General features: G+C 37.5%; 3 protein-coding genes across 3 annotated transcripts; 1 reads left to right on the top strand and 2 right to left on the bottom strand.

The window, feature by feature from the left end:
• The first annotated feature begins 17,519 nt into the window (after nucleotides 1-17,519).
• LOC100665747 (olfactory receptor 2H2-like) lies at nucleotides 17,520-18,950 on the top strand. Its single transcript, XM_064295893.1, has one exon. The coding sequence runs from the start codon at nucleotides 17,794-17,796 to the stop codon at nucleotides 18,724-18,726; it is 933 nt and encodes a 310-aa protein (XP_064151963.1). The 5' UTR covers nucleotides 17,520-17,793; the 3' UTR covers nucleotides 18,727-18,950.
• Nucleotides 18,951-41,547: 22,597 nt separating this feature from the next.
• Nucleotides 41,548-42,879, bottom strand: LOC100665460 (olfactory receptor 10C1-like). Its single transcript, XM_003421826.3, has one exon. It carries the CDS (start codon nucleotides 42,508-42,510, stop codon nucleotides 41,548-41,550), a length of 963 nt encoding a protein of 320 aa, XP_003421874.2. The 5' UTR covers nucleotides 42,511-42,879.
• A 20,867-nt stretch (nucleotides 42,880-63,746) lies between these two features.
• Nucleotides 63,747-65,124, bottom strand: LOC100665173 (olfactory receptor 2G3-like). The gene has a single exon (XM_010601191.3). It carries the CDS (start codon nucleotides 65,091-65,093, stop codon nucleotides 64,080-64,082), a length of 1,014 nt encoding a protein of 337 aa, XP_010599493.3. The 5' UTR covers nucleotides 65,094-65,124; the 3' UTR covers nucleotides 63,747-64,079.
• Nucleotides 65,125-72,089: the final 6,965 nt, after the last annotated feature.

The raw sequence follows: 72,089 nt of genomic DNA, 5'->3' as shown, positions 1-72,089 counted from the left end.
GTGCTGCAAACAAGTCATAATATTTTCAATCACCTCATACGTGACAAAGCCGGACAATGAATAAGGAAGACTGAAGAACTGATGCCTTTGAATTATGATTTAGGCAAAGAATATTGGATATACCCTGGATTGCCAGAAGAAGGAACAATTCTGTTTTGGAAGTAGTACAGTCAGAACGCTCCTTAGAAGCAAAGATGGCAAGACTTTGTCTCATATTCTTTGGACATGTTATCAAGAGGAACCAGTCCCTGGATAAGGACATCATGCTTGCTAAAGTGGACCAACAGTGTCTGCAACGATGGGCTCAAGCATAACAAGGATTATGAGGATGGCACAGGATGGGGCAGTGTTTTGTACACAGGGTTTTCGTACACAGGGTTGCTGTGAGTTGGAACCCACTCGATGGCACCTAACAATAACACACATTATTATATATTGTTTATGTACTATATTAGCTATGAGCCACAGGTATAACGTTGCTATATTTAAGGAAGTTGAAATATTCCAGCTATTTTCATAGTATCAGTGCAAAAGAATGCCTCTTGTATTCTGACTCAGTGATTATTTTTGAGTGATAATCTGCTAGGTGAAAGACTGCATATCTCCATGGTTTTTAATTTGCCTTATAAAAATCTTCCAAATCCCAAGTTTATGCGAGCATTCATCTATATTTTTCCCCATTACTCTAGTAAGATTCATATTTTGGAATGAAGTTTTTACACATTTAATCCTGTCAGGTTTATTTTAGTTAAATTAGTAAATTAGTATTAGAGATCTAATATTATCATTATTTATAGCTCAATATCATTTGATCCATTAAATAATTTATCCTTTTCTCACTGAAATAAAGTGTCAGCTTTATGACATATTAAATTATTTTAGACACTTGTATTTCAAAGTTTGTCTCTTCCAGTGATACAGCTTCCAGATATGTACCACCCTGTGATTGCATATATCACCGCAAATTCTATAGTTCTATTCTTAGAGGTACTTTTTCTGTCTTAATAATCATATGACTATCGCCTTACAAAATTAATGTAGGCCCATTCTCAGAATTTTTATCAAGTTACTCTAATGTTGCATTGGATGCCAAATCCAAATGTTTGGTGGATGTGGGCACCTATATTTCTTCCTGTAATTATTAAAATTTTTCTAGCTTTTCTCTAATAAACATGGCAATAGAGCTTATTTTGAGGTAAATGTTTTTGCTTCCTGAGTAAGTTGCCATATTGCTCCCTAAACTATGCCTCAAATCGTTTTAAAAAATCACCCTCACCCTCCCCATCTTCCCTGAGTTATGATGGTAATTGTATAGAATGATTTACTTATATTATTCTATTTCAAACCTCTGATGAAGTTACTATCTCCTTTTACAGATGAGGAAACTGAGATTTATGTATGTGAATTGTCTCTTCCTTCAAAAGGAAGATTTGGCAGTAGCAATGTGGAGAATCTAAAACTCTAAATTCCTCCTACAAGTCACACATACTGGATTGAAATAGGGTGAGGTTTAATATTATGGTTATGGTTAAAGACAATCATTTTAATATAGATAATAAAAGATGAAGGAAATAGAATATGCTGGAATTCTAGTTTCCAAATACCAGTATACAAAATGTAAAATTGATTAGATAATATTATCTCATTTTTACAAGTCAGAGAGGGAAGGCAGAAGAGGTTGGAGAGGTGAGAGAAACAAGAGAGATTATTTATTCTCATGGGAGGAAAATACAAAATACTTACATCTATGACATATAATTAAGGTGTTTTGCCCCATTTTTATCCCTTTCATTATTTCCAAATACTGTACACTGAATCTTTATTACTTTTTAAATGGAAACAAAGATAATAAGGCAAAAGAGCAACGATTTTTCTTTAATTCTACATGCGTTTAATATATTATGAAACATTATGTAATTATAATATTTAGTTTTCATGAAGTTTTGTGAAAAACAGCATAATGTCTGTTTACATATGATTTATTTTTCCTTTCAAATTAGTTAACATTTAACTATTCAAGAAATAGCAAAAGCCTATGGACTAACCACCAAATACAATAAATGTCAGCATTGCTTTGGATCTAAATCTCTTTTAAAAAGTAAAAAATTACAGACACACAGAAGTTCTTTTTGTATCACTTCCTAGTCCCATTTTCTCACATCCATGGCAAAACAACTGTTACAACACAAAAGCTGTATTTCTATAATTTTATCACATAGGAATATGTTCAAAAGTGATATATAGTAATGCTTAATATGTCATTAAAATGAGTTTATATAGTAAGTTTTGAAACTTTTTTATTGCTCTTTGTGTTGTTGAGCTTAGTCTATATCCATACATGTATCCTTAGTTTTTTTAATCTGTTCTATACATGTTGTTGTTGTTGTTAGGTGCTATTGAGTCAGTTCTGACTTATAGTGACCCTATGTTCCATTTCTTCATCAGACTGGTTTTATATGTGTGTGTGTGTATGTGTGTGTACCATTCTTTTCCAGGAATATGGAATAAATAATTTATGAATCCTTCTTTGGGTGTCAGGTTGTTACCAATGTTATTTTTATCAAGATATTCAAGTTTGTACACTTTTTGTTTTGTGCTCATGTGTAAGAGTTTCTTGTATATACATACACACATATATATACATGTATCAGACTTCTGTGATATGAGGTTTGGACATGTACATGTTTTGTAAATATTGCCAAATTTCTAAGTTGGTTGTACAAATTTACACGCTCAATAGTAGTATGTGAGAAATAATCTTTCCATGTCAGAACAAACACTTGGTATTGTTAAATATTTATTTAAAACAGTCTGATGAGTGTATATTTTGTCTCCTTGCTGTATTATTTTGCTTATTTACTGATTACCAAGGAAATTGAGTTTTATTTCCCTATGTTTATTAGCCATTCAGTTTCGTTTTCTGTGAACTGACTTTTCTTACCATGCCTCATTTTTCTATTGGATGATTTTAGAGATTTCTTGTGGATTGTAGCTAAATATTCTTGGTTGGTTATGTAACTCCTCACAGGTCTGCATATTGACATTATGGTCACTTATTTTGCTTGTTATGGTATATAAAATTTTTGTAATCAAATTCATAAATGATTTTCTTTTAAGGTTTGTGTTTTGATTTTGTGCTATGTCATAAAGTCATTCTCTTAGAATTTTTCACAAAATCTTACACTTATGTTTTTTATGTGTAGCTCTTTTATCCACAAATATGTGGATTTTATTTCCTTCCATATAACTAAATCAAATACCCAAGCACATTTACTGATTAGACTTAGTATAAAAGGCATCACCTTTATCTTCCTTATATCTTTCCCTCAAATAACCTTGGCTATTTTGCATTTTCAGCTCTTAATATTTTCCTTTGAAATTTATGATTAGTTTGCTACGCTTCTGAAAAAAAAAAAAGTCCTATTGGTAGTTCATGAATCACATCGGTTAGTATTAACATCTTTCATGGATTGAATTGTGTCCCCCCAAAATATGTGTCAACTTGGTTAGGCGACGATTCCCAGTATTGTGTGGTTGTCCTCCATTTTATGCTTGTAATTTTATGTTAAAGAGGATTAGGGTGGGATTGTAACACTCTTACCTGGGTCATAGCCCTGATCCAATGTAAAGGGAGTTTCCCAGGGGTGTGGCCTGAACCACATTTTTATCTCTTGAGAGATAAAAAGGAAAGGGAATCAAGCAGAGAGGTGGGACCCCTATCACCAAGAAAGCAGTGCTGGGAGCAGAGTGCATCCTTTGGGTCCCTGTGCAGAGAAGCTCCTAGTCCAGGAGAAGATTGATGAGAAGGCTGACAGAAAGGAAGCCTTCCACTGGAGCTGATGCCCTGAATTTGGACTTTTAGCCTACTTTATTGTGAGGAAATAAACTTCTCTCTGTTAAAGCCATCTACTTGTGGTATTTCTGTTACAGCAGCACAAGATGACTAAGACAACATCTTTCCGATATTAAGTCTTCCTATCCATATCAATGTGTAACTGTTCACACAATTAGGCCTTGAATTGAACACAATCCTTGTGAGCCCTCTTAGATTCCTTGAATGCCTCCTTCTTTTTCTCTTTTGGTCAGTGCCCACCTGTGCCATGTCAGCTCTTCACTTCTGACTTTGATAAAATGTCATACTCTTCATGGAATTCTAGCAGCATGCCAAGAGATTGGATGACAAAACTCAGAAATGGGAGGGAATTTGCTCCCCATGCATAGTCACCACCTGTCTGCCAGTGTAGACTTGCGTGTTGCTACGATGTTGAACAGGTTTCAGTGGAGATTCAAAACTAAGATGGACTAGAAGTGAAGGCCTGGAAATCTACTTCCAAAAATTAGCCAGTGAAAACCCTATGCGTCACAACTGTCTGATCCACAACCAGTCATGGGGATGGTGCAGGACCGAGTAGCATTTTGTTCCATTGTGCGTGGGGTGGCCATGAGTTGAGGTCAACTTGATGGCAGCTAACAACAACAAAGTAAACCTTGGCCCACAGGAGCTCAAGAAGAAAGGATACTATATAGATCCCTCTCCTCTCATTTTTCTTCTCTATGGACAGTTTTGAGGGATAGTTTCTCCTGGCAAATTTTCCAGAGAAGCCTCATATATGAAACAAACATGCCATGTAAGCAGCTTCCTGAGCAGCTTCCTGAGCACAGGAAAATGTTGCCTCACATTGCTTTACATTTTCCTTTCTCATACACCTCCTTTTATGCTTAATTCTCAGTACCTGCTTGCATCTACCAAATAAACAATCATCGTTTAAATCTTCGTTTCAAGTTCTGCTTTCCTGAGACCTAGGCTAAGACAGGTGTTTTCTTACATCTTTATTTTTGGTGTTGCAGCTCCAGTGCAAATATTTAAACCCTTTTAAATTTCTGTTTGTCTTTAATCAATCATAGGAAAAATTTTAAATTGTTGAATGTGTGAATAAATGAGGCTTATTGTAGAGTAACAGGTGTCTGTCAGTTTGTCACAGTGTGGGGGCTTGCATGTTGCTGTGATGTTGGAAGCTATGCCACCAGTATTCAAATATCTGCAGGGTCACTGTGATGGTTAAGATTGTGTGGCAACATGCCTGGGTCATGATTCTTATTGCTTATATGTGATCACCCCCATGACGGGATCCGCTGTGAGTAGCCAATCACTTGAAATGGAGTTTCCTTGGGTGTGTGGCCTGTATCTGAATATAAGTGGATGTTTTAGCTTTAGCCTGCTCTGGATCCTGCAGCTGCCTCCTGTTCATCTACATCTGGTCCTTGGGACTTGAGTTAGCAGCTCACCTGTCAGTTTTGGAATTCATCAGTCTTCATAGCCTGTGAAAAAGAGCCCTGCCCTCTGACCTGCTGATCTTGAGTTCATCAGCCCCTGCAGCTACATAAATCAGGAGAAGTCTCTATCCTGATCCATGGACTTGGGACTTTCTAGCCTGTACAACCAGGTGAGCTGTTTTCTTGATATAAGTCTCTCTCTATATAAATTTATGGAAACCCCAGTGGTGTAGTGCTTAAGAGCCATGGCTGCTAACCAAAAGGTCAGCAGTTTAAATCCACCAGACACTCCTTGGAAACTGTATGGGGAAGTTCTACTCTGTCCTGTAGGGCCTCTGTGAGTCAGAATCGATTGGACAGCAATGGGTTTAGATATACATATTTATAGGCTTTACTGGTTTTCTTCTCCAGAGAACCCAGCCTAAGACATTTGGTACCAAGAGTGGGATCTGGGAATGGCTATTCAGGGTGTGGGATAATGGTGCAAGGAACATGAAGATGGATTAGTCTGAGTTTACTGACATGGGTTCACTAAGCACAGATTCTTCATTCAATGTTTCAGGTTGAGAAGTTAGTAAAGGATCTAATAATTTATTTGGTTGTGTTGTCGAAGCAAGGATTACATGCAGGACTACACTAAATCAAGTTGAAGTACCACACTTGCCTTGGTATACTGTAGAAGAAGATATGCAAAGGCTTGGGGAAATTTGTGTGCTAGAGGGGATTTATCAGGTTAGACTCACAGTCCCACACATGGAATGCACAGAGGATACACCTCCTCTTACTACAACTGTGAGGAACACATTTGTGAAGGGAGCTCCAGCATCCTTGAAGACTGCTGTGATTGCTATTTTATGGAAATCAGATTTGACAGTGGGAAATGCCCTAACTGAATTAAGACACCTAACTACAATGGGGCTGATTGGACCCTGTGGTAATAGGGATCAAATGGTGGCACTCAACTGACAAAGACAAGGTGGGCACAGTTACAGTAATGAACAGCAGAGTCAAAGCAGTAATCAGAATAGTCTGACTTGTGTGGACTAAGGCGTTGGCTACTTAGTTAAGGTGTCCATAGGAGTGAAAAAGATAGGAAATCTACTAAATATTTACTTGATCTGTATGAACCTATGAATTCTAGGTCAGGTGAGCAACAGTCTAACTCAAATGGCCAGAATAGATAGTCATAGTCCCTCAATCAGTTTCCAGACTTGAGTGAGTTTAAAGACCCACAACCCCTTGAAGGTAGGAGAGACCGGGTCCCATTGAGGAAGAGCTCCAATGTATTGCCAAAAAATTATACTGTTCATCTCTCTCCCAGCCTTCCCCAAAGGGATCTACAACTTTTCCCTAGTGACTGTTCATTGTAGAAAAGGAAATAATCAGACTTTTCAGGGATTACTGGATGCTGACTCTGAACTGACACTAAGTCCAGGAGACCCAAAACATCACTGTGGCCCACCAGACAGAGTGGGGGCATATGGAGGTCAGGTTATTAATGGAGCCTTGGCTCATGTCTGTCTCACAGTAGGTCCAGTGGGTCCGTGTACTAATCCTGTAATGATTTCCCCAGTTCCAGGATGCATAATTGGAATAGATATACTCAACAACTGGCAGAACCCCCATATTGGATCCCTGACAAATGGAGTAAGGGCTATTATGGTAGGAAAAGCCAAGTGATAGCTATTAGAACTGCCCCTACCAAGGAAAATAGTAAACCAAAAGCAATACCGTATTCCTGGAGGAATTCCGGAGATTACTGTCACCATCAAGGACTTGAAGGATGCAAGGGTGGTGATTCCCACCACACCGCCATTCAACTTACCTATTTGGCTTGTGCAAGAAACAGATGGATCTTGAGGAATGACAGTAGATTACTGAAAACTTAACCAGGTGGTGACTCCAATTGAATCTTCTGTTACGGATGTAGTTTCATAGCTTGAGCAAATTAATACATCTCCTGGTGCTTGGTATTTAGCTATTGATCTGGCTAATGCTTTTTTCTCCATATCTGTTTTGAAAGATCATCAGAAGCAGTTTGCCTTCAGCTGGCAAAGCCAGCAATAAACCTTCAGTTGCCTGCTTCAGCGCTACATCAGCTCTCCAGCCCTATGTCATAATTTAGTCTGCAGGGAACTTTCCCTTCCACAAGATGTCATACTGGTCCATTACGGTGATGACATTATGCTGATTAGACTTAAAAAAAAAAAAAAAAAAAAACTTAGTAAGGAATAAATGTCAATGATACTGGACTTACTGGTAAAACATTTGCATGCTAGAGGGTGGGAAATTAATCCCACAAAAATTCAGGCACCCTTCACCTCAGAAATTTCTAGGAGTCCGGTCATGTGGGCATGTTGCGATATTCTTTCTAAAGTGAAGGGTAAGTTATTGCATCCGGCTGCTCCCACAACAGAAACGGAGACACAACGCCTTGTGGGCCTCTTGGGATTTCAGAGGCAACATATTCTTCATTTGGGTGTGCTACTGTGGCCTATTTATCAAGTGACTTGAAAGCTGCTAGTTTTGAGTGAGGCCCAGAACAGGAGAAGGCTCTGCAACAGGTTCAGGCTGCCGTGCAAACCGCTCTGCCACTTGGGCCATATGATACAGCTGATCCAATGAAGCTTGAAGTGTCAGTGGCAGATAGAGATGCTGTTTGGAGTCTTTGGCAGGCCCCGATTGGTAAATCAGAGCACAGACGCTTGGAATTTTGGAACAAAGCCCTGCTATTCTCTGCAGATAACTACTCTCCTTTTGAGAAATAACTTTTGGCTTGTTTTTGGGCCTTAGTAGAGATTGAATGCCTAACCATGGGACACCAAGTCACCATGCAGCCTGAGCTGGTCGTCAACCACTGGGTTTTGTCTGATCCACAGAGTCATAAAGTTAGACGTACACAGCAGCACTCCATCATTAAATCGAAGTGGTATATATGAGACTGGGCCCAAGCAGGACCTGAAGGCACAAGTAAGTTGCATGAGGATGTGACCCAAATGCCCATAGTATCCACCCCTATCACATTTCCTTCCATTGCCCATTCTGCACCTATGGCCTCATGGGGATTTCCTTATGATCAGCTGACAGAAGAAGAGAAAACTTGAGCCTTGTTTATGGATGGTTCTCTGTGATATGCTGGCACCACTCGAAAGTCCCTTCCTGGGACTTCCCGAACGACAGTGATAAAGGGAAATCCTCTCAAAGGGCAGAACTTCAAGCAGTGCACCTGGTTGTTCTCTCTGCTTGGAAGGAGAAATGCACAGATGTGTGATTGTATACTAATTCATGGGCTGTGGCCAATGGTTTGGCTGGATGGTCAGGGACTTAGAAGGAACATGTTTGGAAAATTGGAGACAAGGATTTATGGGGAAGAGGTATATGGATAAACCTCTCTGAATGGGCCAAAGAAGTGAAGATATTTGTGTCTCATGTGAATGCTCACCAAAGGGTGACCTCAGCAGAGGATGATTTTAACCATCAAGTGGATTGGATGATGCATTCTGTGGAAACAAGTCATCCTCTTGCCCCAGATACTTCCCTCATGAACAAAGTGGCTATGGTGGCAGGGATGGAGGTTATGCATGGGCCCAGCAACATGGATTTCCACTCACCAGGGCTGACTTGGCTACAGCCACTGCTGAATGCCCAGTCTGCCAGGAGCAGAGATCAATGCTGAGTCCCCAATAAGGCACCATCCCTCGAGGTGATTAGCCAGCAATCTGGTGGCAAGTTGATTACATTGAACCACTTCCATCATGGAAAGGGCAGTGTTTTGTCCTTACTGGAATAGACACTTACTCTGGATATGGATTTGCCTTCCCTGTAATGCTTCTGCCAAAACTATTATCCGTGGACTTACAGAACGCCTTAGCTACTGTCATAGTATTCCACACAGAATTGCCTTTGATCAAGGGACTCACTTCACAGCAAATGAAGTGTGGCAATGGGCCCATGTTCATGGAATTCACTGGTCTTATCATGTTCCCCATCATCCTGAAGCAGCTGGCTTGATAGAATGATGGAATGGCCTCCTAAAGGAAAAATTATCTTGCCATGTAGGTGGCAATACCTTGCAGGGTTGGGGCAATATTCTACAGGAGGCTGTATATGCTCTAAACTATCATCCAGTGTATGGTGCTGTTTTTCCCATAGCCAGGATTCCTGGACCCAGGAACCAAGGAGTGGAAATGGGAGTGGCATCACTCACTGTAACCACTGTTGACCCACTTGTAAGATTTTTGCTTCCTGTCCCCATGACGTTATGCTTTGGAATTAGAGGTCTTAGTTCCAAAGGGAGGACTCCTCCCATTCGGAGACACATCACCGATTCCATTCAACTGGAAGCTAAGGATGCCCTCTGGCCACTTGGAGCTCCTTATGCCTCTGGATCAATAGACAAAGAAGGAAGTTGCCATACAGGCTGGTATGATTGATCCTGATTACAAAGAGGAAATTGGATTGATATTACCTAATGGACTAAAGAAGAGTATGTCTAGAATTCAGGAGATCCCTTATGGAGTCTCTTAGTACTACCAAGTCCTGTGATTAAAGCCAATGCAAAACTACGGCAACCCAATTCCAACATGACTACTAATGGCCCAGATCCTTCAGGAATGAAGGTTTGGGTCACCCCACGAGGTAAAGAATCATGATCAGCTGAGATGCTTGCTGAGGGCAATGAGAATACAGAATGGATGGTTGAAGAAGGTAGATCTAAATATCAGTTACGTTCACATGACCAGTTGTAGAAACGAGGACTGTAATTGTTATGAATATTTCTGCTTTGTATGTGTGTTTTATGTGTGCATCAAATATTTTTGCTTTCCTCACTTATAAAATATAAGATGTGAATGGTGCTGGTGTGTTTTTAGTTGTATGCATGGTAGTTGTATCATGTTAGGTGCAAGTATGACTTTGTAATTATCTTTACTGAGAGACTGTGTATGGTTTGGGGAGATGTGTACATGTGTGAAGTTGACAAGGGGTAGACTGTGACAGTTAAGATTGTGTGTCAGTTTGGCTGGGCCATAATTCTCAGTGTTTACTTGTGATCACCACCATGATGGGATCTGCTGTGAATATCCAGGCAATTGAAAGGGAGTTTCTTGGATGTGTGGCCTGCATCCAAATATAAGTGAGCTTTCTGGCCTTTGCTAGCCCCTACAGCTACATGAATCAGGAGAAGTCTCTATCCTGATCCACAGACTTGGAATGTTCCAGCCTCTACAATCACATGAGCTGTTTCCTCAATATAAATCTCTCTATATATATTCATACACTTTACTGGTTTTGCTTCTTTACAGAACCCACCCTAAGATAGTCACCCATGGTGGGCAGGTTTCAGCTGACCTTCCAGAGTAAGACAGGATAGGATGAAGGAACTGGTGGTCTACTTCTGAAAAGAGCTAGACAATGAAAACCTTACAAATAGCATCAGAACATTGTCTGATATAGTGCTGGAAGATGAGCCCCTCAGGTTCTCAAAAGAGATGCCTGGGGAAGAGCTGCCTCCTTAGAGTCCATCTTAATGATGTGGTTGGAGTCAAACTTTTGGGACCTTCATTTGTTGATGTGGCAGGACTCAAAATGGGAAGAAACAGCTGCAAACATCCATTAACAACTAGAATGTGGAAAGTACGAAGTATTAATCCAGGTGAAATGAAAATTGTCAACAATGAAATGGAACACTTAAACATCCACATCCTTGGCATTAGTGAGCCGAAATGGACTGGTGTTGGCCGTTTTGAATTGAACAATAATATGGTCTACTATTCTGGGAATCACAACTTGAAAGAAAAGGCATTGCATTCATCATCAAAAAGAACCTTTCAAGATGTATACTGAAGTACAACACTGTCAGTGATAGGATAATATCCATATGCCTAAAAGAAAGACAGTTAATATGGCTATTATTCAAATTTACACACCAACCACTAAGACCAAAGATGAAGAAATTGAAGATTTTTATCAACTTCTGCAGTCTGAAGTTGATAGAACATGCAATCAGAATGGATTGATAATTACTGGTGATTGGCATGTGAAAGTTGTAAACAAAGGATTGGCAGTTCGATAACATGGCCTTGGTGATAGAAACAATGCTGGAGATCACATGATACAATTTTGCAAGACCAATGACTTCTTCATTGCAAATACTTCCTTTTTGAGGACATAAACAGCAATTATACACATGAACCTGGCCAGATGGAACACACAGTATTCAAATCAACTATATCTGTGGGAACAGAAGATGGAAAAGCTCTATATCATCCATCAGAACAAAGCCAGGGGCAACTGCATAAGAGACCATCAATTACTCATATGCAAGTCCAGGTTGAAGCTGAAGGAAATTAAAACAAGACTACGAGAGCCAAATTACAACCTTGAGTATATCCCACCTGAATTTAGACAGCATCTCAGGAATAGATTTGATGCATTGAACACTAATGACTGAAGACCAGATGGGCTGTGGAATGACATCAAGGACATCATACATGAAGAAAGCAAGAGGTCATTAAAAAGACAGGAAAGAAAGAAAAGACCCAAATGGATGTCAGAAAAGACTCTGAAACGTGCTCTTGAACATTGAGTAGCTAAAGCAAACAGAAGAAATGATGAATTAAAAGTGCAGAACAGAAAATTTCAAAGGGAGGCTCAAGAAGATGAAGTAACTTAGTATAATGACATGTGCAAAGACCTGGAGTTAGAAAATCTAAAGGAATGAACACCCTCGGCATTTCTCAAGCTGAAAGAACTGAAGAAAAAATTCATCCTTTGAGTTGCAATACTGAAGAACCCTATGGGGAAAATGGAAGCTCTGGTGGGGTAGTGGTTAAGTGCTACAGCTGTTAACCAAATGGTTGGCAGTTCAAATCCACCAGGCACTCCTTGGAAACTCTATGGGGACAGGTCTACTCTGTTCCATAGGGTTGCTATGAGTTAGAATTGACTCAACGGCAACTGTTTTTTTTTTTTTTTTTTTTAATGGGGAAAATATTAAACAACATTGAGAGATTCAAAAGAAAATGGAAGGAATACAGAGAGTCACTATACCAAAAATGCATATATGATGTTCAACCATTTCAAGAGGTAGTATTTTGGTGCTGGCAAAGAATATTGAACATACCAGAATGCTCCTTAGAAGCAAATGGCAAGACTATGTCTTACATACTTTGGACATGTTTTAAGGAGAGATCAGTCCCTAGAGAAGGGCATCATGTTTGGTAAAGTAGAGGGTCAGCAAAAAAGAGGAAGACCCTCAACAAGATGGATTGACATAATGGCTGCAACACTGGGCTAACAACAATTGTGAGAATGGCACAGAACTGGACTGCGTTTGTTTCTGTGGTACATAGGATGCCTGAGTCAGATCCAACTGGACAGCACCCAATAACAAAACAACAACAGTGTGGAGTAGCTGAAATGACTAGCAGTTAAACGTCATGGAGCACAGTTCTGAATCCAAAAATTTGCTCCGTCTTAGAAAAATAAATGAACAATACAGATACCAAGTGTTCTCAAATTATAATTGGTGATATTAATACATGCTGTCTTACATATATAGCAGATTTTAAAGATCAAATATGATTAATATAAAAGCAATATCAACTAAATGTAATTGAAAATGTTTTGTGGCAGAAATTATTATTGCTGAACATTAATGATTAAGTCAGAGAAATTATATTTAATTGAAAGATAATATTGAAGTGAACTATTCAGAAGTACTTTCCGAGAGTTGAAAACTAAGTATTAGAATGATAGTCTGTTTCTCAGGTAGTTAGAGAGCCCCTAAAGGCATTATCTTGAACTCAGTCATTTTCTAAACGTATTTGGGAGTGAAGTGAGATCAGGTTATAGATAATGAAAGCTTCAGAATAATCTATAAATCACTAATTGAGCTATTGATTCTGATTCAGAAGAAGGGCCAATATTTTCAATATTCGGAGTGTACATTCCAAAGAGCACATCAAAAGGGAGGGATAAAAATTCACTAACCCAAATACCCTTCAACTATTGTAATACTCTCTAAATCCAACTAAGAAAATCGTCACCTTAGATTAAGGCATTGTCTCCTGTGAAAATTTGTTACAGAAAACAGGTCTTATCAACAGAACATGATGAGAATGAGCTTAACATATTTCATAAGAACTCTACTTTTTCAAAGGGCAGAGGGTCCAGCTACTACCCTGGTCCAGAGCAAGTGCTCAACTAAAAAGCATTTTGTTTCCTCAAGTATTTGCAGTAGTGGGAATTTAATGCATGCACTGGTTAAATACATGATGGGGGAACTGAGAAACCACACAGTGAACATTAGAAACAGCAATAAAACACTTCCACTCCTGGACTGGAGAAGCAAAAGGAGTGAAGGGACTAGGATTATCTGGGGGAAGCCAGGACCATAGTAGGTAAGCCACCAGAACTGACGCAAATGAGGAGATGCCATTCCTGCTAGAGCCTCTCACAGCATAGTGGGAGGCAGAAAAACACTGGCTTCCTCTTTCTATTTCATTCTGATCCCTTGACAGTGTCTTTTATTTGGAAGCCAGTTGATTGCAGCCTTCAGGGGCCTGTCCTCCTGTAATACAAACAGAGCTGGAAAGGACAATGAATGGGTCTGAGGGCAAACCCAGGACCAGCACATTTGGCAAAAAATTTACCCTATTTTGGCACTAAAGTTGGAAGAATAGGTTATAGAAGGAGGGTTAAAGAGTCTATGCCACCATTGTTTCTAAATACTTACTATCATGTACTACCTTAGAAAATATTTTTGGACAGTCTACCCTATGTCCAAATATAAATATTTTTATACTTCAATTATATGTATGTGTCTTAGGCTGGTTCTCTAGAGAAGCAAAACTAGTAAAGTATATAAAAATGTATAGAAAGAGATTTACATCAAGGAAATGGCTCACGTGCTTGTACTGGATGGAACATCTGAAGTCCACAGGTCAGGATAGGGGCTTCTCCTGATTTATGTCACTGCAGGGACTGGCAAACCCAAGATAGACAGGTCAGGAAACATGGCTCTTGCTCACAGGCTGTGAAGATCGATGAATCCCAGGATCAGCAGGCAAGACTGCTGGTAAGCTGTCAGCTCAAGTCCCAAGAACCAGAGGTCAGATGAACAGGAGCCAGCTGTAGAATCCAGAGTGACCCAAAGCCCATGAGCCTTGCTAGGATGTCCACTTATATTTGATGCAGGCCACACTCCCAAGGAAACTCCCTTTCAACTGATTGGCTACTCACAGCAGATCCCATCATGGAGGTGATCACATTGTATCAAATCTCATCATGGAAGTGATCACAAAATCATACAACTGCCAAACTACTTCATAACTGCAAAATCACTGAGAATCATGACTCAGCCAAGTTGATACACAACCTTAACCATCATAGTATGTTATTACTGTATACATATATTTGTATCCTTTCTGGAATACAAACTGAAAGAGAAGTTATAAAATCTTCAAAATAAATGTATATAAAATTTTGAGTATTTCCTCCTGCTCCCAGTGGATCATTTTTCACAAAACTTAGGATATACCCCATCTGCTTTGGAGACTATTATAAAAATCATTGTCTATTCTTTAAGAAGTGATAGTAACGCTATGTGTACAGCATACTTACTTTGTGATATGATTTACTTTTAACCCTTTCTGAAAAGAGGTAATTGATTTGCAATTCACTGCTTTTATACTGGGTATCAGAGTGAACTTCTTTCCCATCATTTCTTCTTTCCCAGCCAGTAATTGTGTTTTAAGTTCATGTGTGTACACAAATATGTACATATTTGCAAACATATATACAACACACAGAAGTTCCATAACAAGAAACTTAAAAATAATTTAAAAATAAATCTATTAAGAAGCTATCAATAGTATTGATAATTTTAATAGCATATGTGATAGAAAGTGGGTGAGTGACATCAACTAGCTTTACAAGTTCATCATGAGTGGAAATTGAAGAATATTCTAACTCTTGAAATTTCAACTGTGTTCTCTGTTCTGAACACTTTTATAGCAAAAATGCGGGTGCTTATGTGCCCACATGTGTGTTTTTAGAAAATGGTATAAAATTGATTGACTTCTAGTAGAAACAGAAGACAAGCCTCTGAGGTTTTTCTCTCTCTAGAGACCTGTCTCCCTCTCCAGCATGGTAATGGGAAGTTGTCTAGGAAGGTGAGCTCCAGAGGCATGTGCTGAGTAAATAAGGTGAATACCATCCACCTGAATACAGTTTGAGTAAAGAGATTACAGGAGAATGTGAATAACCGGTTACTCACTGTCCTCTACTACTTGTCCTGGAACTGTGACAGAGATTGAATCTTCATCAGAACCACCAACATCTCCTGTACCTGGACTGTCATTCTTCCTGGAAGATAACCTTTCTTTCTCATGTTATGAAAAAAAAAAAATAAATAAAGGAAATATTTTTCTAAAATTTGAGGAAATCCAGAGCTGGTTCCCTTTTGTATCAAAAGAAGCTACTTTTCTTTTATAACCCAGTATTTACTATATTCGTAGTCATGGAAAATTGACTACCTTCTTCTCTTTGGAAACACAAATCCCCTTATCCTTATCTTGATTAACAGGAATGTGAAAGGAAGAGGTAAGTGTTTCAGGATGGAGTCTTATTGGAAAATACTGGTTCGTCTTTGACATAATAATCCATTTGCCAAAGAATCATGGCAATGTGGAGTTATATGATGCAAAATGTGGCCACATTGTTCTTCACCCAGTAGAAATCTACTCCTTCAACAGCATAGTTCTGTCTCCCTTTACTGTGTACTAAATTTAGCCAGCTAAAGTCAATGTCAATTGCAAAGGATTGCAGCATTGAGGGTTTTTATCACCAAAATACTTGATCAGTTAGAGAAATGCTAAACAGTGTGACTAATAGTGTTAGTTTCCTTTTGTTATTATAATTCTGTACAGAGGATTATCTTCCACTCAGAACACATAATAGTTTTGTCTTAGCAAAATTTCAGAATGCAATTGACTATTACCATGAATGTCAAAGAAAATGTGCTGTATAGTCTCTTTAAGCTTGACTATTCAACAATTGGCTGAGGTCCTGCTCAATGGCCTAGAGTCTTAGAAGTAAGTTTTTATTTTATGTTTTCTAGTTAGGATATTTGAGGGAAAATCGGACATTTTTCAAACTACACCTTTGAATTATACACAGTTTACTTTATAAAAGATCAGTGGGTTGAATACAAAAAAAAAAAAAGAAAAAGAAAAAACAAACCCACTGCTGTAGGGTCAATTCTGACTCATATTGACCCTATAGGACAGAACTGAACTACCTCAGAGGGTTTCCATAGAGCACCTGGTTGATTCGAACAGATGATCTTTTGGTTAGCAGCCGTAGCTCTTAACCACTATACCAACAGGGTTTCTGTGGATTGTATAACATGACTGAATTCATATACTATCGTCATAAAAGCATCCTAAAGCATGTGGACCAATTTGCTAGAGGGAAAAAAAAAAAAAAAAGCTTGCTAATTAAAGACTGTGAGTTTGATTCTCCTGGTGAGTAACACTTATAAAGGTAGTAGACTCAAATACAGAGATCACAACCATTTGCATGGTGTTGGGGAAGAATATTGAATATACCATGGACTGCGAGAAGTAAAAATTTTTCTTGGAAGTACATTCAGAATGCCCCTTAGAAACAAGGGTGGCAAGACTTCATCTCACAAGCTTTGGACATGTTATTAGGGGAGTGCAGTCCCTGGTGGGGGACATTATGCTTGGTAAAGTAGAAGGTCAAGAAAAGAAAAAGACCCTCAATGAGATGAATTGACAGAGTGGCTGCAACAATGGGCACCAACATAGCAATAATTATGAGAATGGAGCAGGATTGGGTAGTGTTTTGTTCTTTTGTACATGGGATCACTGTGAGTCAGAACTGACTTGACTTGATAACACTTAACATCAACAACCTTCAGTAGCTATTTACTTCATAGGAAAGCAATGAAAGAAATGAGTATTAATGATAGTCATGTCTAACTTTTCCTGTTTAAATATTTCTAACTATTCTTATTTTGTCTTTATGTTTTCAACTGTATAAACCCTTTCTCATACTCTTGTTCACTCTGTGCATCTTTCTATCTATTCTACCTACTGCCTAATAATCATATATCTATATATATAGCAAACATTTTATTTTCAAGGTCTTTGCCTTTTCACAGTATGTATTGTCAGTCTATGTATTTTATCTTGAGCTAGTTTGGTATATATCTCATATCTGTTTTAGTATATGGTTTTAAGGTTAATTCTGTTTTTATATGTTTTCTTTCAATGCATTTGATGTTTTCATTGCTTTATGCATTTGTCTATCTATATAAAAAATCAATCTATCATTTTTTGCATTATTTTATATGTTGTTTCTATATTTACTGTCTCCAAATGCTCAAGTTTTGTTTGGTTTCTAATTTTTCATTGGTTATGATACTCTACTGTCTTCTTACAGGAATAAAGTAGGGATGACCAAAAAAAGGTGATTCACAATGAAGAAGCCATGAAAGGGACAAATGTTAGCAACCCAGCAGGTTTCATCTTACTGAGTTTTTCTGACCGGCCCCAGTTGGAGATGGTTCTCCTTCTGGTTATCTCTGTCATATACATTCTGACACTGTTGGGGAACACAGCCATCATACTGGTCTCATACTTGAACCCCAAACTCCACACACCCATGTACTTCTTCCTCTCTAATCTCTCCTTCCTGGACCTCTGTTTCACTACCAGTGTTGTCCCACAGTTGCTTTGGAATCTCAAGGGCCCTGAGAAGACCATTAGCTACACCGGTTGTGTGATCCAGCTATACATTGCTTTGGGGCTGGGCTCCACGGAGTGTATCCTCCTAACTGTTATGGCCTATGACCGCTTCAATGCTATCTGTCGACCCCTCCACTATGGAGCCATCATGCACCCCAAGCTTCTTTGGCAACTAGCAGCTGTGGCCTGGATCAGTGGTTTTGTGGAGTCCGCAATTCAGACCATCCTTGTTTTCCAGTTGCCTCTCTGCAGCCACAACATGGTGGATGATTTTATGTGTGAGGAACCTGCCCTTATTAAAATTGCCTGTGTGGACACAACCTTCCTGGAAAACGAGCTCTCCGTAGCTAGCGTCCTGTATGTGATTATACCTCTGGGACTCATTTTGGTCTCCTATGGCTGCATTGTGAGGAGTGTGCTGAGGATAAAATCAGTTGAAGGCAGAAGGAAAGCATCTGGGACCTGTGGGTCTCACATGATTGCTGTGGTTTTGTTCTTTGCGGCTATAATTTCTGTCTACATACAACCCAAGAGCAAGTACACACAGAAGCACAGTAAATTCCTCACCCTCTTCTATACTGTAGTGACTCCCTCACTTAATCCTTTGATCTACACCTTGAGAAACAAAGAGGTTAAGTGGGCTTTAAAAAGGCTGCTGGTTAGAGACCCAAGTTAGGTAGAAATGTGAGATATACTCATCCAATTCCTCAGATCCTGGGAACTTTTAGGTACATCTCATCATGGTTTCTTCTTTCATTTCGGAGTAGTGCAGCTAAATCACCTAAATAAAACAAAGACCGCAACAACAAAGAAACCAAACCCATCACCACTGAGTCGATTCTGGCTCATGGTGACCATATAGGACGGAGTAGAACTGCCCCATAGGGTTTACAAAGAGTAGCTGGTGGATTCACACTGCAGCCCAGCTCTTAACCTCTGAGTCACCAGGGCTCCACCTAAATTAAATTAGGTGTGAAACATCCTTTTGATGACATCCTGAAGTAGTTACCTGCTCTAAATCTTTCTTATCCTCTTTTCTGGAAATATTATGTGTCTCTTTTTTGGCTACTTGTAAATATTCTATGAAAAAATTAATACAGGTATATGCATGTGTATTTATATACTTTTATAAATCATAAAGGTATTGTTCTAAACACACTGCTGCTGAGTAGATTCTGACACATGGCAACCTCAAGTGTTACAGAGTAGTACTGAGCTCCATAGGGTTTTCTTGGCTGTAATCTTTATGGAAACATATTGTCAGGGCTTTCTTGCATGCTGCTGCTGGGTTGGTTGGAACTGCTAAGCTTTAGGTTAGTAGTCAAGTGCAAAGCGTTTGTGCCACACAGGGAGTTCCCTGGTGACTAACTAATGACATGACTGACATAGTTATGATAAACATAACTCCACGTCATGAATCTAAATCTTCTACTCCATGGAGGTAGAGCTTGGATCATAGCTGCAGAAATTTGAGTTTATATGGAAATGTTCCCTATTGCTTCCCAGGTCTCATATTCACTAGTACCACAGGCAGTGTGTGTTCTGTTGGTTGTTTGCATGGAGGTGTGAAGGGCCTTTGGAAAACAAACAAATATCTAACAGTTTTCCTTACTTGGAGGATTGCTGTTTTTTATTCAGTTAGTAGAAGCCTCTGGGACTAAGTACATTCAGGGATTTTTCTCATCTCTGCCAGCCACAGAGGAAGACCCCAAGAGAGATGTTCCATGAGGATGAATGTTTCTCTTTTATGCATCCCTTTTCAGAAGAGAATAGAATAGCTCTCAATGTCTTTTTAGTTAGCGTTTTAATTCTATACCTGAATTGTGAGATAAAGATGAAAATACAAGTTTAAGTCTCATCATTAAACCTATTTTAAATTGACAAAAGCAAATACATTGATGTACAAATAATAAAAATATTAGTCTTTGTTATTTTTATTGATATTATAATTTGATAAAATATACAAAATTATTTTCGTATTGAGTTTAGAATTTTTATCTCTTTTAATAACACACTTAACAATTTTGGTAATGTTTTAAATTTAAAAATATTGACCTTGTTTTTCCTATGTTCCAAATAGTTATTTTTTTACAGAATGTTATCAAGACATATTGACTCTATTACTAGACTCTGCTTAGGCATACTTGTTGCATATTATGTTTTATGAATTTTTTTGTAAAAAAATAAATGCTTTAACTAGGATCATCCCTAGGGAATCATTTTAGTTTAAATAAATAAGTGTAGCTAAATATAGCATGAAGTTGAAAGGGATAGTTTAAAAAAAAAATAAACTCATACACATTGGAGAAGAAAAACATGGTCTAGTCAGTAGGTCATCAAAAAGGTAGCTTACCTATCTAGCCTTGTATTTCTCTGTTCAGAAAATATAATCCAATTGGTGTTAATAAATATATCATTAATAGATTAGTAAATGTATTCATATTTAAGTTAAATTTTCAGTAGTGGATTAGGGAAGTACTCTACGGGGCAGTTCTACTCTGTCTGATAGGGTCGCTATGAGTTGGAATCGACTCGACGGCACTGGCACTGGCAATGCCCAATAGGAGTCCTGGTGGCGTATTGGTTAAGAGCTCAGTTGCTAACCAAAAGGTCAGCAGTTTGAATCCACTAGCCGCTCCTTGGAAACCCTATGGAGCAGTTCTACTTTGTCCTATAGGGTCTCTATGAGTCAGAATTGACTGAATAGCAACAGGTTTTTTTTTTTTTTTTTTTAGTGCCTAACAAGGGATGTAATTACCTAAATCATTTAAAATTTTGTAATTTAAAACAGTCAAAATGAATGAAGAAAATAATAATAATAATAGCCTTATTCCCATACTAAGAATATAAATTAATATTTTCCATATACTCTTTACCTTTTTAAAATAATTTATTTTATTTTTGTTAGTGTTGAGAATATACACAGTGGAACATATACCAATTAAATAATTTCTCCATGCACAGTTCATGGACACTGATTACATTCTTCAAGTTGTGCAACTACTCTCACCCTCCTTTTCCAAGCTGTTCCTCCCCTGGCCCAGTAACATAAACTCACTACTCCCTAAGTTTCCTATCTAATCTTTAGAGTTGTTACCAATTAGATTCCATATAGGTAGATCTTAAAAGGGCACACTGATCAAGGCAGACATTCTCAGACATTCTATACTAGTTAAACTGAACTATTGCTTGGTTTTAAGAAGACTTCAGGGAATATTTTTGGTTTAAGATTTAACATTTTAGAGATTATCTCATGGAAATAGCTTCAGCAGTTTATTCAGCGTCTTTGGCCCCAGAAAATCCGGGTTCCACGAGAATTTGAAATTTTGTTTGGATTTTCCCACTTTTGATCTGAATTCTTTTAGAGAATCTGTGATCAAAATGTTCAGTAGTGGTAGCCAGGCACCATCCAGTTCTTCTGACCTCAAGGCAATGGAGGCAGTTGGTAATGGGGGCAATTAGCCACACATTCCATTTCTTCCTCCTGTTCCTGACTCTCCTTTTTCTTCTGTTCCTCCAGGCAATTAGAGACCAACTGTTGTATCTTGGATGCCTGCTTGCAAACTGTTCACACCCCAGGTACTGTACAATGAGCTGGGAGATATAGGCCTAAACATAAAATTAGGCCAATTAACTGGAATGTTCCATGAAAATATGACCCTAAACCTCCAAACCAAGGAACCAAACTTCATGAGGTGTTTAGTTGTACTTAAGCAGCCTCAGCATTTACACTTTTTTTTGTTGATGTTATAAATATACCTGTCACACAATTTTTGCCAATTCAACTTTTTGCAGGTGTATAACTTATTGAAAGCAATTACATTAATCAGTTGTACAATTCTAACCTTAATCAATGTGGTTTTTCCATCACTACAAACCAAAACTCAGTGCTTCATCAGCAGCAAGTGCCTCCCTTTCCACCTTTCTCTTGCCCCTGCTAACCGCTAATGAACTTTGGTCTCTGTACCTTTCCTGTATAACTGAGGTCATGCAATATCTGTCCTTTTGTGATTGACTTATTTCACTCAGCATAATATCTTCAAGCTTTATCCATATTGTAGTATGTATTAAGACTTCATTTTTTTTTTTTAACTGGCTGAGCAGTATTTCATTGTATTTATGTACCACATTTTGTTTAACCACTCATCTATTGGGGGGCGTTAGGTTGTTTCTACTTTTTCACTATTGTGAATAAATAGTGCTGCAATGAGCACTGGTGTATGTGTTTGAGTCTCTTCTTTCATATATATACCTAGGGATGTAATTGCTAAGTAATACGGTAGTTTTATTTTTAGAGGATCCACCACACTGTTTTCCACAAAGGCTGTACCATTTTGCATTCCCCCAAGAAATGAATGAGGGTTCCAGTTTCCCCACATCCTTGCCAACATTTTCTTATTTATTTATTTTTATTTTCAACATCCTAGTGGGAGTGTTTTGTAGTTTTGATTTGCATCCTTCTGACATTGAGCATCTTTTCATTGTGTTTAGAAGTCATTTGAATGTCCTCTTTGGTGAACCATCTATTCACGCCCTTTGTCCATTTTATGCTTATTTGTCCTTTCGTTGTTACGTTGTCAAAGTTTTACATATATTTTGGTTAATAGATTCTTATCAGAAGCATGGTTTCCAAAGATATTCTCACAGTCAGTACCTTGTCTTTGCATATTTTTTGTTAAAGTCTTTTGGTGAACAAAATATGTAATTTTTATGAGGTCCTATTTATTCAGTTTAAAAGCTGTTTCTGCTTTTGTTATTATATTAGATAATTAATTGTTAAAAGCTAGGCCCCACAGCCCTGTTCTTGCAATTTCTTCTAAAAATTTTATGGCTTTTGTTTTCACATGTAGATCTTCAATCCATTTTGAATTTGTTTTTGTATATGGTGTGAGGCGTGTATCATGTTTCATTTTTCTGCATGTGGAAATCCAGTTCTGTCAACATCATTAATGGAAGAGACTTCTTTCCCCATCAAATGTACTTACCACCCTTATCAAAACTCAGTTGACTGTAGATATGGGTTTATTTCTGGACTCTCAATTCTATTTGGTCTATGTATCTATTCTTATACCAGTACACAGCTGTTTTGATTACTGTTTTAAAATCAGGAAGTGTGAGTCCTCCAACTTTGTTCTTCTCTTTCAACATTGTTTTAAGTAACTGGGGCCACTTGCCATTCCATATAAAATCGAGGATTGATTTTTCCATTTCTCTAAAGAAAGCTGTTGGAATTTTGTTCAGGATTGCACTGAATATATTGTTTTGGATTGTATTAGCATCTTAACAACATTATGTCTTACAATACACGAACATGGAATTTCTTTCCATTTATTTATTTCTTCTTTAATCTCAGCTGTGTCTTATAATTTTCATTGTATAAGCCTTTCACACCCCTGGTTAAATTTATTCCTAGGTATTTTATTTTCTTAGATACTTTTGTAAATGGATTTGTTTCCCTAATTTTCCTATCAGGTTTCGCATTGGTGGTGTATAGAAACCCAACTGAATTTTGTTCGTTGACCTTGAAATTGGGAATAAGGCAAGGTTGTCTGCTCTCATGACTTCTATTCAATATTGTACTGAAGTCCTAGCCAAAAGCAACAAGACAAGAAAGATAAAAGGTATCCAGATTGGAAAAGCAGTAATATTACCTCTATTTGAGAATGAGATGATCCTATGTATAGAAAATCCCAATGAATCTGCAAAGAGGTTTCCAGGGCTAATAGAGGAATTTAGCAAAGCTGCAGGGAACAAGGTTGGATTCTGTTCACTAACATTTTGTTGAGGATGTTTGCATCTATATTAATAAGGAATATTTGCTTGTAGTTTTCTTTTCTTGTGGTGTCTTTGTGCGTGTGTGTGTGTGTTTAACAAAGTTATGTTTTCTTCGTAGAATGAACTAATAAGTATTCCTCCCTGTCCTCTCTTTTAGAAGAGTTTAAACAGCATTGGTGTCAATTCTTCTCTAAATGTTTGGTAGAATTCCCCAGTGAAGCTATATGTATGTTCCAGGATTCTTTTTTAGTTCAGAGGGTTTTGTTTTGTTTTGTTTTCTGCTTGTTTGTTTTTGGTTTTTTGTGCTTTAGATGAAGGTTTACAGAGAAAATCATTTTCTCATTAAACAATTAATAGACATATTGTTTAGTGAAATGGATTACCAACCAGACAACATGTCAACACTCTCCCCTTCTCAATCTTGGGTTCCCCATTATCAGCTTTCCTGTCACCTCCTACCTTCTAGTTCTGTGCCTATTTAGTCTCGTTTTGTTTCATGAGACTGTCTAATCTTTGGCTGAAGGGTGAGTCTCAGGAGTGGCTTCAGTACTGAGTTAAAAGGGTAGCTGGGGGCCATATTCTCAGGGCTTCTCCAGTATCTGTCCAACCAATAAATCTGGTTTTATTTTTGCGAGTTAGAATTTTGTTCTATATTTTTCTCCAGCTCTGCAGCAGTGTTTTGTACTTTTCTTTGAATATGTCTTTTATGTCCCTGGTTAGATTTGTTCCTACATTTTTTACTTTTTTAGGGGCATTCATAAATAGTGTTACTTTCCTGATTTCCTTTTCATAGTTCTCTTTATGGAGTTTAGGAATCCAACTACTTTTTGTATGTTTATCTTGTATCCTGCTACTCTGCTGAATCATTCTATTAGTTTCAATAGTTTTCTTGTGGAGTCCTTTGGGTTCTCTATATATAGTATCATAGCATCTGCAAATAGGAGTAACTTAACTTCTTCCTTACTAATCTGGATGTCCTTTATTTCTTTTTCTTGCCTTATTGCTCTAGCTAGTATTTCCAGCACAATGTTAAATAGGAGTGGTGATAAAGAGCATCCTTGTCTTGTTCCTGTTCTCAGGGGAATATTTTCCGCCTCTCTCTTCTAAGAATGATGCTGTCTGTTGGTTTTGTATAGCTGCCCTTTATTATATTGATGAATTTCCCTTCTGCACATACTTTATTATGAATTTTTATCAGAAATGGATGTTGAACTTTATCGAATGTCTTTTCTGTGTCTATTCAAATGATCATGTGATTCTTTTATTTATGTGATGGGTTACAACGACTGATTTTCTAATGTCGAACCATCATTGCATAACTGGTATGAATCCCACTTTGTCAAGATGTATTTTTTTCTTATACAGTGCTAAATTCTATTGGCTAGATTTTTTTTGAAAATATTTGCATATATATTCCTGAGAGATATTGGTCTGTAATTTTCTTTCTTCTTCTTTTTTTTTTTTTTTTTGTAGTATTTTTGCCTGGTTTTGGTATCAGGTTATGCTGGCTTTAAAGAATGAATTCAGAAATATCCCTGCTATGTTCTAAAATAGTTTGACTTGTACTGGTGTGAGCTCTCCTCTGAATATTTGGTAGAACTATCCAGTAAAGCAATCTGGGCCTGGATTTTTATTTACTGCGAGTTTTTTTTTTTTTAAATTACTTTTTCAATCTCTTCTCTGTTCATATTTTTCTGCCTCAGTTTGTATTAGTTTAGGAAGGTAGAGTGTTTCTAGGAATGTGTCCATTTCCTCTAGGTTTTCAATTTTGTCGGAATTTAGTTTTTCATAGTACTCTGTTATGATCCTTTTTATTTCAGTTGGATCTGTTGTAATGTCCCTCATTTCATTTCTTATTTGGGTTATTTGTGTCTTCTTCTCTTTTTCTTTTGTCAGCTTGGCCAATGGTTTTCGTCAATTTTATTGATCCTTTCAAAGAACCAACTTTTGGCTTTGTTGTTCTTTCTATTGTTTTTCTATTCTCTATTTCATTTATTTATGCTCTGACCTTCATTATTCCCTTTCTTCTGGTGGCTGTGGGCTTCTTTTGTTGTTCTCTATTTCTTCAAGTTATAAAGTTCATTTTTGATTTTTCCCTTTCTTCTCTTTTAATGTGTGCATCTATTGCTATAAATTGTGCTCACTGCATTTGCTTTGTCCCAAAGATTTATATTACTCCTCATTGTTTAAAAAAAAAAACCCTAACAACTGGACCAATAAGCAACATCATGATGAATGGAGAAAAGATTGAAGTTGTCAAGGATTTCATTTTATTTGAACCCACAATCAATACCCATGGAAGTAGCAGCAAAGAAATCAAACAATGTATTGCATTGAGCAAATCTGCTGCAAAAGACCTCATTTAAAGTGTTGAAAAGCAAAGATGTCACTTTGAGGACTAAGGTGCACCTGACCAAGCCATGGTGTTTTAATCACCTTATAAGCATGTGAAAGCTGAACAATGAATAAGGAAGATCAAAGAATTGACACCTTTGAATTATGGTGTTGGTGAAGAATATTGAATATACCATGGTCTGCCAGAACAAATGAACAAATCTGTCTTGGGGAAAGTACAGCCAAAATGCCCCTTAGAAACAAGTATGGCAAGAGACTATGTCTCCTATACTTGGACATGTTGTCAGGAGGGGTCAATCCCTAGAGAAGAACATCATGCTTTGCAAAGCAGAGGGTCAGCGAAAATGAAGAAGACTTTTGATGAGATGGGTTGACACAGTGGCTGCAACAATGGGCTCATGCATAACAACAATTGTGAGGATGGCACAGGACTGAGCAGTTTTTTGCTGTGTTCTTCATCAAGTTGTGAGTTGAAACTAACTTGATGGCACCTAACAACAACAAAGATTTTGGTATGACGTATTTTCATTCTCATTTGCTTCTAGAAATTTTTTGATTCCCTCTTTGATTTCTATTACCCAAGGGTTTTTAAGCAAGGCGTTATTCAGTCCACATATTGGATTTTTTTCCTTGCTGTTCCTATTATTAATTTCTACTTTTATGGCATTGAGACCAGAGAAGATATTTTGTATTATCTCAGTGTTTTGGATTTTGTTGAGGGTTGCTTTGTGGCCTATGAAGTGGTCTGTTCTGGAGAACATTCCATGTGTGTTGGAAAAGAAAGTGTACTTTGCTGCTGTTGGGTGGAGTGTTCTATATATGTCTATGAGGTCAAGTTGTTTGATTATGGCCTTTAGATCTGTATCTTTTTTGAGTTTCTTTCTAGATGTTCTGCCCTTTACCAAGAGTGGTGTTTTGAAGTCTCCCACTATTATTGTGGGACTGTCAATTTCTCTTTTCAGTGCTGTTAGAATTTGTTTTATGTATTTTGGGGCCCTCTCATTGAGTGTGTAGATATTTATTATGATTATGTCCTCATGGTGGATTCTCCCTTTAATCATATAATGTCCTTCCTTGTCTTTTATGGTAGATTTCTTTTTAAAGTCTATTTTATCTGAGACTAGTATTGTCACATCTGCTCTTTTGGGTTGCTGTTTACTTGAATATTTTTTCCATCATTTGATTTTTAATATATTATGACTTTGTTTCCAAGTCGTGTCCCTTGTAGGCAGCATATTGATGGGTCCTGTTTTCTTTTTTTCTCCCCCATTCTATCATTCTTTGTTTCTTTATGGATGCATTTAAGCTATTTACATTTAGAGTGATTACTGATAAAACCAAACCCACTGCCATTGAGTCGATTCTGACTCATAGCGACCCTATAGGACAAAGTAGAACTGTCCCATAGGATTTCCAAGGAGCGCGTGGCAGATTTGAACTGCCGACCTCTTGGTTAGCAGCCGTAGCACTTAACCACTACGCCACCAGGGTTTCCTGATTATTGATAGGTATAAGTTTATTGCTGTCATTTTGTAGTGCTTTTTTTGTGGTGCTGATTTTTTTCCTCTTACTCTTCTGTGCAGAATTCCTTTTTTTTTTTGGTTTCTTTCATTTTCATAGATTTTGTGTGTACTGAGACTTTATGTTTTTCTTCTTTATTTTGATGAGGAGGTTTGTTAACTTTCTTTGTGGTTACCTTGAAATTTACCCTTATCTTCCCAAGTTTAAACCAGTCTTTCATTATTTGGTATCTCCTTGACTTCTTCTTCATTTGAAACTTCTATACCTACACCATTTATTCTTTCTTTTATTGTTCTGATGTTGTAATTTACAGATTGATCTCTCTGGTTCCCTGCTGTAAATTTTTTTATTTTGTTTTATCTTTGAGAGTTCATTACCTAGGTTGATATCTGGCTGATGCTGTCCTCTGTCCTAGATTCAGGTTGTTGTCTGATTTTGTTGGTTCTCTAACTGAAGGACTTCCTTTAATAATTCTTGTAAGTTAGGTTTGGTTTTTACATATTCCCTTAATTTCTGTTTATCTGGAAATGTCTTAATTTCACCATCATTTTTTTTTTTTATATGAGCAAGAGTTTTGCAGTAAATATTATCCTTGGTTTGCAGTTTTTTTTTTGTTGTTGTTGTTCAAGTTTTACGTAGGTCATCTCATTGCCTTCTTGCCTGCATGGTTTCTGTTGAGTAATCGGAGTTTAGTCTTATGGTTTCCCCTTTGTATGTGACATTTTGTTTTTCTTGAGCTGCAGTCAGGACTTTTTGTCTTTGGTTTTGGCAAGTGTGATTATGAGATGTCTTGGTGACTCTCTTGGGGTCCATCCTATATGGGGTTGTTTAGCTTCTTGGGTGGTCAGCTTTTTATCTTTCATGATATTAGAGAAATTTTCTGTCACCAAAACTTCAATGATTCTCTTTGTGTTTTCTGGTTTCTTTATGTTCTAGAACTTGATCACACGCAAATTTTTGCTTTTGATTTTATCCCCCATTGTTCTCATCATTTCTCCATTTTCTCTTTGTTCTTTGATTTTTCCTCAACAAAGTGGTATTCAAGGATTTGTCGTCAATTTCTCTGATACCATCTTCTATTATTTCAATTTTGCTCCTAAAACCTTCTCTTTAACTGTCCATTTCTGAAATATTGTTTATATTTTGATTTCTAATGGTTGCTTTTGTATAATTACTAGTTGTTTATTTATTTTGATATTTCATTGCTGTATTATTTTCCTGACTTCTTCCATTGCTCCGTCTGCATTTCCTCTATTTTTGTCTGTATCTGTCATAATTTTGTCTATTTTTTTACTTATTTTTGTCTGCATTTACCTTCATCTCTTGGAGAAATATGAGTATTAGCATTCTGAGTTTCCTATTAGGTAGTTCCAGTGCCTTTTCTTCTACTGGAAGGCCATACTGTGTTTTGTTTTGATTGCTTTCTGGAGCCATCCTGTCCTTTTTTTTTTTTTTTTAAAGTATGTTTTGATGTTATGTCCTGTCTCCAGGACATTCAGGAATAATTTCTTCATTTATTGATTGTGGATTTGTTTTTTTGGTCCTGCTTTTTTGTTTTAGGAAACCCTGGTGGAGTAGTGGTTAAGTCCTACGGCTGCTAACCAAAATTTCAGCAGTTCTACTCCACCAGGCACGTCTTGGAAACTCTATGGAGCAGTTCTACTCTGTCCTATAGGGCCACTATGAGTTGGATTTCACTTGATGGCAGCAGGTTTTGGTTTTTTGTTTTATTTGGTTATGTTTGGGCAGGCAGGCTGGGTGTGTTTTGTTGTTTGTCCGTTGGGCATGATACTTCTTACCACTTTGTATAGGTAGGCAGGGTCAGTCACTCTGCTAAATTGCAGCAGGGCAGGTCCAGTGCGGGAGAGTGACAGGGATGAGTACCTTGTGGCATGCACTGATACTGACAGGGTGAGCCCAGGGGGCAGTGCAGGGCAGGGTCTGGGGAACCACATCAGTGATGCTCAGGGGCATGGCACTCAGAGTTCAGTGATTGGTGCAGATAGGCAGGAAGGAAGGGAGAGAGTGTGATGTGCAGTGCTAGGTGAGTGAGAGAAAGAAGAGAAACAAAAGCAAAAATAAATAAATAAAATAATGGAGGAAAAAAAAGTAAACAAAATGGTGGCACGGTAAGATTGAACAGGTGGGGGCAGTGCAGACCCAGCAAGACCACGTGCCAGTAGCTTTCTAGCTGAATGGTGATTTTTGAGCTGTCGAGAAGGGGTGTGGGTGGTACACATGGTTAGTTGGGCAGAAAAAAGGAAGGGAAGGAATGGAGAGAGAGGAAAAAAACAGAAAAAGCCAAAAATACCAAGAAAACAAAACAAAAAACAACAAATAAAAAACAGCACTGAAGGAGCTGGCCAGTGGGGCCTGGGTGGACCTGGGCAGCAGTGCACTGGTGTTTCTCCAGCTAAGTGACTGTGATCCATTTGAAAGCAGTGGAGGCCACAAAGCGGGAAGATAGGTACGGGGTGGGAAAGTGTGTATCCCTAGTTACCAAGTGCTCTGTCTCCTGTTGGAGGCTCTGTAATGTTGCCTTCCCATTCTCCATGTCCATACTCCATGGTGCCTGAGGTCCAAGGTGGTGAATCTGAGTGGCAGTGAGCTGGTGTCTGGCTGAGCAACTGTGTCCTGTTGGAAAGTGGCGAAAAGCTTGTACAGTGAAGAAGTGTGGGGGGTGGAAAAGAGTGTATCCCTGGTTCCAGGGAGCTCTGTCTCCTGTTGGGAGCTCTGTGAAGTTGCCTTCCTCTACTCCCTGTCTGCATTTCTTGGTGGCTGTAGTCCAAGATGGCGGATCCCTGCTGTGTTAGTTCATAGGGGACCTCTACTCCGTAGGTGCCCTCATTCTCTGTTCTCTATCAGTTTCTTATTCAGTTTCTTGCTTGATCGAGCTCTTTATCCCTTCATTTGATGCTTAGGGTTCCAGGATTGACATTTGTATCTGTTCTACTTGTTTTTTTGGGTCTTTGCTGTAAAGGGATGGCATGGTGCTTCTGTCTATAGCACCATGTTGGCTCCTTCTCTGTTGGGAGGTTTTTGATCACTGATTCAACCTCTTCACTTGTTATGGTTATGTTGAGCTTTTCTATTTCCTCTTGAGTCAGTTTGGGTAGGTTGTGTGCTTCTAAGTACTTGTTTATTTTATCAAGATTATCTATTTTATTGTCATACAGTTGTTCATAATATTCTGTCATAATTCTCTTTATTTGTATTGGGTCAGTCGTAACATCTTGTCTTTCATTCTTATTTTGGTTATTTGCATCTTTTATCTTTTTCTTTCTTAGTCTTTCTAAAAGTTTATCAATTTTATTGATCTTTTCAAAGAACCAGGTTCTGGTTTGTTGACTCCTCTATTGTTTTTCTGTTTTTGATTTCACTTACTTCTCCTCTGATCTTTGTTATTTGTTTTCTTCTGATAGGTTTAGCCTTAGTTTGCTCTTTTATTTCTAGTTCCTCAAGCTGTAGAGTTAGGCTGTTTATTTGAGATCTTTTTTAAGTAGACATTTATTGCTATAAGTTTCCTTCTAAGTACTGCCTTCACAGCATCCTGTGAGTTTTAGTATGCTATGCTTTTATCTACATTTGACTTTAAGAAACGTGTGATTATTTTTTCCATGACTTATCAATAGTTTAAGAGCACGTTGTTAATTGCCATATGCTTGTGTATTTTACAATTTTTTTCTGTTACTAAACTCTAACTTCACTCCATTGTCAGAGAAAATACTTTGTATGATTTCAATCTTCTTAAATTTATCAAGACTTTTTTTGTGATGTAACATGTGGCCTATTCCAGTGAATGATCCTTGTGCATGTGGCCTTCGTGAGTCAAAACTTCTGAAGAATATTAGTCAGTTGTTTTGTAGAACATCTCTTTATTTGGGGTTGTCTAATGTTTTCTCATTATAGGATTAAGGTTATACATTTTTGGCAAGAATACCACATAAGTGATGCTCTGTCCTCAATTTATCATAACAGAGGGTATACGACATCAATATATTAACTGTGATCACTTTGTTAATAAGGAGCTTTCAGGGTGTCATATGTTTAGTTTTTTCCCTTAGTAATAATAAATAATTTAGGCTAGGTACTTTGAGACTATGAAATAAATTTTAGTCATCATCATCATTGTGGTAATAGTTGGTGCTAAGAAAAATGTGCATGAAAGACTTTTGGAAACCAAACAACACAGAATATGAGGATGAAAGTTAAAAAAGAATTTCTAACTTTCACCAATAATTCAAGAATATTTAACACAGAAAATATTAAGGGTTAGTTAATAAATGATAATACAGATATGTAAAACAAACCTTAAAATGTTCTAAAATGTGTATTTTCGGTGTTTTTATGTTCAACTGTTTTAAAAACAGTATATGTCTTGGCAATACAATCTATCATGAGAAATAACTATAAACAGGGTTAGCGGAAAGAAAGTGGCTAAAATAAAAAAAATGTTTGCAATGCATGTTGCTTTGTTGTACAAATATAAGTGAATTAAATTTTAATCTTTATTCTTTATGTATTTTATAAATTTTCCCTGAAAATATGTATTATAGTTGTTTTAAGAAAAAAATGTTAACAATTAAATATTTTATTACTTGTATCACACATGTTTATTGGAGGAACCTTAGAAATGGTGATAAGAAGTCACTAATGGCATTACTACCTAGAGAAACTACTGTTAACATTTTATTTCAATCCTTTCAAAGTTACTTACAAATTTCTTATAAAAATAAAAATGGTCCATACTCTCCATTTTATTTTTAACTTGCTTTAATACTTAATAAATTGTTAGAACCTTTCTTTTTTATTGTGCTTTAAGTGAAAGTTTACAACTCAAGTCAGTCTCTCATAGAAAAAATTATACACACATTGTTATATGACCCTTGTTGCTCTCCCCACAAAGTGACAGCACACTCCTTATCTCCACCCTGTATTTCCCCCATCCATTCAACCCACTCCTGTCCCCCTTTGCCTTCTCGTCTTGCCTCCAGACAAGAGCTGCCCACATGGTCTCATGTGTGTACTTGAGCTAAGAGCACAGTCCTCACCAGTATCATTTTATGTCTTATAGTCCAGTCTAATCTTTGTTTGAAGAGTTGGCTTCAGGAATGGTTTTAGTTTTGAGCTAACAGAGAGTCTGGGGGCCACGACTTCTGAGGCCCCTCAAGTCTCAGTCAGACCATTACGTCTGGTCTTTTGACTAGGATTTGGGGTTTGCATCCCACTTTCTCCTGCACCATCAGGGATTCTCTGCTGTGTTCCCTGTCAGGGAAGTCATTGGTGGTAGCCAGGCACCATCTAGTTCTTCCGGTCTCAGACTAATGGAGTTTCTGGTTTATGTGGCCCTTTCTTTCTCTTGGAATCATATTTTCCTTGTGTCTTTGGAGTTCTTCATTCTCCTTTGCTCCAGATGGGTTGAGACGAATTGATGCATCTTAGATAGCTGCTTCCTAGCTTTTAATACCCCAGATGTCACTCATCAAAGTGGAATGCAGAACGTTTTCTTAATACACTTTGTTATGCCAATTGACATAGATGTCTCCTGAAACCATGGTCCTCAGATCCCCACCCCTGATATTCTGTCCCTCGAGGTATTTGGATGTATTCAGGAAACTCCTTAGATTTTGTATTAGTCCGGTTGTGCTGACTTCCTCTGCATTGTGTGTTGTCCCTCCTGTCACCTAAAATAATTCTTGTCCGAGATCTAATTAGTGAATACCCCTCTCCCTTCCTCCTCACCCTCACAACCATCAAAGAATATTTTCTTCTGTGTTTAAACCTTTTCTTGAGTTCCTCTAATAGTAGTCTCATACAATATTTGTCCTTTTGCAACTGACTAATTTCACTCAACATAATGCCTTCCAGATTCCTTCATGTTATGAAACGTTTCATGGATTCATCATTGTTCTTTATTGTTGTGTAGTATTCCATTGTGTGAATATACCATAATTTGTTTATCCATTCATCCTTTGTTGGGCACCTTGGTTGTTTCCATCTTTTTGCTATTTTAAACAGTACTGCAGTGAACATGGGTATGCATGTATTCTCTGAAGGCCCTTATTCCTCTAAGATATATTCCAAGGAGTGGGATTGCTGGATTGTATGGTAGTTCTATCTTCTTAAGGAAGTGTCAAATCTATTTCCAAAATGGTTGTACCATTTTACTTTCCCACCAGCATTGTATAAGTGTTCCAGTTTCTCCACAACCTCTCCAACATTTATTATTTTGTGTTTTTTGGATTAATGCCAGCTTTGTTGGGGTGAGGTGTTATCTCATCGTAGTTTTGATTTGCATTTCTCTAATTGCTAATGATTGTGCATATTTCCTCACGTATCTGTTAGCCACCTGAATGTCTTCTTTGGTGAAGTGACTGTTCATAACCTTTGCCCATTTTTAAATTGGGTTACTTGTCTTTTTGTTAAGGTTTTGCAGTATCTTATAGATTTTAGAGATTAGACACTGAATAAATTTGTCATAGCCAAATTTTTTTCCCCAGTCTGTGGGTTGTCTTTTTACTCTTTTGGTGAAGTCTTTGGATGAGAATATGTTGTTGATTTTTAGGAGCTCCCAGGTATCTAGTTTCTCTTTTTGCATTTGTGCATTGTTAGTAATGCTTTGTATACTGTTTATGCCATGTATAAGGGATCCTAGCATTGTCCCTATTTTTTCTTCCATGATTATCATTTTCGATTTTATATTTAGGTTTTTGAGCCATTTTGATTTAGTTTTTGTTCATGGTGTGAGGTATGGATCTTGTTTCATTTTTTTGCAGAAGGATATTTAGTTATGCCAGCATCATTTGTTAAAGAGACTGACTTTTTCCCATTTAATGGACTTCGGACCTTTGTCAAATATCAGCTGCTCATAGGTGGATGAATTTATGTCTGGATTCTCAATTCTGTTCCATTGGTCTACATATCTGTTGTTGTACCAGTACCAGGCTGTTTTGACTACTGTGGTGGTATAATAGGTTCTAAAATCAGGTAGTGTGAGGCCTCGCATTTTGTTCTTCTTTTTTAGTTATGCCTTACTTATATGGGGCCTCTTCCCTTTCCGTATGAAGTTGGTGATTTGTTTCTCCATCTCAATAAAAAATGCCATTGGAATTTGGATTCAGATTGCATTGTATCTGTAGATCACTTTGGATAGAATAGACATTTTCACAATGTTGACTCTTCTTGTCCATGAGCAAAGTATGTTTTTCTACTTATGTAGACCTCTTTTCGTTTCTTGCAGTAGTGTCTTGTAGTTTTCTTTCTATAGGTCTTTTACATCTCTGGTTAAATTTATTCCTAAGTATTTTATCTTCTTGAGGGCTATTGTAAATTCTATTGATTTGGTGATCTCCTCTTTGACATTCTCTTTGTTGGTGTAGAGGAATTCAACTGATTTTTGTATGTTTATCTTGTATCCTGATACCTGGCTGAAATGTCCTATTAGTTCCAGTAGTTTTCTTATGGATTCTTTAGGGTTTTCTGTGTATAAGATCATATCATCTGCAATTAGAGATACTTTTTCTTCTTCCTTACGAATTCGGATGCACTTTATTTCTTCCTGTAGCCTCATTGCTCTGGCTAGGACTTCCAGCACAATGTTGAATAAGAGTGGTGATAAAGAGCATCCTTGTCTGGTCCCCATTCTCAAGGAGAATGTTGTCAGACCCTCCATTTAGGATGATGGTTGTTGGCTTTGTGTAAATGCCCCTTTATTATGTTGAGGAATCTCCGTCCTATTCCTATTTTGCTCAGTTTTTATCATGAATGGGTGTTGGACTTTGTCAAATGCCTTTTTTGCATCAATTGATAAGATCATGTGGTTCTTGTCTTTTGTTTTATTTATGTGGTGGATTACATTGATTGTCTTTCTAATGTACCATCCCTGAATTCTATTGGCTAGAATTTTGTTGAAGATTTTTGCGTCTATGTTCATGAGGCACATTGGTCTGTAATTTTCTTTTTTTGTGTGGTGTCTTTACCTGGTTTTGGTATAAGGATTATGCTGGCTTCATAGAATGAGTTTGGGAGTATTCCATTCTTTTCTATGCTCTGAAATACCTTTGGTAGTAGCGGTGTTAACTCTTCTCTGAAAGTTTGCTAGAATTCTCCACTGAAGCCGTCAGGGCCAGGGCTTTTTGTTGTTGTTGTTGGGGTTTTTTAATTACCTTTCTGTGTCTTCTTTTGTTATAGGTTTATTTAATTGTTCTACCTCTGTTTGTGTTAGTTTAGGTAGGTAGTGTGTTTCTAGAAATTTACCCATTTCCTCTTCAATTTCAAATTTGTTAGAGAGCAATTTTTTCTCAGTCTCTTCTTTTGTTATAGGTTTATTTAATTGTTCTACCTCTGTTTGTGTTAGTTTAGGTAGGTAGTGTGTTTCTGGAAATTTGTCCATTTCCTCTTCAATTTCAAATTTGTTAGAGAGCAATTTTTCATAGTATTCTGTAATCATTCTTTTAATTTCCATTGGGTCTGTTGTGGTATCGCCTGTCTCATTTCTTATTTGGGTTATTTGCTTCCTCTCCTGTTTTTCTGTTGTTAGATTGGCCAATGGTTAATTGATCTTATTGATCTTTTCAAAGAAGCAGTGTTTGGTCTTGTTATCTCTTTTGATTCTTTTTGTGTTCTCTATTTCATTTATTTCTGCTGTAATATTTACTCTTTTGCTGTTCTCTTTCTATTTGTTCTAGCTGTAGGGTTAATTCTTAGATTTTGGCCCTTACTTCCCTTTGGATGTGCATGTTTACTGGTGTAAAATGACCTCTGAGCACTGCTTTTGCTGTGTCCCAGAGGTTCTGGTAGGATATGTTTTCATTCTCATTTTATTCTATGAATTTCTTTATTCTGTCCTTAATTTCTTCTATAACCCAATAGTTTCTTAGCATGGTATTGTTCAGTCTACATGTGTTTGATTGTTTTTCCTTGCTTTTACTGTTGTTGATTTCTACTTTTATGGCTTTATGGTCAGAAAAGATGCTTTGTAATATTTCTATGTTTTGGATTCTGTTAAGGCTTGCTTTGGGGCATAATATGTGGTATGTTTTGCAGTATGTTCCAGGTGCATTGGGGAAGAAAGTATACTTGGCTGCCGTTGGGTGGAGTGTTCTGTATATACCTATAAGGTCAAGTTGTTTGATGTGGCGTTTAGATTCTCCATGTCTTTATCGAGCTTCTTTCTGGATGTTCTGTCCTTCACCAAAAATGGTGTTTTGAAGTCTCCTACTATTATTGTGGGTTTTCCATATCTCTTTTCAATGCTGTTAGAGTTTGTTTTATGTATTTTGGAGCCCTGTCGTTGGTTGCATAAATATTTATTATGGTATGTCCTACTGGTGTATTGACCCTTTAGTGATTATGTAGTGTCTTTCCTTATCCTTTGTGCTAGATTTTAGTTTAAAGTCTATTTTGTCAGAAATTAATATTGCCATTCCTGCTCTTTTTTGATTGTTGTGTGCTTGATATATTTTTTTTCTGTCCGTTCAGTTTTAGTATTTTTTGTGCCTTTAAGTCGAAGGTGTGTCTCTTGCAGGCAGAATATAGATGGATTGTGTTTTTTTAATCCATGCTGCCACTCTCTGTCTCTTTATTGGTGCATTTAGCCCATTTACATTCAGCGTAATTATTCACAGATATGAGTTTTATGCTGTCATTTTGAAGTCTTTTTTTTGTGTTTTAAAAGTTTCCTTGTTCCACTTAATTTTCTGTGCTGAGTCATTTTTCTTTACATATTTTCTTTTCCTCTTTTTCATTGTTGATTTTTTTGCTGAGCCTTTGTTTTTCCTGCTTTTTATTTTGATGTGCAGGATTGTTAGTTTCCTTTGTGGTTACCTTAATATTCACCCCTATTTTTCTAAGTTTAAACCAATCTTTTATATTTTTATATCTTCTTGACTTCTTCTCCATATGAAAGATATATGACTACGTATTTTCGTCCCTCTTTTTTTATTTTAATGTTGTCATCTTTTGCGTAATGACATCTCTGTTTCCCTGTTTTGAGCATTTTATCTTTGATTTATTTTTGTGATTTCCCTATCTGGGTTGATATCTGTTTGCTGTGTCCTGTCTTCTAGTTTTGGGTTGTTATCTGATATTATTGATTTTCTAACTGGAAGACTTCCTTTAGTATTTCTTGTAATTTTGGTTTGGTTTTTGCAAATTCCCTAAAATTCTCTTTGTCTGAAATGTCCTAATTTCACCTTCATATTTGAGAGACAGTTTTGGTGGATATATAATTCTTGGCTGGTAATTTTTTCCTTCAAGGTTTTATATGTGTCATCCCATTACCTTCTTGCCTTCATGGTTTCTGCTGAGTGGTCTGAGCTTATTCTTATTGACTCTCTTTTGTAGATGACTTTTAATTTCTCCCTAGCTGCTCTTAAAATTCTCTCTTTATCTTTGGTGTTGGCAAGATTGATTATAATATGTCTTGGTGACTTTCTTTTGGGATCTACCTTGTGTGGGGTTGAATGAACATCTTGGATAGATATCTTCTCACCTTTCATGATATCAGGGAATTTTTCTGCCAACAAATCTTCAAAAATTCTCTCTGTATTTTATGTTATCCCCCCTCCCTGTTCTGGTACTCCAATCTCTCATAGTTTATTCCTCTTGATAGAGTCCCACATAATTCCTAGAGTTTCTTCATTTTTTTTAATTCTTTCATCTGATTTTTCCTCAAATATGTTGGTGCCAAGTGCTTTATCTTCATTCTCTCTAATTCTGACTTCCATAGCCTCAATTATACTTTTATTACTTTTTAATGAATTGTCTAAATCTGAAATTTTGTTGTTAATATTCTATATTTCTATTAGCTGTCTCTCTATAGATTCTTGCAGGCTGTTAAATTTGTCACTGTGCTCTTGTCTGAATCTGCTTAAGTCCCTCTAATGCTTTGTCTGTGTGTTGCTTGGTTTGTTCTGAATTTTGCTTGATTGCCTTCCTGATTTCTTGAAGAATTCTGTATATTAATCTTTTGTATTCTACCTCTGGTAATTCTAGGATATTCTCTTCATCCAGAAGATTTCTTGATTATTTTGTTTTGGGAGCTTACTGAAGCCATTGTTGTCTGCCTCTTTATGTGATTTGATATTGACTTTTATCTCTGAGCTAACAATAAGTTATTGTACTTGTTCATTTTATGTTTGCTTACTGTGTCCTAGCTTCTTGTTTTGTTTTGATATGCCTAAATAGGCTGCTCAAGTGAGCTAGTTTGATTATTGGTGCCCTTGAAGCTCTGATGTCCAATTGCCAGGTGGTTAGAGCTGTTACTATGCATATGAGCCCAAGAGTCTGTTCACTTTTCTTGTGTGGTTTCAGCTCAGATGGCCAGGTAGTCAGTCACCAAGTGGTGCAGGCTCTCTCCTACAATCCTAGATGAGCAGGAGTGATTGGTGTAGGTATAGGTATCTGGATACAGTAGGGAATCATGCCCTGAGCAAGGAAGAGGGCTGACAACCACCCTTGAGTGTCTGTGAGGAAAGCATATCCCTGTTCCCTAGAGCACATAGGTCAGTGGGTCTTGCAGCTGGACTATGGGACCCAATGCTGGTGGCTATAAGGACTGGGAGGCACCACTTGTTCTTGGACCCCTGTTGTGGGTGACTAGGTGTCATGGGTGGAGCCAACAGTCCTCAGGCCTGAGTTGTGGGTAAGTGAGGACCCTGCTTAATAGGCATAATGGTATCTAATGTCATCAGCACCCTAAATGCCTGTGTTTGTCTCACCCCGCTTGCACCAGCAGATCCAGTGTGAGGGGTGCCAGTTCCCACTGGGTCAGTTCTGGCAATTCCTCACTGCTTTTGAACCATTTCTCCTTCCCCATGCCACTCAGTCCAATTCCTCTACTTTGCCTTTGATGTTCAGGGCTCCTAGCTTGTCATATATAATTGATTCACTTGTTTTTTCGTATCTTTATTGAAAGAGGGACCACAGGAAGTGTCTGACAACTCCGCCGTCTTGGCCCTGCCTCCTGTTCTTACCTTTCTAGATTAATAAAAATACTTATAAATTATCATTTCTAATGCCTACATATAATTCTTGCCTATAACTGTAGCATGATTCCTAACCAGCCAGTTATTTTTGCATGTTTAAGTTGGTTCCATTGTTAATATTATCAAAATAGAACCCCAAAAGTATTATATTTAAATGAATGAATTGGATAGTCTATAGTAAGGTAGGATATTAGGCAAAACACATACCTTGGTCATTATTGACTATCACTCATTTTATCTGATAGAAATATACTAACTAGAAATATCACACTCTGAGAGAAGACTGAATTGCTTTCTTTTGGGATAACTTAAGTTAAATCATTGTAGTAGTCACATTACTACACTCTTTGTCACATTATAACTATTGTATGTGTAGCTAGTAATCTCTCTCAGATCAAGTGTTAACACAGTATCTCCCTGAGAACCAGATGTTCAAATCCAAGGCGATGTCTTTGTAGGTTCCCAACCAGTTGCCATCAAGTCAATTCCAACTCATGGTGACCACATGTATGTCAGAGTAAGACTATGCCATAAGAAGTTTTCTATGACTGATCTTTCTGAAGTAAATCACCAGGCCTTTCTTCCAAGTTGCCTCTGGGTAAACTCAAACCTCCACCCTTTCTGTTAGAAGCTGAATGTGTTAGCCATTTTTATCATCCAGGGACTCCTTATATATACCTAAAAAAAAAAAAAAAAAAAATTTTTTTTTTTTTTTTACCAAATTGTATTGTAATCATATTCATTTCTCTCAAGATCAAGTCTTTGGATGATCTCCAAACATATTCATTTGGGATTCATTTGTACATATGTAATATTTTTTTGATTACATAAAATCTTGAAAATTATGTAATTATTTTAGTTCAGTTTTCTTCCAACGTTGAATGTAAATATTTTTTTCTCTTTCTTCTTAAAACACTTTTTACATAGGAATTCTTGATTAAAATTTCCCATATTTTTCCATTAATATTCTGTAACAGAAACTTCTGAAATGTAAGAGGATTTTTTTTTTTCATGTTTACATAGTTTGGCTCTATATTATGTACCAATAATAACTAGCCCATTCCATTGCCATCAAGTTGATTCCAACTCATAGGAAGCCTATAGGATAGAGTTTCCATAGCATTTCCAAGGAGCTGCTGGTGGATTTGAACTGATGACCTATTGGTTAGCAGCTTAACCACTGCACCACCAGGGTTCCACCAATAACAAAAGTTGAACGAATTATTAAAACATTTTTTATTGAAGGATATAATGGACTTCATGCAGTTATCAGGGAATTAAAAGTCACATGGGCCAGATATATGTGGAAACAAGTCCTCTTGTTACCAAAAACCAAAAAATCCCATTGGTATCAAGTCAATTCTGACTCATAGTGACCCTATAGAGCAGAGTAGAACTGCCCCATAATGTTTCCAAGGAGCACCTGGTGGGTTCAAACTGGCAACCTTTTGGTTATCAGCCATAGCACTTAACCACTATGCCACCAGGATTTCCAAAGGCGGAAGTCATATGGGCCTCTCAGGAGCAATAAAATGTCTAAGAGTGTCAAGTGAGACTCTGTCAACCTTCTGAGATAAAACCCGGCAATTTATACTCTGCCACTAGACAAAAGTATTTTTGGAATCCTGACTAGTTTTGGAGTCACCTTTTAAAAATTTCCAGTATCCAATTTCCTTTCAGAATTTAACAATCAGGCCTTTTGTTTTGAGTATAGCGATGTCTCCAAAACTACAGTTACTGTTATTAAAGAAGTTCCTTGTAAGACAGGTGGAAGAATGCACAGTAATTTGTTAGTTTGTTTACTTTCCGACTGTGCATGCATCCTTTCCAAAGAGCAGATTTGCATGATCCTCACATACTTACCCACGAGTCAAAATTTTTTTCTTGCCCAGAGTTCTCCGGAGGGCTGCCTTGACTTCCTTGTTCCGTAAACTATAAATGATAGGGTTAAGCATGGATGTCACCACTGTATAGAAAAGAGCTAGGAGTTTGTCCACTCCTGGTGAGTGGCTAGCTTTGGGCCTCAGGTAGCTGACAGATCCTGAGCCATAGAAAAGTGTTACTACCAGGAGGTGGGAAGAACAGGTAGAAAGAGCTTTGTGGCGGCCTTCAGGTGATGGCATGAACAGCACAGCAGCTAGAATTCTCCCATAGGAAGCAATGATCAGTAAAAATGGGCTGGAAATACAAAGGATAGCCACGACAAAGACTGCAGCCTCATTATGGGACGTATCTCTGCAAGCAAGTGCCAGGATGGGTGGAAGATCACAGAAGAAGTGGTCTATCTCACAGGGACCACAGAAGTTCAAGGAGAAAATATAGTTGGTCTGGCCCAGACCGACCAAGAATCCCACCCCCCAAGAAACCACTGCCAAATGGGCACACACCCCACGACTCATTCGTGTTGTATAGTGGAGTGGAGAGCTTATGGCCATATAGCGATCAAAAGCCATGGCTGCCAAAAGGCAGCATTCACTGATAGCAAATAATGTAAAGAAAAACATCTGTGTGGCACAGCCCTCCCAGGAAATCCCTCGAGCCTCACTCACAAGACTCTGCAGCATCTTAGGTATGACAGAACAGGTGTAGCCAATCTCCAAGACGGACAAGTTGGCCAGGAAGAAGTACATGGGAGTGTGGAGGACTGGGTTGGTCCATATGGCAAGGGCTATGAGAGCATTTCCTGTCAGTGATGCTAAGAACATGAGTAGGATGAGGGTAAACAGGAGGAAACACTCTTCAGTGATCGCAGAGAATTTGGCAAATGCAAAGTGTTTGACAGACATGATGTTGTCCTGCCACAATGAGCAATTGAGGTTCATGACCTGGAAGAGAAAGGCAATGTCATCAGAAGGATAACTTTGGATGAGGTAGACAAATTGCTATATTGCTTTTAAAGAGCTCTGATAAGTCAGAGGGGTAATAAGTTTCACAATTCCTTACCAGGAATTCTAAAATTCAAAAGTTCTGAAATTACCCTCATCCTCACACACTTTAAACTGAAATCCTCTTCTATCCTCACTATCTCAGCAGATCTGTCCAAAATACACTTAGTCACTGAAGCATAAAATGAAAAGAAAAAAAAAGATTCTAGGGCAATTCTCTCTTCATCCCCTCCTTTCATCAAATATGAAATAGTACAAAATAAACGCCTTCTGGTATCTCTTGTATCTATCTATGTCTTCCCATTTCTGTTGACAATGACTTTATTTCTTCCTTCACTCATTCATTCAACAGGTGTTTGTTTAGCACAAGATATTTGGCAGTTGCTGCCTTCAGTCCTGGAATTCAGCAACGAAAAAAAATCAACATCTCTTCCCACATGGAGCTTATATTTTAGTGAAGGAAAGCAGAAATTACATAATCATTTAAGAAATAAAAAAATTGATTTAATGCATGAAATTAAAACCAGGCTATGTGCTGGAGACTGTCCAATTTAGATTGAGTGGTCCTAGAGGGTTCTTAATCATGAAACCCATAGGCTAAGATGTGAATAACAAGGAGGGGCAGCCATGTGAAGACTGTATCACAGCCATCCATATCATATGTACACTGAACTTTTGAGAAAATTTCATCACTATAACCAATTTCTTTACCTTCAATATTTCTCATCTGTCATCCTTTCTCCATCAGTGTGTTCTTTACTAAATGAAAATTATAGTTGTCTGCAAGTTAAAACTGAATTTCCTTGATGTGATTCATAAAAAAATCTCTGAATCTGGTCACTCATTAGAGATAGAAAGTTTTACCTCTTCCTTTACCCAAATGGACCCCATGTTACAATCAAAACACACTACTTGGATCCTTTAGTACATGACTTGCTACACTTATTTCCTTGCCTTGTGGTCATTTTCCCATGGGGGGTTGAAATTTGCTTCCCTGGTTTCTCACCTAGTGAACTGAATATCTATGTTCAAGTTCAAACATGGTTTTCCTGGTCTTTGGAAACCCTTCCTGACACTGGCCCTTCCTGTCCCTGTGCTAGTTAGTTACTCATCCTGTCCACTGTGTTCTTTTCACTGCTATGGGAGTCCCTGGGCAATGCAGAAGGTTAAGTGCTTGGATACTGACTGAAAGATTGGTGTTTCAAACCCACCCAGAGATGCCTTGAAAGAGAGGCCTGATGATTTTCTTCGGTGAGGTCACAGCCTTGAGAACCCTGTGAAGTGCTGTTCTCTGCAACACATGGAGTCATCATGAGTGTGAATCGGCTTGATGGCAATGTTTGTTTGTCGCTGCTGAGATGCCGCTTACACCACTCTGATATCAATTACTTGCTCATTCCTTTCCGGGAGTATCTCAGATCCAGGTTGCAGGAATAACATTATATCTAAAACCTTTAGCAATTCATAAGTCTTATGTAAGGAAAAAAGAGTTCTAATGTTAAGTTTTACTCTGGCTACCTGTATATTCAGCCCTTTGGTGATATTCTATTTTTTGAAGTCAACTAAGTAAAATCCCATCCCCCTAAAACATCACAAATACTGTGAAATCTGGAAGCTGTGTAAGGTGGAAACCTGTTAGAGAAGGAAAATGAAAATATTTTCCACTGGTAGAGAGTAATAGAAAGTGGTAAGAGTGCACCCTGTAAAAGCGGAAGACTTGAGAGATCTGGAAAAACAAGGCAACCCCATTGAGTTTTGGCTTTTACAGGTTTCACTGTATAACACTGATTATCAATTCCTGACAAAAGATTTCCTGTTCTTTCAGTGATAGTACTGCAGTTTGCATTGTTCTGTTTGAAATATCATCAACTGGAAATAAACTATGTTTGCTCTGAAAAGAGCAGAAGAATGAGTGGATTTTACATCTAATGTTATGGACTCTACTTGTCTGTTAGCATAACCTGATAGATAACCTGAGGTCATGTTATCAGATAGTGTCTGGCAAAATCCAATATTGTTGATTCATTGGACAAATCACCAATCAAAATCTTCCATCATTTTCATATATGTTATCTTGAATCTATATCAAAGTCTTGAACTTCTATATTTGCACAAGGTTTTAGTTCATCCTGCAGAAACCATATCACATATCCTCATCTACGTATTTGTTGTTCTTGTTGTTAGGTGCCATGGAGTCGAATCCAACTCATAGTTGTCCTGTGTACAACAGGATGAAACACTGCCCAGTCCTGTGCCATCCTCACATTTAGCACTATTACATTACCTATTTTTAGGCTCTGCCTATCATTTAATCCTCTTGAAATTTAGGAGATTCTGCTTGAATCACGCAGCAATTGTTGGGCAGTTCACATGTTTGATATCTATTGTCATTAGCACCTATGTTTCTGCAGTAATGAATTTTTATGTTTAAAAATTTTTAATTTTAAGAATCATAACTTTTGCAAGATGATAATTCTTTAATCAACCCATTTAGTGGTGAATAAGCAGTTCACTAAGCAATTATCCTACAACTACAAGCAAAGAAGGCATAGTGGTATTTATGTAATGTATAAAAAAGGGGACTCAGATCAGATGAAGTGATATTTCAGAAAAAAACACTTTTCCTGAATTTCCTTGTTTATATCACATTAACTGGTGGCGTAGTGGTTAAGTGCTACGGGTGCTAACTAAAGGGTTGGCAGTTCGAATCCGCCAGGTGCTCCTTGGAAACTCTATAGAGTGGTTCTGTCCTATAGGTTCACTATGGGTGGGAATCAACTCGGCGGCACTGGGTTTTGGGTTTTGATCACATTAACTATACATTTGAAGTGAGTATACATGAAGCAGAAACCCTGGTGGCGTAGTGATTAAGTGCTACAGGTGCTAACTAAAAGGTTGGCAGCTCAACTCCACCAGGCACTCCTTGAAAAATCTATGAGGAAGTTCTACTCTGTCCTATTTAAAAAAAAAAAAAAAATCCTATAGGGTTGCTATAAGTCACAGCCAACTTAATGGCAATGGGTTTTTTGGTAATATATAAAGCAAAAGCATGCTTTTTGAGAATCCAAATTATTATGAATAAAAAAATGCACTAGGTGCCTTCACCAAAGCATATGTACGTGTTTTATATACACACACATCTGTACACCCACAGACAGATACACATTCTGTCATTCCGTTTGTCAGTTAAATGTACAAATACGCATCTTGTTATATCTTCCTACCTTTGGGAGGAATTGCAACTTCCTTGGAGACACTGATGGTGGAGGTAAAGGGGGGACCCAGGGAGAAAAAGAGAATATCTGACCCTTTCCTAACTAATGGCATCATGAATACCCTTGTCCCCTTTAAACCGTAGAAGGAAAATGCAATTGTCTGTTTTGAGGACAGAGGTAAGGAGATGTCGGGGAATAGGAGGAACTTACTGGTGAAAGGCTGACTGCACAAAGATCAACACATGCTATTAATCATTTGATATTTCCAGGATTCATGCAAAAAAAAAAAGTTAATCTCATGATAAGTACATTTTAAAGCCTCACAGAATTCAGAGACAACTGAAAAATAAGGTAGTCAAAGCCTGTGAATGCTTCTAAATATTTAAAGTGACAAAGAATGGTAGTCTGTCTAGAAATACTAAATCATGTAAAAATAAATTTATAGGACTCACTAGAGATGAGAACACAAACAAATGCAGTGAAAGTCTCTTTGTCACTTAGACTATTGCTGAACCACACAAAGCTGAAAAAATGTTTTTTTTTTAATTATACTTTGTTTTTATTATTCCCTCATCTATTGGCCTTAGTTTGGGGAGCTTGATATCTGTGTAGTAAAAGACAGATTTGTGTACATACTGTGAGTGATTATTTTCATCATTGCCCATGGAAAGACAGTAAGATGCTCAAGGCAGGTCTCAAGGGTCTGCAGAAAGGAAATGGTGCTGCCTCTTACCTGATACATTTTCTAGACTTAGGCTTTCTGACCTATCATTTCCTTGTAAATAAAGACTAAAGACGTCTTTTTATCTTTCTCGTTGAATTGTTTTGAGTCACAAATGCAAACATTGTACAGGAAAATTATGAATAAAAAGTAAGGAATGGCCATTAAACCGTAGTTTAGCAGAGGCAAAACCTCCTGCTCTTTTAAAGCTTCACATGAATGAACTCACAGAACACTGCATGGAATATTCCCTGTTATTATCAATCTGTATAATATTCTATACTAAAAGTTAGTAGTCAAGTCATTCTAAGTAGCACTGTGATATAATCTGAAGATAAAGAAGTTTCATGCCTCATGATTAATTATAATATCTTATAGGTTCCTAGAGACCCTGGTAGCCTAGTGGTTAAGTGCTGTTGCTGCTAACCAAGAGGTTGGCAGTTCAAATCCACCAGGCACTCCTTGGAAATTCTACGGGGCAGTTCTACTCTGTCCTGTAGGGTTGCTATGAGTCGGAATCGACTTGATGGCAGTGGGTTTTGGTCTTTTAGATTTCTATTCAATGTTATAAAACATTAAGTGGTCACTGAACAGTAGCAAATTTCTGGAAGTTTAAACTATGAGATGAACTTTCAGTGATAGTTGGATGTAAGAAAAAAGCATAGAAGGGAAATAACATAATTTTAAAAACTGGATGGCTTGACTTCACAGACCACCTTACTCGGCCACAACATCCGAGACCAGCACACTCTATATGGTTCGCCTTTGGAAATAATCCAACAGAAGTGATTCAGTTTGAGAGCTCCTCATAATTAGAAATGTTCCTTGACTGACTCAGTTCCTTATTCATTTTGTATTTTCATAGTGAGACATTTCTTTGTTTCCTATCAGCCAAAGAAAACATATGATGCAGTATTAGACATTGAATATTAAACAGTACCGTGCCTAACACACAAGAAACATGATAAATGTTAATATTTGTTATTATGTAACCACCATTTCTAAAATGCTTTAGTAGTAGATAAAATTTAAGTAAATTGGTCATTACACAGTATAGGGATGATTACCCATTACTTTCCACAATTTTCCCCATAGGACCTAATATTTAGTTAAATGATACATTAACAACCCAGAAGAAACTGTCTTATCACCTAGATCATTGTGTACAGGGCCATCTAGGTATTTCTATTTCTCTAAAATAAGAGGTATATCAATTACTTATGAAATAATTAATTTAGAAAGAGATACTGGGAGGCTGAGTGAATTGCTTACTCTTTGGAGAAGGAGAGAATAACTGATTAAAATACTGATCAGAACTGAAATCTGCTTTGGGTATCACTGTCCTCTGTCACACTTTAATTTGCCGTCTTCTACAACTGCTCTTTTCTTAAGACATCAGCTATGTCACACACCTTGAATCATAATATTTGAGGGGAAAAAAAGTAGATGGTTATAGCTTCTGATGAGTCACTCCCTGATTTTCTCTGCACCCTCCCCTTAGAGCCAACATTCAGAAGATACAAATTTGCCCCATCCTCACCTCTAAGACTGTGCACTTGAAACCGTTTGCTGTAATCAGGGACCATGGCTGATCACAGGTAGAGTGTGTCTCACGGGAGAGCATCTCGTCCCTCCCTGGAATGCCCACAGCTCCACACACAAAAAAATCCAAAAGTATACAAGTCTGTGCTGATTACATGTTAATATCTTTGAGCCTTCCTTCTTCTTGAAAAACAATGGGATATGACTAAGTTATATTTCAATTATCACCCTTGTTCTGAACCCTTCTCTTGCTCCTCTTACACCCCTGGAGACTTCTATTTTCTTCTCATTAGAAGATGTAGGGAAGCAGTTTGATTCTATCTCCCAGGAATTGTCATGGACAGGTCTGCCCCTAACTATTTGTAGGCAAATGCTAACACTTAGGAAGGAAGACAAATAAAGGTGAAACAGCAGATTAATCAACAGCTACAAATGATGAATTATCTATATTTCTGGAAACTGCTTTCACAGGCTATGTGCATAGTACAATATGAATTCAAGTGAAATGTATTATTGCAACAGCTCTTTGACCACTCTAAATTGTTAACATAAAATATTCAAATTTAATTGTTGTCCAAAGCAACCAGAATAGTTATTAAAAATAGCTATAATAATTTTGTACCACATTATATTGATTCAGTCAATATGTCTCCTAATATAACCATTTTAAAATTAATAAATCCTAATGCTCTCCTAGTTATATATGAGTTTCACAAAGCACCTACTTGTTTCTATCAAAAGCAAGCACAAGGGAATGGGAAGCCAAAGATATATATTAGGGTAGTAAAGAACAGAGCAAGGTATGGAATGCTTATTATTGAAATGATATAAAGAAAAGGGGGCAAGGTACTGAACATCTATTATTTAAGTGATATAAAGACAAAGCAGGAAAAGTAAGGAAGAGAAAAGCATCATTTGGATGGAAAATACCTCTGATTGCAGTCTTCTTAAAATAGACACGGAAGTCCTCTTTGGAATTCCACATAAAGAATTTATTATCCCAACCTTATGTATTCTGGTTTATACTCTTTGCTTTTAGTGTTCCTCAATTAGAACCTGATTGCTTGAATATGACTAAAATGTAGTTCTTACATTTATCATGCCCTGAATTAGATATAGAGCCAGGGGGATTTCAATTAGATTTATGGAAATTGGACCAGTTAGTTCTATCTTCTTCAACATTCTCCACCTCCTTACTAACAAAATACTGAATTTATTTATTGTGGTGAATGCACTAAGCTAAAGAACATGTTTCTCAGTTTCCGTTGCAGCTAGGTGCATCCTACAACTACTTCTGGCTGATGAGATGTAGTTTGAAATATCCAGGGGTTCTCTTAAGTGAAGAGGAATACATTGTTTGGACCCTTCTCCAACCACCCCGCTGCCCTGGAATTCAATGTGATAATGGAAGCTCTAGTTTACAGCTTTCACAATAAGGACAAATGTTAAAGCCAAGGGATGTTGGAGCAGAAGGATAGAAGCAGCCTAGATTCCTGACAAATTTGTGGACACTAGCCCACTATATATAAGAGATATAAACTTCCATTTTTTAGAAATTTTCATTATGTGCCCCAGAACCTAATCCTTACAGAATCAGGAATAATCTCTCAAGCTTGTGGCTCAGTTAAACTGAGAAAGCTGCTGGGATTATGCATACTTTCTATCCTTGACACAGAAGTTACCTCTCACCATCCATCAGCACCAAGGATCAAACATACTTGTTAGGGCTTTCTAAGACAAGCACATAAAAAATACATCATCCTTGCTCAAGGGCTAATGTGGAGATATTCATCTATCTTAAGTACTGGTGTAAGTTAATGCAAGTATTAGTTGATATCCTATTAAATAATTAACCTAAGTACTGAGAGAATGCTAAGGAAAGGGGTTAGTAGCAAACTGAATTAGTAGAGCAAATTTTTGTTGAATGAGAGAGGACTGAAAGTCCCAGGATAAGAGAGGAAAATAAAGGCAAACTTTGATCAACTTTCGTTAACCAAGTAGGATATTTATATTAATTATTTCCTCTGCTATTTGGGTCATGTTGTTGTCTGTAGTTGAGTCAATTCTAACTCATAATCACATATAAATTAAAGATCAAACATTTTTATATTGGAACTTAGAGTTTGGATATTGTTGTTTTTAGCTGTCATTGAGTCATTTCCGACTCGTAGGAACACTACGTACAGCGGAATGAAACATTGCCCAGCCCTGCACCATCCTCACAATCATAGTTATGCTTAAGCCCCTTGTTGCAGCCACTGTGTCAATCCATCTCATTGAGGGTCTTCCTCTTTGTTGGGTTTGTTTTCTACTTTTCCAAGCATGATGTTCTTCTCCAGGGACTGATCCCTCCTGACAATATGTCCAAAGTATGTAAGACGCAGTCTCACCATCCTTCCTTCTAAAGATCATTCTGGTTGCACTTCTTCCAAGACAGATTTGTTCATTCTTGTGACAGTCCATGATGTATTCAATGTTCTTCTCCAACACCACAATTCAAAGGCATCAATTCTTCTTTAGTCTTCTTTATTCATCATCCAGCTTTCACATGCCTAGCAGGTGATTGAAAACACCATGGCTTGGGTCAGGCGCACCTTAGTCTTCAAGGTGACATCTTTGTTTTTCAACACTTTGAAGAGGTCTTTTGCAGCAGATTTGCCCATTGCAATGTGTTTTTTTTATTTCTTGACTGCTGCTTCCACGGGTGTTAATTGTGGATCCAAGTAAAATGAAATCCTTGACAACTTCAATCCTTTCCCTGTTTATCATGATGTTGCTCATTGGTCCAGTTGTGAGGATTTTTGTTTTCTTTATGTTGAGATGTAATCTATACTGAAGGCTGTGTTCTTTGATCTTCATCAGTAAGTGCTTCAAGTCCTCTTCACTTTCAGTGAGCAAGGTTGTGTCATCTGCATAATGCAAGTCGTTGATAAGTCTTCCTCCAGTCCTGATGCCCTGTTCTTCATATAGTCCAGCTTCTCGGTTTTTTTGCTCAGCCTACAGATTGAATATGTATGGTGAAAGGATACAACCATAACACACACCTTTCCTGACTTTAAACCATGCAGTATTCCCTCGTTCTGTTTAAATGACTACCTCTTGATCCATGTACAGGTTCCCCATGAGCACAATTAAGTGTTCTGGAATTCCCATTCTTCACAATGTTATCCATAATTTGTTAGGATCCACACAGTTGAATGCCTTTGCATAGTCAATAAAACACAGGTAAACATCCTTCTGGTATTCTCTGCTTTCAGCCAGGATCCATCTGACATCAGCAATGATAGCCCTGGTCCCATGTTTTCTTCTGAATCTGGCTTAAATTTCTGGCAGTTTCCTGTTAATATAGTGCTGCAGCCAATTTTGAATGATCTTCAGCAAAATTTTCCTTGTTTGTTATATTAATGATATTGTTTGATAATGTCCACATTTAGTGGGATCATCTTTTTAGGGAATGGGCATAAATATACATCTCTTCCAGTAGGTTGGCCAGGTAGCTGTCTTCCAAATTTCTTGGCATAGGTGAGTGAGTACTTCTAGCATTGCATCCATTAGTCAAAACACCCCGGATGGTATTCTGTTAATTCCTGGAGCCTTGTATTTTGCCAATGTTTTCATTGCAGCTTGGACTTCTTCCTTCAGTTCCACTGGTTCCTGCTCATATGGTACCTCCTGAAATGGTTGAATGTCAACCAATTTTTTTGGTATAGTGGCTCTGCATATTCCTTCCATCTTCTTTTGGTACTTCTGGGTTCATTTAATATTTTCCCCATAGAATCCTTCGTTATTGCAACTTGAGACTTGAATTTTTTCTTCAGTTCATTGAGCTTGAGAAATGCAAAGCCTGTTCTTCCCTTTTTATTTTCCATCTCCAGGTATTTGCACATGTCATTATAACACTTCACTTTGTCTCCTCGAGTCACCCTTTGAAACCTTCTGTTCAACTGTTTTACTTCATCATTTCTTCCTTTTGCTTTAGCTATACAATGTTCAAAGGCAAGTTTCAGAGTCTCTTCTGACATCCTTTTTGGTCTTTTCTTTCTTTCCTGTCTTTTTAATGACCTCTTCCTTTCTTCATGTGTGATGTCATTCCACAACTTGAGTGGTCTTCAGTCATTAGTGTTCAAAGCATCAAATCTATTCTTGAGGTGGTCTCTAAATCCAGGTAGGATATATTCAAAGTTGTACTTTGGCTCTTGTTGACTTGTTCTAATTTTCTTCAGTTTGAATTTGAACTTGCATATGAGCAATTGATGGTCTGTTCCACAGTTGGACTCTGGTCTTGTTCTGACTGATGATATGAGCTTTTTCATTGTCTCTTCCCACAGATGTAGTCGATTCAATTCCTGTGTATTCCATCTGGCAAGGTCCAAGTGTATAATCACTGTTTATGTTGTTGAAAAAAATGTATGAAGAAGTCTTTGGTCTTGCAAAATTCTTTCAAGTGATCTCCAGCATCTTATCTATCACCAAGACATATTTTCCAACTACCTATCCTTCTTTCCAACTTTTACATTCCAATCTCCAGTAATTATCAGTGCACACTGATTGCATGTTTGATCAATTTCAGACTGCAGAAGTTGGTAAAAATCTTCAGTTTCTTCATCTCTGGCCTTAGTGGTTGTTGCCTAAATTATAATAATAGTTGTATTAACTGATCTTCCTTGTAGGCAAATGGATATTATCCTATCACTGACAGCACTCTACTTCAGGATAGATTTTGAAATTTTTTTTTGGACTGTGAATGCAAAGCCATTCCTCTTCAAGTTGTCATTCCAGGCAGAGTAGACCATATGATTATCCATTCAAAATGGCCAATGCCAGTGCATTTCACTCACTAATGCCTAGGATATCAGAGTTTATGTGCTCCATTTAATTTTCAACAACTTTCAATTTTCCTAGATTCATACTTTGTACATTCCAGATTCCAATCATTAATGGAAGTTTGCAGCTGTTTCTTCTCATTTTGAGTTGTGTGACATCAGCAAATGAAAACTTGACTGCATCCGCATCGTTAAAATCTACTTACTTTGCAGGGAAACCCTGGAGGTGTAGTGGTTAAGTGCTATGGCCACTAAGCAAAAGGTCAGCTGTTCTAATCTACAAGGCCCTTCTTGGAAACTCTATGGGGCAGTTCTGCTCTTTCCTACAGAGTCACTATAAGTCAGAATCAACTCAGCGGCAATGGATTTGGTTTTTGGCTTTCTATTTTGAGGAGGCAGTTTTTCCCAAGTCATCTTTTGAGTGCCTTCCAACCCTGAGAGGCTCATCTTTCGGCACTATATCAAACAATGTTCCGCCACTATTCATAAGGTTTTCACCGGCTAAATCTTTTCAGAAGTAGACTGCTGGGTCTTTTCTTCCTAGTCTGTCTTAGTCTGGAAGCTCAGCTGAAACCTGTTCACCATGGGTGGCCCTGATGGTTATTGGATAGCAGTGGCATAGCTTCCATCATCTCAACAACGCTCAAGCCCCCACAGTACAACAAACTGATAGACATATGGGGTCGTTGTTATTAGGTTCTGTTAAGTTGGTTCTGACCCATACTGACCCTAGGCACAACAGAATAAAACACCGCCCAGCCCTGCACCATCCTTACAACCATTGCTATATTTGAGCCCATTGTTGTAGCCACTGTGTCAATTGATCTCGTCAAGAGTTTCCTCTTTTTTGCTGACCTTTCACTTTACCAAGCATGATGTTCTTCACCAGGGACTGGTCCCTCGTGATAACATGTTCAAAGTATATGACACAATGTTTTGCATCCTCCCTTCTGAGGAGCATTCTGGCTGTACTTCTTCAAAGACATATTTATTCAGTCCTTTGGAATTCATGGTATATTCAATATTCTTTGCCAACACCGTAAGTCAAAGGCATCACTTCTGCATCAGTCTGCCTTGTTCATTGTCCAGCTTTTGCATTCATATGAGGTGATTGAAAATATCATGGCTTGGGTCAGGCACACCTTTATTCCTCAAAGTGGCGTCACAATTTGGATAGACTTCTTATACAAATCAATGAAATTCAGTGTCTTGGACACCTCTCGATATGTTACTACGATGAACTTTTAGTAAGATATTATTAACCAAGAATTTTGTTTAGAATACTCAAAATACTGGATGACAAATTTAACTGTTGGACTGATTGTTAGTGGAGAAAAAAAAAGTTTAACATAAGAGAAAAGAAATAAGAGGCAAAGAGAAAAAAAATCTAAATACAAATGGAAATTTATTGTCATCGTCAAGGATACTGAACCAAAGGTTTTGAGGGAAACCTACATATAATCAATGTCAAATGTCATTTTATTGATCTCTGGAGTCTTGGAAGAAGCTGTTTTCTTTCAGAAGTCAACTATTTGGGAAAGCCTTTTAATGAGCCTCAATGTCAGATTTCTGTTGGGATTAGATATCCAGATTGTAGGATCCTAAATATGCTTATAATTGCAAACATGTGTTGATGTGTCTGGGAACTTAAGAACCATATTTGTATGCATAGAAACAAAAGTGTATTAATAGTTCCCAAGGGCCAGAGGGAGATGGAAATAGGGAGTTACAAAGAGGTATTGAATATCTGTTTGAGGTGATGAAAAACTTTTGGAAAATAGATTTAGTTCCACAATGTAGTGAATGTCACTGAAATGTTTATTTAAAAATGGTTAAAATGGCAAGATCTTGTTATATATATTTTACCACAATAATTTTTTAAATTAAAAAATGAATGATAAAAGAACCATATTTGTAAAGAATAGTATCTGAGTTTCTCTTTTCCAGTGTGGTTCCGAGGCTGATTTTTGTTTAAAAATACTTTAGTAAATTTAGTTTCTCAATGCAATATCATGTAGAGATATATCAGGTGATGTTCTTTTTGAAACTGAAGCTTACATCTGTTATGAATATTAACATACATAATATTCGTTATCTGAGAATGTCTGGCAAGATTAGCATCATGGATTGAATTGTGGCCTCCCAAAATATCTGTCAAGTTGGCTAGTTCATGATTCCCAGTATTGTACTATTGTCTACCATTTTGACATCTGATGTGATTTCCCTATTGTTATAAATCCTATCACTATGTTGTAAGGAGGATTAGTAGCAGTTATATTGATGAGGTCTACAAGATTAGGTAGTTTTAAGCCAATCTCTTTTGAGACATAAAAAAGAGAAGCAAGCAGAAAGATATGGGGACATCATACTATGAAGAAAACAGCGCAGGGAGCAAAGCTTATCTTTGGACCTGAGGTTCCTGCACTAAGCTGCTCCCACAAGGGAAGACTGATGACAAGGACCTTGTTCCAGAGCTGACAGAGAAAGCCTTCCCCTAGAGATGGCACAACTGAATTTGGACTTGTATGCCACTAAACTATGAGAGAATAAATTTCTTTTTGTTAAAGCCACCCACTTGTGATATTTCTGTTATAGCAGCACTAAATGACTAAGACAATTAGAATATACCAAGATGGAATCTGTGAGGGGAGAAGTCAGGACTAATCTCACAGACCTTCTTTCTTTTTTTCTTAAATTATGCTTTAGATGAAGGTTTACAGTGCAAATTAGTTTCTCATTAAACAATTAACACACATTGTTTTGTGACATTGATTGGCAACACCCTCCCCTTCTTGACTTTGGGGTCCCCATTACCAGCTTTCCTGTCCCCTCCTGCCTTCTAGTCCTTGCCCCTGGGCTGGTGTACCTATTTAGTTTCATTTTGTTTTATGGGCTTGTCTAATCTTTGGCTGAAGAGTGAATGAACCTCTGAAGTGACTTCAGTACTGAGTTAAAAGGGTGTCCAGGGCCATACTCTCTGGTTTTCTCCAGTCTCTGTCAGGCCAATACGTTTGGCCTTTTTTTGTGAGTTAGAATTTTGTTCTACATTTTTCTCCAGCTCCATCCGGAACCCTATATTGTGATCCTCTCAGAGCAGTTGGTGGTGGTAGCCAGGCACTATCTAGTTGTGGTGGACTCAGTCTTGTGGAGGCTGTGCTAATGTTGTTCATTAGTGCCTTGGACAAATCTTTCCCTTGTGTCTTTGGTTTTCTTCATTCTCCCTTGCTCCAGACAGGGTGGGACTAGTGGAGCACCTTAGATGTCCCCTTACAAACTTTTAAGACTCCAGACACTACTCACCAAAGTAGGATGTAAAATATTTTCTTTAGTAACTTGGTTATACCAACTGAGCTAGATGTCCCCTGAGACCATGGTTCCCAGGCCTCAGCCCAGTAATTTGTTCCCTCAGGGAGTTTGGATTTGTCTGTGAAGCTTCCATGATTGTGCCTTAGTCAAGTTGTGCTGACTTCGCCAGTATTGTGTACCGTCTTACCCTTCACCAAAATTACCACTTATCTATTTTCTAGTTAGTGTTTTTCCTTCCCCACCCCTTTCCTTCTTCTTAAGCATCAAAGGCAGTTTATTTTTGTGTGTAAACCTTTTCATGAGTTTTTATTAACAGTGGTCTCATAGAATATTTGTCCTTTGGTAATTGACTTATTACACTGAGCATAAAGGCCACCAGATTCATCCATGGTGTGAGATGTTTCACAGATTCATCATTGTTCTTTATTGTTGTGTTGTATTCCATTGTGTGTAAGTACTAAAGCTTGTTTATCCATTCATCTGTTGATGGGTACTTAGGTTGTTTCCATCTTGTTTGCTATTGTGAATAATGTTGCAATGAACATGGGTGTGCATATTTCTATTTGTGTGATGGCTTTTATTTCTGTAGGATATATTCCTAGGAATGGGATTGCTGGATCATATGGCATTTCTAGCTTTTTAAGAAAGTGCCATATTTTTTTCCAAAATTGTGGTATCATTTTGCATTCCCACGAGCAGTGCTTAAGAGTTCCAATCTCCCCGCAGCCTCTCCAACATTTGTTATTTTCTGTTTTTTTAATTCATGCAGTAATGTTGGGGTGAAATTGTATCTCATTGTGGTTTTGATTTGCATTTCCCTAAGGGCTAATGATCTCGAATATTTCCTCATTTTTTAGTCTCCTGAATGCCTCCTTTGGTGAAGTGTCTATTGATATTCTTTGCACATTTTTTACTTGGATTGTCTTTTAGTGCTAGAGATGTTGGTGCAGAGGAATCTAACTGATTTTTGTATGTTTATCTTACGTCCTGATATTCTGTTAAGCTCCTTTATTAGTTTCAGTAATTTTCTTGAGGATTCTTTAGGGTGTTCATTGTATAAGATCACATCATCTGAATATAGAGATACTTTTACTTCTTCCTTACCAATCTGGATGCCCTTTATTTCTTTATCTAGCCTAAGTGCTCTGGCTAGGACCTCCAGCACAATGTTGAATAAGAGTGATGATAAAGGGCACCCTTGTCTGGTTCCCGTTTTTGAGGGGAATGCTTTCAGACTCTCTCCCTTTAGGATGATGTTGGCTGTTGGTTTTGTATAAGTGCCCTTTATTATGTTGAGGAATTTTCCTTCTATTCCTATTTTGCTGAGAGTTTTTTATCATGAATGGGTGTTGAACTTTGCCAAATGATTTTTCTGCATCGATTGATGAGACTATGTGGTTCTTTTCTTTTGTTTTATTTATATGATGGATTACATTGTTTGTTTTTCTAATGTCGAACCATCCCTGCATACTGGTATGAATCCCACTTGGTCATGGTGAATTATTTTTTTGATATGTTGTTGAATTCTATTGGCTAGAATTTTGTTGAGGATTTTTGCATCTAAGTTCATGAGGTATATATGTCTGCAATTTTCTTTTTTTGTGGTGTCTTTACCTGGTTTTGGTATCAGGGACATGCTGGCTTCATAGAATGAGTTTGGGAGGATTCTATCCTTTCCTATGCTTTGAAGTACCTTTAGTAGTAGTGATGTTAACTCTTCTCTGAAAGTTTGGTAGAACTCTGCAGTGAAGCCATCTGGGCCAGGGCTTTTTGTTGTTGTTGTTGGGGGTATTTTAAATTATCTTTTCAATCTCTTCTTTTGTTATAGGTTTATTTAGTTGTTCTACCTCTGCTTGTGTTAGTTTAGGTAGGTAGTGTGTTTCTAGGAATTCACCCATTTCTTCTAGGTTTTCAAATTTGTTAGAGTACAATTTTTCATAGTAATCTGATATGATTCTTTTAATTTCAGTTGGGTCTGTTGTAATATCGCCCACCTCATTTCTTATTTGGGGTATTTGCTTCCTCTCCTGTTTTTTTTTTTTTTTTTCAGTTTCGACAAAGGTTATCAATTTTGTTAATTTTTTCAAAGAACAAGCTTTTGGTCTTCTTAACTCTTTTGATTGTTTTTCTGTTCTCTATTTCATTAAATTCTGCTCTAATTTTTATTGTTTGCTTTCTTCTGTTCCCTGAGGGTTTCTATTGTTACTCTCTTTCTGTTAGGAAGTGTTTTCATTCTCATTGGATTCTATGAATTTCTTTTTTCTGTCCTTAATGTCTTCTATAACCCAGTTGTTTTTGAGCAGGCTATTGTTCAGTTTCCAGTGTTCAATTTCTTTTCCCTGCTTTTTCTGTTATTGATTTCTACTCTTATGTCCTTGTGGTCAGAGAAGATGCTTTGTAATATTTTGATGTTTTGGATTCTGTGAAGGCTTTCTTTATGACCTAATATCTGGTCTATTCTAGACAGTGTTCCATGTGCACTAGAAAAGAAAGTATACTTGCCTGCTGTTGGGTGGAGTGTTTTGTATATGGCTCTGAGGTCAAGTTGGTTGATTGTGGCATTTAGATCTTCTGTGTCTTTATTAAACTTCTTTCTGGATGTCCTGTCCTTTGCCAAAAGTGGTGTGTTGAAGTCTCCTACTATTATTGTAGAGCTATCTATCTTTTTTTTTTTTTTTTAAATCTATCTTACTTTTCAATGCTGATAGAGTTTGTTTTATGTATCTTGCAGTCCTGTCATTGGGTGCATAAATATTTAGTATGGCTATATCCTCCTGGTATATTGTCCCTTCAATCATTATATAGTGTCCTTCCTTATCTTTTGTGGTGGATTTAACTTTAAAGTCTATTTTGTCAGAAATTAATATTGCCACTCCTGCTCTTTTTTGATTGCTTGATATATTTTTTCCCATCCTTTACGTTTTAGTTTGTTTGTGTTTCTAAGTCTAAGGTTTGTCTCTTGTAGGCAGCATATAGATGGATTGAGTTTTTTAATCCATTCTGGCACTCTCTGTCTCTTTATTGGTGCATTTAGTCCATTTACATTAAGGGTAATTATGGATAGGTATGGACTTTATGCTGTCATTTTGATATATTTTTTTGTCTTAATTTAGTCTTCATATTTGAGAGACAGTTTTGCAGGATATATGATTCTTGGATGGCAATAATTTTTTTCCTTCAGTGCTTTATATCAGTCATCATGCCTTCTTGCCTGCATGGTTTCTGCCAAGTAATCCTAGCTTATTCTTATTAATTCTCCTTTGTAGGTGACTTTTCATTTATCCCTAGTCACTCTTAAAATTCTCTCTTTATCTTTGGTTTTGGCAAGTGTGATTTTAATATACGTTGGTGACTTTCTTTTGAGATCTACCTTATGTGGAGCTCACTGAGCATCTTGGATAGATATCGTCTCATCTTTCACAATGTCAGGAAAGTTTTCTGCCAACAAATCTTCAGCAATTCTCTCTGTATTTTCTGTTATTCCTCCCTGTTCTGGTACTCCAATCACTCATAGGTTATTTCTCTTGATAGAGTCCCACATGATTCTTAGGGTTTCTTCATTTTTTTTAATTCTTTTATCCAATTTTACTTCAAACATATTGGTGCCAAGTGTTTTATCTTCTGTCTCACTAATTCTGCCTTCTCCTTCCTTAATTTTGCTACTCTTTCTATTGAGTTGTCTAATTCTGTAATTTTATTGTTAATCTTCTGAATTTCTGATTGCTGTCTCTCTATGGATTCTTGCAACCTATTAATTTTTCATTATGTTCTTGAATAACCTTTTTAATTTTTTCTACTACTTTATCTGTGTGTTCCTTGGCTTGTTCTTCATTTTGCCTAATCATACTCCTATTGTCTTAAAGAATTCTGTATACTAATCTTTTGTGTTCTGCATCGGTATTTCCAGGAAAACACCTTGATCCAGAAGATTGCTCGATTCTTTGTTTTGAGAGCTTGTTGAAGTGACTGTGATCTGCTTATTCATGTGATTGATATTGATTGTTGTCTCTGAGCCATCTATAAGTTATTTATTATTTTATGTTTGCTTACTCTATCTGTACTTTTTGTTTGTTTTGTTTTGATATGCCCAAGTAGGCTGCTTGGGTGAGCTAGCTTGATTGTTTTTGCCTTTGACTCTCTAATGCCCTGTCACCAGATGGCTAGAGCTGTTACCAGATATATGAGCCTAGGAGTCCATTCACTTTTCTTGTATGGATTCAGCTCAGCTGCCCAGGTAGTTGGTCATCAAGTGTGTGGTACAGGCTCTTTTCTACAATCTTAGAGGGGCAGGGGTGATTGGTGTAGGTACTAGTACCTGGTTGCCACAGGGGTTCATGGTCTGAGCAAGCCAGGGGGCTGACAACTGTCCCCTGAGTGTCTGTGAGGAAAGTACATCCCTGATCTGTATAGCACGTAGGTGGGTGAGTTCTGCAGCTGGACCATGGGCACCCAATGCTTTTGGTTTTAAGGACTAGGATGTACCACTTATCCCTTGACCCCTGTCCCAGGTGGCTAGGTGACATGGATGGAACCACCAGTCCTTAGGCCCCTGATGTGGGTAGGTGAGGACCCTGTTTAATAAGCAAAGCAGTGTCAAACATCAATCACCCCCTCTCTTCTACACAGCTGAAACAGTTGCAGTCTGCCAACAAGGGCTAATTCTCCTGAAATGAGCCCACAAATGTCTATGCAGAGGTGAAAGGTATTCAAAGTCTATGAACCATTTGTACCTGGACAGGAGCCACTTCTATCCTAAGCAGCTCAGCTTAGTGGAGCTGGCAGATTATCTCTTCCCCCAATTGTGAATTTATTCCTTCTCCAAGGCTGGGAGAATCAGTAGATGCCCTTTATTATGTTGAGGAATTCCCCTCTATTCCTATTTTATTGAGCATTTTTATCAGGAATGGGTGTTGTACTTTATCAAAAGCCTTTTCTGTGTTGATTGAAATAATCATGTGATTCTTTTGTTTAATTTATGCTGTGGATTATTTTGATTCATTTTCTAATTTTCAACCCTCCTTGCATACCTTGTATGAATTTCACTTTGTCAGGGTGTATTTTTTTTTATGCTGAATTCTATTAGCTAGAATTTTGTTGAGAATTTTTGCATCTATATTCCTGAGTGATATTGGTCTGTAATTTTCCTTTTTTATGGTGTCTTGCCTGGTTTTGGTATCAGGGTTATGCTGGCGTCATGGAATGAAATTGGAAGTATCTCTTCCTTTTCTGTCTTCTGAAACACTAAATCCATACAATTTAAAGCACTAAATAATTAATTCTTTGTTTAAATTAGTTTAACCCATAGTTTTATAATCTCAAACTAAGTGATGCTAGATTAAATTCAATAAAAGTGGTAGGTGATATTAGAAATTTTAAATTATCTAGACTTTTTTTTAAATAAAACAAACCCAAGTTTATATAAACTAGAACATTATGGTAACATTTTTACAAGAAGAGAGACAAAGAGTTTTGTGTGTGTGTCAAAATTATTAACCAGTCTAACGTTTAAAAGACTTCCCTTAAGTAAGAATAATGCATAAATATTTTCTCTATATAATTATATCTCACAAATAAAGGTGTTTAAAGTGTTTAAAAATAATGTAGTTTTGTTGTGTTTCTTATCACATAGCCAAAACCACCAATTAAACTCAGAATATATCTTTTTTAACTAAAGGTATAGATTGAACAACAACAAAAAAAAGATTCTTGAATAGCCAGTGTATCATTTAAAGCATAAGAATGCATATTCTTAGAAATATAAAATTCTTTTATTTTAAATAGATAAAAGTACTTATTTATCTTTTTTAATTAATCAGCACTCCTTTACATTTTAACAGAAATTATACTTTAATTATCTCCCTCTTCATGAAGACAGGAGTTCTTTTGGGTGGTACAAACAGTTAAGCGCTCAGCTACTAATTGAGTTAGTAGCTGTTTGAATTCACCCAAGGGTGCCTCAGAAGAAAGGCCTAGAGATCTACTTCTGAAAGAGTCAAGGAATACTGGTTTGCTAAAATTTTTAAATTTATAAAAATGAAAAAATTTATTAGCTCTTATGTAATTTAGAGAAGTGAAGTGTAATAGAATTACAATGATTTAAGATAGAAACAGAAGTTTTGTATCAATTAAATGTAAAGGAATAAAGACATAAAACAAAATATTGTTAGATGTCTCCATAGGCATCATTGATGAGAATCTGAGAAATTTTTTATTTTCTTTTTAACTTGGTAAAACATTTTCTTTTTTGGTGTTCACATCCCTTGACATAATGACATATTTTCCAGGAATTTTTCTTTAAAGGATTGCCTTGACAATGGTAAATTTTGATTTATAGAGCTGTAGGGAATCCTCCTTTCCCTTTTTCAATCTGCCCAGTTTATAATGGTGTAAGTTTTTATTTTCTCTTTTACTTAGCCTTTTTAAAGAATCCGGAAGGAGCATTAGTGTTAAGTTATTTAATCACTTAAAAGTTTTGCAAACTGATCAAAGAAGACTGAGTTTGGAAAGCTAAGGATTTGGATACATTTGTTTTAAGGCTCCTTTTAAGAGTACAGAGAATAAAGCTAAAAGGCAAAATATCTGTGATGAGTATGACATATTAAGATCATCTTTGCTATATAAATTTCATTTGTGTAGATACTTACACCTATTAAGCCCATAACAGATAAATATTTGAAAAGTCAAGCGTGTTGGAAGGAGGAAGACAGCTTTGACTTTTGGACTTGGGAACACCCATCCTGGCACAAACACAAAATACACAGAGAGGATTCCACCAAATTCAGAAAGACAAAAGATTAAAAATTTCTCAACCCTGCATCTTATATACCAAGATGTAATTGCTAGAAATATTAGAACTCTCAAACGTATTACAAATACACACACACACTCCAAATGAATTAGTTTCAAATCTCCTGCCATTTTGACCTGGCAAGGTTTGAATTCCTGTAATTATGTGACAGAATCACTTAATGATAGAACAGCAAAAATCAAAACTCAAAACCCACCACTACCCTCATCAGTGTGGACACAATCAGTTATACACAATCAAAATCACAATCAACAGCTAACTTGGCAAAGAATCAGACATATAACGGAAAAATCAAAAAGCTCAACCACAAGACTTATCAGATCAGTCAAGAGAGGCTGAATTCCAGGAGTTGAGGGGTCCAACTTAGATGAGGGGAAGTTTCCAACTACATGTTTCTTTTTGTCCAAGGGTTGAATCCAGATGGGTAATATCTCAGTGCCTTCACAAATAAAGTTTAAAAGAATAACTCAGTGACAGCTAGCTAATTATTAGTAAACTGTTTACTTCTATAAGAAGGTCCTGGGGTAGTGCAAATGGTCTGTGCTCATCTATTAACCCAAAGGTTGGTAGTTCAAACCTACCCAGTGACACCACAAAAGAAAACCATGACGACCTATTTTCATAAAAATAACAGCCCAGAAAACTCTATAAAGCAGGTCTACTCTGTAAAATGTGGGGTAACTATGAGTCACAATCAACTTGAGAACAAGGTTTTTACTTCTATAAAAGGGAGATAAATTAATACAGTGATTTCATTTAACAAGGCAAAGCCAGGATTTATATAAGAGAAAGAACAGAGAGGGAAGAAAATTAACTTAAAAAAAAATATCCAGTAAAGTACAAACACAAAAATCTTGTTTGTATTTATTGGGTAAACCAATTGACAGGCAGATAACAACAGGTCAGTCTTGTTATCCTGATGTGATATCCTGAGTATGTTAAGTAGAGGGATCGAAGAAAATGATTTCAGTTTCCTATGAATTCTTCAGAGTGTTGGGAATTTAGTTTTGCAGGAAACATTTCAACCTTTCAGTGTCTTTCAGCACTCCCACCTTAGTTAAATCAGGTTGCACATTTTCCTCATCACTTTCTCATTCTCCTGTACACTGATCTTTTCTCCCCAGCCTCTTCAAAGCTCCCTTTACATCTTTGTTTCGCAGAGAGTAAATAAGGGGATTGAGAGTGGGAATAACTACAGTATACAAGAGGGTTATAAACTTTCCCTGATTATGGGCATAGGAACTGTTGGGCTGGATATAAACAGCTGTGGCAGTCCCATAGAAGAGGGACACTACCAACAGGTGAGACCCACATGTTCCAAGGGCTTTATGCCAGGCTTGGGCTGACCTGATTCTCATCACTGCTTGGGCAATGTATCCATATGAGACCAAGATGAGTATCAGAGGGAGGAGGAGCAGTACCAAGGAAGCCATGAAGAGTTGGACCTCATTGGCATGAATGTCTACACAGGCCAACTTGATCATGGCAGGCACTTCACAGATGAAGTGGTAAATCCTCCGGTTCCCACAAAGGGGCAGCCGAAGGGTGATGGTGCCTTGAATTAGGGAGTTACCCACTCCACTCAACCATGCCACTCCTGCAAGTGACTGGCAAAGTCGTGGATGCATAATGGTAGCATAATGAAGTGGTCGGCAAACAGCAGCATAGCGGTCATATGCCATGACAGCTAGGAGAACACACTCAGTGGATCCCAGTGCCAAAGACAAGTAAAGTTGAATAGTACAGCCTACAGGAGTAATTGTCTTGGTGGGCTCATGGAGGTTCCATAGCAGTTGGGGCACAATGCTGGTGCTAAAGCAGATGTCAACAAAGGAGAGAATGGTAAGAAAATAATACATGGGCATATGGAGCATGGGATCCAGTCTGGAGACCAGAATGATGGCTGTGTTACCTATCAGTGTCAGGAGGTAGGAGATCAGCACAACCACAAAGAGGATCTTCTCAAGCTGTGGCTGGTCAGAGAAGCCCACCAGTATGAAATCACCTCCCCAACTCTCATTACTCGTCTTCATCACCTTACTCATGAAAGGAAAGAAACAAGTATAAAAATACAGGTGTTGGGCCCAAAACCCAAAATCAAACATGTAGCCGTCAAGTCAATGTTGAGTAGTGGGAGACACATATGATCAGAATTTCACTTGAGAGAAATTGACCCTGAAGGTGAGGAATGAGGGTGCGTATGTACACAGAAAAAGAGAGAGAAGAGAGAAAACTGTCTGACCTCAGGTGGAAAGAAAAAGTATGAAGAACTTTCTTAGAGAACTGCTAAAAGATATGGTGACATAAACATAAGAAGTGATTAATAATGAATGATTTCTTGATTATTGTAGACTTAATTTTTCTGTAAATCTGCCTCCTTCTTCCTCAACAGCATCTTGTAAAACTGGAAGAAAAATGAAAATGGAGGTAGTGAATTAATGAATACCTTCTTTATAAGTATTCTATCAGTGTTCAAAAGGAGCCTTGGTTGCACTGTGGTGAAGCACAGTGGTAACTGAAAGGTCAATGAGTTAGAACCAACTAGACTGTCCTTAGGAGAAAGATGGGGCGATCTGGTTTTGTAAAGATTACAGCCTTGGAAACTCTATGGTGCAGTTGTACTCTGTACTATAAGCTCACTATGTGTCAGAATCAACTTGATGGCAGTGGGTGTCAGTGGTCAATAGTAAAAGTAGCAAATAAGGAATACATGTTTTTTTTTAAATATAAAATAATATTATTGCAATACCCTGTGCTGACGTATGAATTTACCAATATCATGATAAGATGGAATACGAAATACATAATTATATTGGTTTAATCACTTAACAAATAACCTAAAAAGAAAAAAATTGAACAAACCTGTTGCCAACTAGTCACTTCCAACTCGTAGCAACCAAATAGTACAGAGTAGAACTGCCCAGTAGGGTTTCCAAGGAGAGGCTGGTGGATTCAGACTGCTGACCTTTTAGTTAGCAGCTGATACCTTAAGAAATACCATCTATATATTAAAAAGGTTTCCTTTAATATTTTTCTTACACTGTAAAAATGAGCAACTGGGTATTTTATTTTTTATTAATTAAAGTAGCTAAAGTTTTTCAAAATTTTATTCTTTGATGGATTTCATTGAATCTTTGGATATAAGCTATATTTTCCTTTCTATAACTTCATATTATAGAGGAGCAGAATAACAAGTCCATTTGATTGTCTTACACAATGTTGCTAATTAATTTAGTAGCTCTTCCATGTCATAGGTCATTGCTGACCTTCTGATGGAGGTGGAGTTAAAAAAAATCATGTTTTTGAAATTTGATTTTGAAAAAGATGTATATTTTTGCTGCTGGCAATCAGATAACCTTTCTTAGCAAGTAGTGTTTAAGTAGAAAACTAAAGGATGAATAGGAGTTAACTAGTGAATGAGTTGAGGTTTGACATAAGGAGAGATTATTTTAGGCAGAAAGAGTAGCATGCTAAGACTTAATGCTGAAAAGGCATAGAGGAGAAGAGGAATATGTGGTGTCATATGATTAGTCTGCAATAGCAGGCAGGCATGGGAAGGAAGAGGGATGTTTAAATTTTGCTAAAGATGTGGATTTATCCAAAGGGTGTTCTAAACAGGCCAAGGGGCAATAGAGATCAAGAGGGAGAGATAATTGACATGTTTTTGTAATTTTCATATTAAAACAAACAAAAAGCACTCTGGCCTCAGGTTGCAGGAAGGATTGGCAAGGCACAGGATGATACACAGCAACTAGTTTGAGAGTTGTTACAATACTCTAAGAAAGACTTGGCTTGGCAGCGGCAGGGGAGATTTAAATTCTTAGACCCTAGAGATATTTATGAGTTAGAATCAACAGAGCATGATGATTCACTAACTGTGGAAGGTGAGAAGGAAGGGTTGATGATGGGTTACAGGTTTATTTCTTGAACAACTGGATGTTCATTACAGAGGGAGCAAACATGAAAACTGAAAAAAAATTTGTAGGGCAGATAGTAGATTTACATATGTCTAAAATTAAAAAAATTGAATAGAGAGGCCAAGACTGTGGAATAGCCAGATACTTCCGGTGATCCCTCTTACAACAAAGACCTGAAAAATCAAGTGAAACAATTATGTTTATAACAAACTAGGAGCCCTGAACATCAAAGGCAAAGTTAGAAAATGGACTGGGCAGTAGGGGGAGAGAGAGGTGGTTCAGAAACAGAGAAGAGTTGCCACCAAAGCTGATTCATCGGGATCTCTCAAGCACCTTTCCTGGAAGCGGCTGCAGCAGGCCAGTGGTAGCATTTGGCTGCAGTTTTCTAAAGGAGAAGGAGCCAGCAGTACAGCCTACTCAAACCTCCGGAACCAGAGAAGAACGGCACTCTCGGTGAAAGCTAAGTACTTGCGTATATTTTACTGTGTCCCCTGCCCCCAAGCCAGCTTCAGTGGCTGTTGATTTCCCTGGGCCTGAGATAGGCCCTGTTGAGCACCTGGAGCCATCCTCCTGGCCTTGGAGAAGGAATAAATTCACAACAGGGGGAAAGGATAATTTGCCAGCTCCACTAATCTGGGGGGCTCAGGACAGAAGTGGCTCCTGTCCAGGCAAAAACAGTCCGTGGACTTTGAATGCCTTTCCCACCTGTATGGACCTGTGTGGGCCTATTTCAGGAGAATAGGCCCCTGCTGGCAGACTGCAACTGTTTAAGCTGTGTGGTGGAGAGGTGAGCTTTTGATATTTGACATGACTTTGCCTATTAAACAGGGCCCTCACCTACCCACATCAGGGGTCTAAGGACCGGTGGCTCCACTCAGGTCACCATCCACCCATGACTGGTTCTAAGGACAACGGGTGCCTCCCAGTCCTTACAACCAAAAGCATTGGGTGCCCATGTCCATCTGCAGAATCCACCCACCTGTACCCTCTAGAGAAGAGGGACACACTTTCCTCAGAGACACTCGGAGGATGATTCTCAGCCCCTGCCTTGTTCAGAGCATGACCTCCTGCTGTAGCCAGATACTAGTACCTGAACCAAACACCCCTGCCCTTTTAAGACTAGGGCAGAGCCTGAACCACGCACTTGATAACTACCTACCTGGACACCTGAGCTGAATTAACACAATAAAAGTGAATGGACTCATAAGCTCATATACCTGATAACAGTTCTAGCCATCTGGTGACAGGACATCAGAGCTCTTAAAGGGCATCCAGACTGGTAAGAAAGAAGTAAAAGTATCACTATTTGCAGATGACATGATCTTATACACAGAAAACTCTAAAGTATCCTCAAGAAAACTACTGAAACTAATAGATGAGCTCAGCAGAGTATCAGGATACAAGATAAACATACAAAAATCAGTTGGATTCCTCTACACCAGCAAAAAGAATATCAAAGAGGAAATCATCAAATCAATATCATTTACAGTAGCCCTCAAGAAGATAAAACACTTAGAAACAAGTCTTGCCAGAGATGTAAAAAGACCTATACATAGAAAACTACAAGACACTACTGTAAGAAACCAAAAAGGACTTACATAAGTGGAAAAACATACCTTGCTCCTGGATAGGAAGACTTAACATTGTAAAAATGTTGATTCTACCAAAAGCCATCTACAGATACAATGCAATTCCGATCCAAATTCCAACCACATTTTTTAATAAGATGGAGAAACAAATCACCAACTTCATATGGAAGGGAAAGAGGCTACGGATAAGTAAAAAAAAATAAATAAATAAAGCATTACTGAAAAAGAACAAAATGGGAAGCCTCACTTTACCTGATTTTACAACCTATTATACCACCGCAGTAGTCAAAACAGCTTGGTACTGGTACAACAACAGATACATAGGCTAAAGGAACAGAATTGAAAATCCAGACATAAATCCATCCACGTATGAGCAGTAGATATTTGACAAAGGCTCAAAGTCAGTTAAATGGGGAAAAGACAGTCTCTTTAACAAGCGGTGCTGGCATAACTGGATATCCATCTGCAAAAAAAATGAAACAAGACCCATACCTCACACCACACACAAAAACTAACTCAAAATGGATCAAAGACCTAAATATAAAATCTAAAACAATAAAGATCATGGAAAAAAAATAGGGACAACACTGGGAGCCCTCATACATGGCATAAACAGTATACAAAACATTACTAACAACGCAGAAGAGAAATCAGATAACTGGGAGCTTCTAAAAATCAAACGCCTATGCTCAACCAAAGACTTCACCAAAAGAGTAAAAAGATTACCTACAGACTGGAAAAAAGTTTTTAACTATGACATTTCCAGTCAGCACCTGATCTCTAAAATCTACATGATACTGCAAAAACTCAACTACAAAAAGACAAATAACCCAATTGAAAAATGGGCAAAGGATATGAACAGACACTTCACTAAAGAAGACATTCAGGTGGCTAACAAATACATGAGGAAATTCTCACGATCATTAGCCATTAGAGAAATGCAAATCAAAACTACAATGAGGTTTCATCTCACTCTTACAAGGCTGGCATTAATCCAAAGAAAACAAAATAATAAATGTTGGAGAAGCTGTGGAGAGATTGGAACACATACACTGCTGGTGGGAATGTAAAATGGTACAACCTCTTTGGAAATTGATTTAGCATGTCCTTAAAAATCTAGAAATAGAAATACCTTAGGATCTAGCAATCCCACTCCTTGGAATATATCCTAGAGAAATAAGAGCCTTTACACGGACAGATACATGCACACCCATGTTCATTGCAGCACTGTTTACAAAAGCAAAAAGCTGAAAGCAGCCAAAGTGTCCATCAATGGATGAATGGGTAAATAAATTATGGTATATTCACACAATGGAACATTGTGCTTCAATAAAGAACAATGATGAATCCTTGAAACATTTCATAACATGGAGGAATCTAGAAGGCATTTTATGCTGAGTGAAATCAGTCAGCTGCAAAAGGACAAATACTGTATAAGACCACTATTATAAGAACTTGAGAAATAGTTTAAACAGAGAATATACTTTGATGGTTATGAGAGGGGGGAGGGAGGAAGGAAAAGGGTCTTTACTAATTAGATAGTAGATAAGAACTATTTTAGGTGAAAGGAAAGACAACACACAATACAGGAGAGGTCAGCACAACTGGACTAAACCAAAAGCAAAGAAGGTTCCTGAATAAAATGAACACTTCGAAGGCCAGCATAGCAGGGGCAGGGGTTTGGCGACCATGGTTTCAGGGGACATCTAAGTCAATTGGCATATAAAATCTATTAAGAAAACATTCTGCATCCCACTTTGAAGAGTGGCGTCTGGGGTCTTAAACGCTAGCAAGTGGCCATCTAAGATTCAACAATGGGTCTCAACCCACCTGGATCAAAGGAGAATGAAGAACACCAAAGACACAAGGTAATGGTGAGCCAAAGAGACAGAAAGGGCCACATAAAACAGAGGCTATATCAGCCTGAGACCAGAAGAACTAGATGGTGCCCGCTACAACCGATGACTGCCCTGATAGGAAACACTACAAAGAACCCCTGAGAGAGCAGGAGAGCGGTGGGATCCAGACCCCAAATTCTCATAAAAAGACCAGACTTAATGGCCTGACTGAGACTAGAAGGACCCCGGAGGTCATGGTCTCCAGACCTTGTATTAGTCCAAGAGTGGAACCATTCCTAAAGCTAACTCTTCAGACAGGTATTGGACTGGACTATAAGATAGGCAATGATACTGGTAAAGAATGAGCTTCTTGGATCAAGTTGATAAATGAGACTATGTTGGCATCTCCTGTCTTAAGCAGAGATGAGAGGGTAGAGAGGGTAAGAAGCTGACCGAATGGACACAAAAAGAGAGAGTGGAGGGAAGGAGTGTGCTCTCTCATTAGGGGGAGAGCAATTAGGAGTATATAGCAAGGTGTTTATAAATTTTTGCGTTAGAGTCTAACTTGATCTGTAATCTTTCACTTAAAGCACAATAAACTTTTTTAATTGAATAAATAAGAAATGTTAAAAGTGATTCAGCCCTGCTATTTGACTATCATACCCTTGCTCCCTAGTCATCCACTTGGCTATATACATGATGTCATAATTGGAGACTATCATTATTTTCCCTGACAAAAAAATTCTTTGCTTTACAGTTCTCTATCACTTATATCTGTTATCTCACAACTATGCAAATTAAATTCAAATGTGATAATAACAATCTATCCTTATGTTATTTAATTTTTCTTAAAAAGACTTTAATTTATATCATCCTAGATGTGTGAGATGACAAAAAACTTCAGGTGGTCTCTTACCTTTCAGTTGTATTGCTCATTCCCTTCCTATATATGATGGATGAAATCATACCACCAAAAAAAAAAAAAAAGGAAGTTCATTAAGATACGGTTTTCATTTCTGAATATATGAAATTCACAAAACTCACCATTGAAATCAAAGCTCTGCACAATTTTCATTCTCCTTTTGGTTTTCAGAATTATCTCCCATTTATAATAAGTTCTAGCCAAATAAATCCCATTACTACTCCGGTCACAAAAAGTTCTGATTTCTGATTCAAATCCTTTGCCAATCCTGTGTCTCCTCTTTGCTATAACTATTCTATTTCCTTTACCCTTGACAAATTCTAAAAAAAAAAAATCCATTGAGCTAACTCTGACTCATGACGAATCCATGTATTACAGAGTAGAACAGCTCCATAGGGTTTTCTTGGCTACAATTTTTACAGAGAAGAATAGAGCAATGGTTAATTAAGCACTCAAGTGTTACCCAAAAGTCAGTGGTTTGAATCCACCAGCTGCTCCACAGGAGAAAAGCCCTGGTTCTCTGCTCCTATAAAGATTAAACCCTAGGATAACCCTGTGGGGCAGTTCTACTCCTTCACATTGGGTCACTTTGTGACCAAAATTGACTTAATGGCACACAACAGCAATAATTCTTACAGAAACAGATTGCCAGGCCTTTATTTCATGGCACCACTGGGTGGATTTTAACTGCCAGTAGTCCAGAGCAAACCAATGCACTCCCCAGGGACCTGTAGAACAAATTCTACTGAGCTGTTACTATTTATCTCTGGACCTACATCTTCCAAGAAGAACTCATATCCACTCTCTACAAAACTCTTCTGTAATCCTAAACTAC

This window comes from Loxodonta africana, chromosome 1, assembly GCF_030014295.1.
Source record: "Loxodonta africana isolate mLoxAfr1 chromosome 1, mLoxAfr1.hap2, whole genome shotgun sequence".
NCBI classification, from domain to species: Eukaryota; Metazoa; Chordata; class Mammalia; order Proboscidea; family Elephantidae; genus Loxodonta; species Loxodonta africana.
Note: the sequence above shows the minus strand (reverse complement) of the source record. Positions and strands in the feature narration are given on the sequence as shown.

Coding starts and splice junctions, on each gene's coding strand:
- LOC100665747 (XM_064295893.1), top strand. CDS start 17,794: ATGAAAGGGACAAATGTTAGCAACCCAGCAGGTTTCATCTTACTGAGT.
- LOC100665460 (XM_003421826.3), bottom strand. CDS start 42,510: ATGAACCTCAATTGCTCATTGTGGCAGGACAACATCATGTCTGTCAAA.
- LOC100665173 (XM_010601191.3), bottom strand. CDS start 65,093: ATGTTTGATTTTGGGTTTTGGGCCCAACACCTGTATTTTTATACTTGT.